General features: G+C 45.1%; 1 protein-coding gene across 1 annotated transcript; it reads left to right on the top strand.

Moving 5' to 3' along the window:
* The first annotated feature begins 32101 nt into the window (after positions 1-32101).
* On the top strand, positions 32102-47891 carry LOC149346615 (uncharacterized). The gene is made up of 7 exons (XM_089585426.1): positions 32102-32202; positions 32748-32898; positions 36585-36697; positions 39199-39349; positions 43552-43725; positions 44922-45047; positions 47682-47891. Exons 1-7 carry the CDS (start codon positions 32147-32149, stop codon positions 47889-47891), a joined length of 981 nt encoding a protein of 326 aa, XP_089441552.1. The 5' UTR covers positions 32102-32146.
* The last annotated feature ends 24198 nt before the right edge of the window (positions 47892-72089 follow it).

Below are 72089 nucleotides of genomic sequence, written 5' to 3'. Positions count from 1 at the left end.
AATTCTCGATGTGTGCTTTTTTTCCGGTTTTGTGCAGAGGTTTAATCGCGGCTGTCCTCCAGTCATCCGGTAAAGATCCGTCATGTAAAGATCTGTTGAATATTACTGTCAAGTACTTTGCGCACCACTCCGCATAGCGCTTCAAAAAAGTGTTTGGTATGTTATCGGGACCTGCTGATTTTTTGACATCAAGGTTCAAAAGCAAGTTGCAAACACCAGTCTCTGAAATTACAACATCAGATATGGCAGGGAGTGCTGCAGAAAAGTTGGGCAGGCATCCATTATCCTCTGTGAATACTGACTGAAAAAAATTTGTTGAACGCAGAACAAACAACAGCCTCATCACGCACACATTTGCCATCTACTATGAATTCGTTCGTGGAAGAAGATTTGGGCGTGATTTGGCGCCAGAATCTCTCGGGAGACGTTTTAATGAACGAGGGCAGGAGCGTTCCGTAATACTTTTCTTTGTCGCAAATTATTTTCTGCTTAAGTTCCTCTGAAATTGCTTCCACAATTGGTTTTAATGATGAATTCCTGCTTGATTTCTTTTTTAACCTTTTAAGCCTTCGCTGCAAGCGTAACGTCTCCCGAGAAATCCAAGGATTGCGGTACACAGACTTTTTTGCAATTTTGGGAACGAAACGGGCAATACAATGGGAGACGATCATTTTAAAAGTAAGCCATAGGTCATTCACACTATCAGTGCTATTCCTAAAATTCTCATAACATGAATCAAGCATGTCCAGAATAGATTCGTCTTCCGCACGCGAAAAATTGGGAAAAAATTGCACGCTAGTTTGACGATCTGGGTACACATTTGACAAGCTCAGCAGCACAGCTTTGTGATCGGATATTCCGTTTGTGACTTCACAGGCTACCAAATTGCGGGTGGCACCACTGACAAAAAATAGATCTAGAATTGATCCCGCGGCTCCTTGCATTCTCGTAAAATTATTTACTACTTGCAGCAGGTCAAATGTGAACACAATGTCGAGCATTACAGTATCAGCATTATGGGCAGAGAATGATGAAAAGGTGTGCCAGTCAATATTAGGCAAGTTGAAATCACCAGCCAGTATTAGTCTATCATCTCTTTTTACATGATGGGTTTATCAAGCTCTCAGTCCAAATTCATGCGGGCAGAAAAAATGTTCCTCTGTACGCGGTTAAAAGAATAGAAGGTACTACGCAGGATGCTCAATAACACTAACGGGCACAGAAGACACGAACGGCTGTTGACATGTAGAAAAAAATGGTTATATGTGAGGATGAAGTCGACTGCCCGAACTGAGAGTATGAGAAAAAAAATGGGACTTAAGATGTCTGAAACAAGAGGCAACCGATTAATAGGTGCAGCCTTTCTAAAAAGTAAAGAGTTTGAGATGTTTCCTACGACACCATGCACTGTCCATTGATGCAATGCCAGCATTACGAACTTCTTCAATGTAGAAGGAACGCTCGCTCTCGGTTCTCCCGAAAGTTACGACCGGCGCGGACGTAACAGGTGTCGTTCTAGCAGGCGCGTAAGACCTGGCAGCGACAACTTCCCACCAGTTTTATTTTTGGTCAGAGACATTGTACGCCTCAGAGAACAACGCCCTAGCTGTCTTTCAAAGAAGTGTAAGGAGATTAGAGATGCTCCACGTCTGTAAAAGGGTATCAGGGGCGCTATGCCGGAAGGCCCGAGTTTGGCGCTCGCCCGAGTTTCATCCGAGTTTGCGATGACAGCAGTCACTGAACGAAGATAGCGCGGAACGTGCGCAGGCAGCGGACAATAAAATGTAGAGATAAAGCCACGTAAAGGCGATACAAGCGCACCCTGCGCGCCTGTTTCACACTTCAAACACAATACACTGCGCAATACCAGGCCGCAGCGCTACCTGAAGTTATCAGCGCGATGTCAGCAATCGCGAAATCGTGACTTCTCTCCTATCTATCTGCACACTCACCGCTAGCTGTTTGGTAAGCCTTTTCGGGCGGGTCAAAGGCGTGTCTTCTCTTTCAGGCGCTATCTGTTTCTCCATTTCCGAAAACGAACAGTGCGCACTAGGTGCACTCTTGTATCAACCCTTTCTCTTCTCTCGAATACGTTAAAAGGCAACAGATAATATTACGAACATTTTGTTCATTTCCAAATTTATTTTAAAATCTGAATCCAATGGAGCGTTGTTGAAAAGTATAGCTTTAGGAAATTAACAAAGATTTGACACTTTCTGCCGCTAGTGGCGATACTGAGACCATTGCTTGCAGCGTGGCTTGCATACGAACTAGAGCGGCAGCCCACAGTGCCGAAAATGAGAGCTCCTGCGCTGACACGCCGCCGGTAGCGCTGCCTACGACTGGAAAGACTGGGCAACTACTACACGCTGAATCTGACTTATTTTTCGGCCATTGCAATAATATATTTTATTGTGTCGTATATCAAAATATAACAGTCATGCATCTTCTGGCTTGCATAATACACAAAAGCAAAAACTGAACTGCATTGCACCCCCCGCGTCACTGCTGCTCTCTGCAGTGACCTCAGGTGGAGTTCTCTGCTGCTACGGCCGCTGCCGCACCCCCAATTGGCCAACCGTTGCTTTTAGTACGCTCTTGGCGAATCTCAGCAGTAGAAATTGGCTGTGCGAGCGGCTCTGATGCGGTGTGAGAAAAAAATTGCTGTTTGGCTGTATTCAATGATTCATTACGTATGCCTGTTGTGTGTGACGACTCTTTAGTGTTCTGCGGATGCGAAGAGCGTGCTACCCAGCGACACAACTCATCGTATGTCATCAGACGCTGACTAAAAGCTGTGAAGGTGGTGGCGCGCGTATCTGCGTAGTATTTCTTTACATCGTGCACTTCAAGGTTTTGCGGACTGGTTTTGTCACTAACGTCGATCGCCGTTGTATACCGCAGTGACATCGCAATAATATCGTTCGGGCAGATGAGGGATCCTGTTTCTAATAATGGAATCGGACTTATAACAGAGAAAGGTGTTACGGTTGCGAAGTACGCAGTGCTTGCGTGCTGGAAATTACAAACTCTTTATTGCACTGGGTCTAGAACAGCGACCGTTTGTCGATCCCGGATGTGTATGACACATTGATGCTGAGCTTTATCACCGATGAAAGCACGGCCAAGCCAAACACCTGTGGTGCCATGTTGTTGGATTAGGACGTGCTCCAAGCACCGTTTCGTCATCGTGGTCCGTGTTTGACGCCTTGCAAGCAGGTGTGACGCGCCATCAGCGTTGGGCTGTGTCTTACGTGGTTGCAACAGGCTATAGTGTTGTGCAATCTTAGTATGCGAGCGAAGAAATCGGCGGCTGTCGCCACGTTGCGTGTCCTTCGCAGAGGTGCTTAAATTAATCAGCGATGACGTCGGTTTTGCCTGTTATATTTCGATGGTCAACATCGTCGATGTCTGTCAGCAATCAGCACAGCCGTGCAGCATACCTGTAGCCTGCAGGGATGTTGGGAGTGGCCCACCCATAGCGCGTACGCTTATAATTTATGTACGGCACGCCGGGGGCGTGAACAATGGTTTTGATTGACAGGTGAACTCGGAGTTAAACTCGTGAACGGTGAAGTGCCCCGAATTCATCTCGGGACTGTCATGGCGGCAGCAGCAGAAGCCTGGGTCATCGCTTCCTCTGACGGCAAATGTCAGTACGGCCGGCTGGACCCGTTTACTGCCATGGCCGACGACGAATTCCAGTGACATTTTCGCCTCTCCAAAACGTCGGTACGATGGTTGTGTAAAGAGTTAGGCGACGACCCACGCCTGCGGAGAGTGCGTACCGGGCCTCATTCGCTTTCGGTCGAAGAGCAAGTCCTCTGCGCCCTCCGGTTGTTCGCGACCGGGAGCTTCCAGGGGAGCGTCGGCGCAGACCGTTTTATTGGACGCCACCAACGCACTGTGAGCCGCTGTGTGAAGGACGTCTCCGACGCGCTTATCGACGCGGCTGTGTAGAAGCGGTGTCTTGCTTTCCCCGCGACTGCGGCCGAGCGTGCGTATGTTAAGGAGCGTTTCCTTCTGCGCGGCGGCATCACAGACGTCGTGGGATGCGTCGACGGGACCTACATTGGCGTAAAGGCCCCTTCGAAGTCCAGCCCTGACGTGGTGAAGCCTACTATTTCACGAGGAAGGCACATTATGTATTGAACACAATGGTTGTAAGAATGCTGTCTTTTTGCTTTCATGCATGTCACGGTTACTGGAATGTTCTCCCATTTATTAGTGATAGTGGTCCGTGTACTGTGCAGTGTCAGTGGATGATAAGGAACCCCATATGGTTGAAGTTATTGGCAGCCCTTCACCATGGCATGCCTCATCGCTTGAGTTACTTTGGGGTATTAAACCTCAAAAACCGCTTCCGTTTATCAGTAACTGAGCAGTTTTACACACAGTGTAGATAATGTTTTGTTTTACCTCATGTTTGCGCACGTAATAGGTGCATGGATTTTTCCAGCTATTTCATGCATGCATTTTAATGGGTTTTTAAACGGTAGCATTTGTGTCACTTGGCAGATTGCATTCTTATGCAATATTCATAATCGTAAGTCGTAATAAATGTTTCACTTTGGCTGAAGTGGAAAAGCTACTGCCGGAAGCACTGGCGTCTGTAAGCCAGGAAAACTGGCAAAACTGTTGTGTTCATGTGGAGCAAGTTGAGGCTGATGCATGGCAACGCGATATGATTGTTGACGCTGAAATTGAACCGGTTGTATTCAGCATTTCTGACTCGTGCAACTCGTCCTCTGATGAGTCGAGCACCGATTCTAGTGATGAAGATTTGAGTGGCATCGAGGAACTTGTCTGACTTCGAATTGATGTGTAATACATATGCTACCGAGGAAAGAGAGAGGACTCATCGGCTTGCTGTGATCACCTTTGTGCGTGTGTGGGTGGAAATGTGAAATATGTGTGTATGTGGGTGTGTGTGTCGATCAGTCTACCGAGGAAATTGTAACATTTCCATCAAATCATTGCATCATTGTAATTCGTTGCATAAAATTGTATTGGGCAGTAACTTGTAGTGTAGGTGTTGAGGTGGTCGTGTTAATAGTGTCTGTAGAGAAGTAGAATTTGTAAGGGAGTGCAAATAGTACTGTTCCAATGAGAATACGTATACTGGTACACGTCGTCAATGTTTCCAGTTTTTGGAAGATTAACTGCAGAAAAATACGTTGAAGCTTAATGAAGCGTTGTGTCAATTATTCGGAAAGTATATGAAAATTTGAGAGCAAATTGGATTCATATAAAATAATTTTGAACATATACTGTTTGATTCGTTCTACTAACTGAACAGAAATTTATTCAATTATGCTGTCAAAAAAGTTCGAACATTCACAAACCCCTAGGCATTGGCCTCATTTTGTGTGTGAGGGTTGGGAATGGTATGTATGGGTGTCTGATCGTCATGTCCTGAAAAGGGATTCCTGGTTTGGTGCTGTCTTGCATTACTGTCAATCTCTGGTCGTTTTGACATGTTATGCAGTGCCAGTATTGAGGTAGCCAGTACTGTATGTTTTGTCCTTAATTTTTCGGAGGTGTGAATGATTTCAAGCTGGCTCTTGCTCAGTTGAGTGTGAATTTGTTTCGAGTCATGTCTTTGTTAGTACATTGGTCAGGTTTTCGTTTTATCAAATAGTGTTGTTCGATGGCTCCACATTTTTTTTTTCAGTTTTGGAGCACTTGACTGATTGTGTGTTGGTGTACATCCACTGCATGTGTCCTTTAATTTGTGTGAACTGTGATCCATGCCACAGGCTGTTTCCAGAATAAACCATTTCTCGCAAACACTGCGGGGTCAGCATTCTTTATTGTCCTGTCTCATTTATTGTTTGCTCTTTCGAAATATTTTTTCCTAGCGTTGTACAACTTTTTCTGCATTCTTATTTGACGCTCCCACAGCTTGGAACTCTTTGTACCTGGCTGCATGAAAATCATGCCTGAGCAGCTTCTGCTCTTCTAGGAGAGCAGAGAAATCGTGCCAAGCTGACTCTTGAGGCAGTACTATTTTCTGTCACTGTGGGAATCAATACTATGTTGAAAATTTAACACTGAACACGGGAAAACAGGCCATATCGAGGTGGTGTTTGCATGGTGTATGGTGTATGCGGTATGCATGAAATGAACAGATGCATGCTGTTCCTTTCAGAACACGGAATAATATTCAAGCGATTCTGAACAAAGCGAGTTTTCTCATTCAAGTCAGGCGAAATTCAACTTGCGATGAAAAAAAAATGCGGGAAAAAAAAGTGCAACTATACGGGATTTGAACCCACGCACTCCCATTGCCTGTCGACCCTAAAATAAAGAGCGATACACCTCTCTTTATTTTTATTTGCGGACAACTTCCGTAGCCTTCACAGCGTTCACATGATGTAGCGTTCCCTCGCGGTACAAAGGAAAATTTAATAATGCATGAATCACTCTAACGCGCTTTAAATCCAAATCTTGCACACTATAAAATGCTTATAAAGGTGTACTAAGTGCATTATAAAATTCAACAAGCCTCGTTTGTCGAATTGCACATGCAATGCACTTGGTGGAGCGACAGACAAATGAAAAGTGCACCGGCGGTTGGCTCACGTGACCCGTTCTTTGTAGACCACCGAAGAAGCCCATGAGGCGGCGCCGATGTGATGATAAAGCACGGAATATATCCAGATAACCCAATGAAGCTGGAGGCGTGACGAGGGTGGGATTTTGTCTTGCTACCATTAGTTCACTCATCTGAGGGCGTCGCCAGAACTCGGGAAGATTCCGAGTTTCAGCAAACTCGAGCCTTCCAGCATAGCGCCCCAGAGCACTACAGTCGTTGTTACGTCTTCGCCCCAGGGGTAGTGGAGCAAGTCTTGTGGATATTCTTCCATCGTCTAAAACGCCCCCACGTTCGCGCCCCCAAAACGCCCCCAGGTTGGAAGGGCGTTATTTATTACTTTCTGCGTGCTGCAAAGTAAGAAAGTTTTATATAAAGGTTAACCAAAAGCAAATTGTATTAACACGAATACAAGGTTCGCTCGTTAAAGAGAGATCATATCGAAAAGCTCACGCTCAGCCCCTCCTGACCATTACTAGCTTCACACAGAAGGGAGGAAAAGGACCAAAACGGGAACGCTTCCGGAATACTAACTAGCCGGAGAAAAAATTTGTTTCTGTATTATCTCTTCTATGCGGACTTTTCTACCTCACTACTGGTATGCTTGCCGAACACTGGCAGATCGTGACCTGGAGTAGAAGCTGCGTACGAACATGCTCCGCTATATACGATTACGGTCACGCGATCACGCCGCCATTGCACGCCTCCTGACTGTTAGGCGCCTGCCTCGTCGTGACGGCTGCTGCATTTGGTTGTTCGGTTCTCACAGCCACTGCTTCAGTTGATACGGTTGTAAAGGAGCGGGAAGACAACACTAGGGTCTGACCAAGGCTTCAAATGAGATGTGAGGACTCTAATTTGATCACTCTAATTTGATCACTTGAGCGAATTGATCAATAACTCGAAGTGGGAACTGTGTTCGTCAACACAGTTCCCACTTCGAGTTATTGATCAATTCGCTCTCGCCCTACCATAAGCTTGCCGTCCTGGTTAGCTCAATTGGTAGAGCGACTGCTCCGGTGAAGCGGTGGTCCTGGGTTCGAACCCCGGACCGGGACGAATTTTACTTTAACTGCGAAGTTTCTGAGAAAGCTGTATAGCTTTCCTTTGTAGCCGTATGGCTGCGCTCGGGTGGATGCCAATGAGTAATTACTCCCTTATTACAAATCTACTCCACCTTGGGGAACATTTGACCAACAGAATGCTGTCCTGACATTGCCTCGAGTTAGACCTTTCTTCACGGAAACCCCACCTAATTGCCTTTTTTTTTCAACCTCAGTGCCACGCTATAGAATATCACGGCTGCAATTACGCTCGATAAGAGACTGCTGCTTGACTTCACTTTTACGCGGCTGAAAGCAGTTGAATATTTGTATACAGCGTCGTACTGCCAGATGTTTGGATTTAAGGTAAAAGTGTACTTTGAGTATGATTGTCTAGAAGGTTTTTCTTTATTCTGCGTTTTTATTCTGTAGGATACGTTAGGAAAATGAAAAAATGTGCAATGGCCTTTACGACAGCTTGTAATACCGATGAGTAGAGATTGGTGGTCTATGTTGTAGTGAACGCATATCGTTCACGGCAGGACGCTCGTCTATACTGCATTCATTGACATTCGGCAACGTGACTGACTGACTGACCACGTGGCCACTGTAAGCTTTATCCTATATCTGCTGCGACGGCAACTGCACAACCAGAGTGGATGCCGTGTCTTACTGTCATCTAACCCCCCCCCCCCCCCCCCCCCCCCACTCCACCCCATTCCCTTGGTTCAGTCTCCGTCGGCATTTATTGATCGGAAAGGAACGCGAATTGTTGGAACTAAGCTAGAAAGCGCCATGTGAGTTTTGAAGCATTTCTTATTATCGATCATGGGAAGTTCAAATTTGGCAGCTGAAGCAATTGATAAAAGTTTGCGGTTGAGAACACTAGCTGCGTATTTTTTATAGTTCCGAGACGTTTCTAACGCCAGGTACGCACAATTCTACCCACAGGCTAAAAACAAGCGATCAATACGTCGCGAACGGCGTCCGCATTCTTGTTTTTTCAGCTGTGCTAGTATATCATGCAAAAAAAAAAACATGGCGCCAAAAATAAACGATCCTTTCTTCTTTGTACCACATGGGCTTTATTCGTCGGTTTACCGCTGACTTTGTATGATAATTTCTCAGTTGTGGTACGCCGTGTGTGCATACGGCCTTCGAGCAGACAGTTCGACGCGATAGAGGCCGCCCACTGCGACTTATCAGAAATTGGGGCGGGGAGGTGGGGTTGGTAGGAGCAACAAGCATGAGATTGTTAGCTTCCAGTACGTCATTTATCCTTGTGGAAAAACAAGAAGGACCGATTTTCTGTTTCTGTCGCAGATAACATAGCAAATTCTTCATTTTGCACCCTTGTGTCCTGGGTACGAGCACACTCTCAGGATGTAAATAGTTAGACTATGCTCCATAAACGCCAGCAGGGAATATAAATAAGGATATAAAGGGAGAGTACAATTTTTTCTGCCGAAAAGTGAAAGAAAACATTCAGGCAACAAAACGCTATCCGTCGACAGTTTGTTGCCATGAGAGGGAAGCATGTCACAATCATTCTAAGTACATAGAAACTCCAGCCAATGGTGAAACCTTAAGCGATATGCAACAAGAATCTCAATAAGTAAGGTTTCAGACACACTTACAAAAGCATGCAGTATGATTTTCAGACAGCCAATTTCCAGAGATTCTTTCATAACTATCAGTTCAATTTTGTCTGTCATCGGCTACCGGAGCCGCTGTTTAGAGTTTAGTAGCCTCTGAATGATAGTGAGCCAAGAAGCGAATCGTCTATTACTCGATTACTAGTGGCAAGGACTAATCATATCCGCGATCTGCAACGTAAACAATGCTTGAAAAGAGACGAGTCACTTAACGGTGATAATGTGATGGAGAACAAATTTGTTGAGAAAATAAGTAGATACATAGGTCACAGATCTGGCTTCATTGTGTTGTTGAAATCAGGAATCCAAGAAAACTTCAGAGCATTAGAGGAACGGCATCACCATTGGCCAGCACGGTTATAGTAGGAATGATATGCTCAAAATGTTATATGAGAACCTTTCGCCATTTTTTGTTACCGCCATCCCCGAGAGCTAAAGGCATACGGGCGACGCACAGTCCGTCCCGCGGAAGAAAATTATGTTATCATCTTTTTCATTGCATCAATTTTAAATGTTCTCTAAAAACATTTGTTGCCGTACTGTCGTTCTTATTTACTACATGCCCAGAGCAGGTCCACAAAGAAGCTTTGCATGGCTCAGGAGGTCTTTCTAGGCTTCTAGTGTCTCACGAACCACGAAGACCTTGTCGTAAAAATCAGCTGAAGTGTGCTTACCTCTCGCTTTCCAGCGGTGGCTACACGGCCTATATTATTCAGACCTCACGCCAACTGAACGCAAGCCAGACCGCGGCTCTACAAACCCTGTTCCATGAAGTGAGGATAAGAAGAGAAAGTAGACCACAGCTAAAGAGAGGGCGGTAAAATATTTTGGAGGCACTGACTGCTTTGTTACAAAGAGGATGCTGTCATTAAATATCTGCCATATAAAAGCGGCGACGAAATGCAATAATAGGCACTAGATAAGTAGTTTCGAAAATGAGAATTCATGTGAAAGGTTGGTTTGCAAAACAGATTTATGACTAGTGACTGATAATCGCCATTAGCCGTTTGTATCCGCTATGCACCCTGGCCAATCCCCCGCCGTGCGTATGTGCCATTAAGCCTGACGACATCATCATCATGATCAACACGGTAGATGGTTCCGTGCTAGATGGCCATCAGTCCTAGACTGACGGTGACCAGGGCGGACAACTTCATGGCCCGGACCAGAACGGCCGCATCTGAGCTGGCCAACACTGCCGCCAACTTCTTAAGAGAAGGATATTGCACCACAGCCACAGGGGGCGCCTCTTCCTTGCATTCCCACAGGATATGATCATAAGTCGCCGGGTCCCTACAGCACTTAGACTTCTGCTTCACCTCTTGCGGTTATATTTTGCTGAATATTATGGACTGAGGAAAGATCTCTTCTGGAGTCTTCTCCAAACACGCTCCTGCTCCTCGACTAATGACTTATCCGGTGGCGGCAAAACCCTCCGGCTCAATTTGTAGGGATTTGTAATCTCATGGAAGGACACCAGCCCATCTCTCGTGAACACTCCCGAAACAGGTGACTCACCTGCTCGGTTAGCGAAACCTCGAGCTTGTGCGTGAGCCGCCTCGTTTCCCCGGTTTCCGGAGTGTGCCGGTACCCATACCACCTCAACCTCTCTCATACGTCCACGTCATACATCATACATCATGCATCAGTCTCACCATAGCATTGACCATGTTTCTGAGCCGCTCTAATATCTTCTTATTTTTTCTGTTCGCCTGCAAGTATGTACAAAAGTACGGCCCTAAGATTCGAATCGTCGGGGCCTCAGCGACCGGCAGTCACTCCCTCCCCCCCCCCCTCCACCCTCACTTCCAGCGGAGGCGGTAGGATGTAGCGCGTCGCGTGTATTTCTATGGGTCTGTCTCGGACCAACAGAAACTCCGATTTGGGTTTTGAGCAAGATAGTCGAGCCCCGACCCAGAGAGCTCCTCTATAACATTTACTGACCGCTGCAGCGTCTCTTCCAGCTGGCCATCACTGCCCCAGGTAACCTATAACGTAATATCGTCCGCGTAAAACGTGTTTGAGCTCCAGAATCTCCTCAAGCCTCGGCGTCAACTTAATTAAAGCGAGATTAAACAGGAACGGCGACAGCACCGAACCCTGCCACGCCCCCCTGCCCCCAGCGGAAAGGAGTCGGACTTAATCCCCCCCCCCCCCCCCCCCCGAAATGTCAGCAGTTCAGCCGTTAAGGAGCCCTGGCCGCCTTCCAGTCTCTGCCTGAATAAATTACTAACAAATTTCGACAAGCGTATCCAAGTCTTTCAGGAAGAGAAGCGCAAGTTTGAACAATTTCGGGTTGCACCACTACGCCAGGAGTGGTATAAGGAGTCCCCGCGGTTTGTGAACGCAAAGTACACAATGTCCAATTGCGCATATATGGAGACGTAAGAAGAACGAAGGCGACAGAGAAGTACTTGCGCGGGAAGGACCTCTAATGCTAACGAAATTTACTCTTACGGGTAGTATAAACTTCAGGAGATGGTGAAAGAAAAATTGACGAAAATACTTAGGCTCTGCCTTAATTATATCATGCGGTAGGGTATTTGGGTATTTCGCATATATAGAGAAAGCCATTCTCTACTTTACGTTAATAGATCGCTGGGAATCTTCACACACTTCAAGGCGTAGTGGTGCAGTGGTTAAGCGATTCGCCAGTGCACTGTGATGGCCGGTGGCTTAACCACTGGGCTTTGTGCGGCCCGGTCGCTGTTCCCCGCGACCAATCATAAATTTAACTCCCCCTGCCATGGTGAGCAGTTTGTTCACTATTCAGTGGACAGTTTATATGAAAGCTGTAAGGTCACGTGATTTAGGTGGCCTACCTGCCTACAAGGCTTGTCTCTGGGCACCGCCTGCCAGAGTCGTGCTCGTGGTTTTTCGCTCACAACACCGACGCGGACACCGACAACGCTCACATCGGATTTTTTGGACAACGGAGCCCTTAACGCTGTTGCTTTGAAATAAGAGCGCCAGTTTGAGCGAAGTGATGCGGAAAGAGGACCCAGGCTGCGGAAGAGGGCCATGAACGTTATGGCGTCATAACCATAACACGGAGCTGGTGTCCCCTCAAGTTTTGTTTAGCGCCTCATATGGTTGCTGAGGCCATTGAAAAAAAAGGAAAAATGCGATGTCTCGCGTAACAAGGAAAACAGCAAAATACGCTGAATGTGCCCGCTGCTCAAAAAAGAGAAGCAGCTGAACGAAGCGCCACGTACAGCAGTAAAAGCGCCGAAGAAAGTTGAGCGCACTGTTAAACTATGAAAAAACAGGTGATGGCGGAGGATCCTGAAACTGCGAAACCAGAGATAGGGAACACGTCATGCGCGCTGCATAGCTTCTAGTTTTGCAATCTGCCCTTTATCTCACCCACTTCTAGCGTCTCCTCCTTTTCCTTAGGCGTGTACGTTTGTCTTCAGTTGTCAGGTAGTCTGCTTTATCCCTTTTATATTTCCTCATTTCACCGGTGTATCGTCTTGTATGTCCTGCTGCACCGAGTTTTAGTTGTGCTATGTTTCTATCCACGAACGCCTTTTACCATTTTTTTAGCTTACAATTCTGCTTCTGTTATATTCTTGCTGTTTTTTGTTTCGGGTACTTATGTTTTCCTCTCTTTCAGTTTGTGCTGCTACCTCCCGAAAGCCATCATTCAACGGCCCACGTTGCCTGGGGTGCTTTGTCTAACCGGTGTCTTATCGTTTTTGTTTGCTTGCTTTTTCTTCTTATTTGGATCCTGGAGCTAAGCTTTTGTGAACTGGAATCCGGGCTCTTTTGTCTTACATCAATTTCATTGTACATTTTTTTTTAGCGTCGGGGTCTTTTTTGTTTGCCTTTGCCGTGCAGTGGGCGTAGTCAGGCTGATGATGAGTATGATGGCTTTAAATCTGGCAAAGCTCCGCTGGTCAGGGTTCTTTCTCACTCTCATTCATGTTTTTTTTATGCTTCTGAGAGGTCTACTGAAAGGGTTCATAGGGTCAATCAGAACACAGCAGAGCTGGTCAATAACTGAGTGCGGCTATATCATCGATGAGCCATCCTACAGTGCTCTGCGCTTTTCGTGCAATGCAGTTATTACTTACACGTACCACTGAATATTTCATTTTTATTTTATTACTGTTTTATTTATTATTTCTTAAAACCATTGTTATTCTTTCTTCTTCTTTTGTTTACTTAATGTTTGTGCGCCTTTCTCCTTTCGTCTTTCTCTCCACAATTCCTTTCCCACGAAGCATGGCATGTCAGGGAATTTTTCTTGGCAGCTCAAATCTCTGCTATTCAATAAAGGGCGTCTTAATCTCTTTCTCTCGAGGCGAAGGAGGCTACAAACCGTTTCGGCAGCCATTGCGTAACGCTCAGGATCTTAGCCTCGTTCCACTTCAGCGAAGAAGAAGAAGAAGGGCACTTCAATCCCCCCATTATGTGCCATTATAAAGAGGATGAAGAAGAAGAAGAAGAAGATCAGCACTGCTAGTGTATAGCTCTAAGAGCTCCCTGCTTCAGTGAAGCCTTAAAACAAACGCAAAACCGCATCGCGCTGCTGCTTCGAGTGGGCATTTCTTTTTCGGCTGCGGGACTGGTCGGTTTGGTGAGCGCAGCACTTTTTCTTTGCTTTCTGCTCCTGAGCCCATGGACGCCGGACTTAGGCTCCGCGGATGCGGCGGCATCTCGATAGAGACGAAATAGATAAGCTTAGTGTCACTACATGTTATTGAACTCTGTGGGGTCGACATTAACCGACTGCCATCCACTGTGGCCTGAATAATAGCAAGCGAAGCACGCGGAGTGTTTAACTCTCATACACAACAACAAAGCGTCCTTGTTGCTTGAATTTATTTATTGAACCTCACAGGCCCGAACGGGCATTGTGTGAGGGGGGTTACAGTATCAAAAAGGATTTCAGCAACAAGAGGCATACACTGGGTAGATAAGTTTTAAAAGAGAACATAATTCACAAGAACTAACAGAAAACTAAATCGTACCTACACAGCGCAATACTTACAGGTGCATACATACATATACACAGAAAAATAAGGCTAACATGGTAACACATGTACGTTGTACAAAATAACACATGTACTTAGCGCTAGCAGTATAAGTTTAACACATGTTCACGGAATGACGCAGGGTTAGGTAACGATGCAATTGCATCAGGAAGATCATTCCAGAGTGAAATGGCATGAGAAAGTGCAGATGAATTGAACGCTTTTGTACGGCCGAAAATGCAAGAAAAACTAAGATGATTACCGTATTTTCCGGTGTACAAGACGCACCCTTCTATAAGACGCACCCGCCATATATGCAGGCTGTCATTGAAGAATTAGGTATATAAGACGCACCCTTGTATTAGACGCACCCCAATTTACCCAGTTAGGCTAGTCAGGCTTAATTAAGCATGCTTATGCGACCATCGCAAAATGCACCGTACGTGGGAGAAGTTCTTAAGCAACGCTAAGTGATCGAAAAAGGCAACACTCACGCCATACCCGCCCACGTTTTAGCACAAAAGAAAAAAAAAGCGAAAGAACTCTCTTTATGTCCACAACAATTTTTTACATAAAACCTTCAAAGTCTTCATCTTTGGATGCGCTATCGAAAAGGCAACGCGGCTGAAGCATTCTCTTTGCACTACGTACTTGCAAAGGGTGACTAAAAAAAAACATCGGCTTCTCTTGGCTTGTCTTGACAATGGCGAGAAGCGCGACTGTCGCCATCTTTTTGGCATTTCACATTACCTTTGCTTGGGCTCTCCGAAACGGCCGCGTGTTTAAGATAACAGAAGTGGTCATCCCCGCCGTTTCATGATAAAGTTCACCTAAAAAAGTTGCGCACCGCGGTGCCCGTGTTGTAGTATTAACCGTGGTACAACCGCGTTATTGGTAGTAATATTTTTTCGGTGAAAAAAGCTTGAACATGAACCTGAGTAATTTCTGAACTCGCAAAAAAAAAAGTAAATTCGCATATAAGACGCACCCTTGTATAGGACGCACCAGCAAGATTTTTGAAAAAAACCCGCGTCTTATACACCGGAAAATACGGTATGCAAGCGTAGAGACGTGCGCAGTGGATTGCTGAGTGGCAGAGGTGATGGTCTATCTGCGTACACGTACTTGTGTATCAAGCATAGAAGCGCGACTTGGCGGCGTTTTTCTAAGGGCGGGAGATCATGTTCTTTTTTCATTTCAGACAGACTTGATTGGCGGGTATAATTGTTAGAAATAAATCTGGAAGCTCTGTTTTGTATCAATTCTAATTTTAAGACCAGATAGTTTTGATTTGGTGACCATATCGGAGATGCATATTCAAGCTGGGGGCGAATGTAAGTCACGTAAGCTAACTTGCGAACATGCGCAGGCGCATTTTTAGGTTGCGGCGGAGATAACCAAGGGAACGAGATGCTTTAGCACAGATGGAAGTGATATGCTCGGTCCATGAGAGGTGCGGTGATAAAAGAATGCCTAGGTATTTATACGAGGTAGTCTGAGCCACAGGCACGTTGTTCAGGGAGTAGCAGAACCCGGAATTGGAACGTTTACGGCTGAAATTCATTATTTTACATTTGGAGGAATTGAGCGTCATGAGCCACTTTTCACACCACTTAGAAATAATATTAAGGTCCTGCTGAAGAAGGTGATGGTCATCAATCGATTTTATTTCACGGTAAATTATACAATCATCAGCAAACAAGCGCACAACAGATGATATGTTAGTTGGTAGATCATTAATATAGATAAGGAACAACAAAGGACCAAGAACACTGCCCTGAGGAACGCCAGAAGTAACAAAAGAAGACGGCGAAGAATAACTATTGACAAAGGTAAACTGTTCGCGAAAGGAAAGGAAGTTACGGAGCCATGATAAAGTTAGGGAATCAAGACGAAGTGCTGACAACTTGGAGATTGGACGGCAGTGGGCTACACGGTCAAACGCCTTCGAAAAATCAAGAGAGATGCAGTCTGTTTGTTCATTTTTATCCATATTAAAATTTAGATCAGTTGTTAGCTCGAGCAGTTGAGTGTGACACGAATAACCTTTTCTGAAGCCGTGCTGGTTGTGAAAGAAAAAGTTATTGGACTCAAGGTGGCGACGAATATTAGAAGAAGCAACATGCTGAAGTAGTTTACAACATATACATGTGAGCGATATTGGTCTGTAACTGTCAGGAGAATTTCTATCACCGTTTTTGAAAACTGGAATGACTTTTGCCATTTTCCACTCTGCAGGGAGTTGACCTATCTCTAGTGATTGCTGGAATATACGACATAATATTTCGCTAGAAATCGGCTTAGTATTTTTGAGTACCTTGGAATTAATATTCTCAACGCCACACGAAGTGGAAAGGTTGAGGTCGTCGATTAGAAGTGATATGCCTTCAGGAGTAGCAGTAATGGGTTCCATATACGGCCAGTCAAATTCAGGGACAAATGGTACACTGGAATGATCTTCCTTAGTGAAGACGGATAAAAAGAATTTGTTGAACTCAGAGGGGATATCATTATCAGGATCAGGAACATGTGCGTCTCTACACAGAGAGATTCTCAGAAACAAACTGGTTATCGCGTATTTGCTCAAGAGACCGCAGGGTTTTGGTCGAGGCAAATTGATGCATCTGATTGCTGACCGTGATGCTGCCCTGTGCACACGCTGGTTCCAGATCAATGTGTTCACGGTGAGAGTGCGTCTGTGAAGAAATTTTCAATGTGTTCTACATTGCGGATCGGCCCACTGTCCATAACGTTCTGGATTATGTGCTGAGTTCCCGCTAATTTCACTCATATGACCTCATCTAACGTCGCATTTTCTTCTGTTTACCTTTAAGCATGCTTGGTACGATGTCTCAATGTAATCCCATTTGTCACCGGAATTCGTGCTGGATTTAGCACCACTTAGTTATAAAAATCTATCCATGACTGTGATTGCTTCAATGCAAGGAAGTTCACATGCTGACACTTGTTCTCTGTCTTGATGAAGCCATAGATAAGAGCTCCAAGGTGAGGCAAACACATAGCCCATCATGTGATGTCCTTGGCAATGACATAGCAGCAAACGGCAATGGCTAAGACCTCTGTATGTACAATTTTTCCGCTGTTTTCTTCAATTCAACTCAGTGTAGAATACAGTTGGCAACAGTGCGTTGCAGGGCTGACAATCGTACGACTTTGCCATGGGAAACGTTAAAAACTCCCACGAAGTGTACCAAACTAGTGTCTAAGGGCTAGTTTTGAGTGGAAGAGCGCATTCTATCTGTGGTCATTAATCATATTCTTTCAGTACTGATCTTTTGTGCTTATTTGTAAATGAATATTCGAAAAACTGGAATGACCTTGCCGCTGAGGATGTCTTGCGAAGCAAGCACAAATTCAAGCACATCACTGAGTCATTCATGTAACGAACGCTAATGGGCGGTCTATGCAATGATTACAAAACATAAAACTGTGCACAGGGGAGAGGACACAGTACAGAAGCAAACAGGACGAGTTGTGAGCTCGTTCTGTTTGCTTCTCCCATGTGTCCTGTATCCTGCTCAGTTTATGTTTTGTAATCATGCCATACCAGCTAACCCCCCATCGCTCATTTTTTTAGCCTATGTAACACTCATGTTTATGATATTTGTGGTGTTTCCATTGGAAGATAACCGAGAGGTTGCTTCTTCTATGTATGAAGATTGAGCGGAACAGGCATTTTTCATTTACAGGCAATCAGCTTCCGGGTTAGCGTCATGCACAACGCTGCTAACTATGACCCGGCAGCTAATGCCCAAGGTTATGGCCAGTACGGCTACGATCCTGCTGCGTACGCCCAGGCGTACGGCCAGTACGGGTACGACCCCACTCAGTACGGCCAGTACGGGTACGACCCCGCGCAGTACGGCTACTATGGCTACGATCCTGCTGCGTACGGACAAGCCCCGTATGGACAGGCGCAGCATGAACAGGTTCCGGCCGGCCAGGCGAATCGGGTCCTCCTGTTTTCAAGGTCGGAAGGTAGGAAACTTCTTAGACTACGGCTCTGCTTCACAGTTTTAGAAGTTACCTGGTGTTGATGAAACCCTAATTTCGCTGTAATGAGCCCCTTTAATTTCTACAAAGGATTAGAGATGGCGCCCAAATACTACAGTTATTTTTAGGGCCTGCGCATTTTCCCCACAATTGCCGATTTGCGCGTGGGACCGTCATCTAGCTATGAAAGGCGCTAGGCCACCACCATCATCTGCCTAAATACGCCCACTGCGGGACGACAGCATCTTACATATACCTATATTTAACCCTACGCTTCCCATCTGCTCCCACTTTATCCCCAGAATCTCCCTTATCTCGTCCGCCTCTTTGACTTGAATGGCGCCCGCTTCTACACCTGCCATGTCTCGCAATGCACTCCGCCACCTTAAGGTACGATTGATCATCTTGCCGTCGGGTTATGTGCCCTGATAGTGCCTATTTCTTCTTAATTTCGACTAGGATATCGTTAACTACCGTTTTTTTCTTTTATCCACTCTTTTCTTTTCCAAACCACCGTGGTAGCTCAGTAGTTACGGCGCTCGGCTGTTGACCCGAAAGACGCTGGCTCGACCCCGGCCGCGGCGGTCGAATTTCGATGGAGGCGAAATTTTATTAGCCCGTGTACTGTGCAATGTCAGTGCATGACTAAGAACCCAGGTGGTCGAAATTTCCGGAGCCCTCCATTACGTCGTCCCTCATAGCCCGAGTCGCTTCGGGACGTTGAACCCCAAAAAACCAAACTTTCCTCTTCCTGTCAGTAGAATTTACTCCCAACAGTTTGCCTTCTGTAACTCAATGCAAGGCTCTTAATTTAAGTTCAACCATTTTCGTTATTTTCTACGTTCTTTACTCCTGCCCTATTCGCGGTAAAATGCGGTTGTAGATGCTTTCTTCTTGAAGGATATTTTAGAACCTGCTATTTGTCTCCTGATAGTGCCTGACAAAATGCACTTCATTATATTCTGATCATCCTATTTTCTGGTAGTTCGACGAAAAAAAACTACGCCGTGTTCGCTTACCCTTTACTACATCGCGCTTTTTCGTTGATCAGGCTTCAAACGCCATTACATTAATATCTACGGACAATGACCTCCGTAGAGGCATGCATCACCCTTTTTAACTGCCATTATAAAAACAGTTTTTCAGTATTGCATGACAAGAAACGCCTCGGATATGGAAACAATTAATTTTTAGGCGCATTGAATTCTTGTTTGCTTCACACCTGACTATGCTGCTCAACCTAATTTGTGATAGAACCGGCAGGGTAAGGAGTGTTTCGAAACAAAGCGTGAAATCGCGCGGCACTGACGCCATCGGCACGACATAGACGCTTTTTTTTCTTCCTGCTCTGGTTTGCAGTTTGCAGTTTGCAGTTTTTTTTCTTTGGTTCGCAGCATTATTTCTGGCTCCACGGTTACGATGTGTTTGTCTTCACGGGACCTTTGCGTTAAAAATCTAAATCCGGGGGACACGTCAGAGACTACCAGCAATTTAAACAGTAGTTACATGCATTTATTGCATGAATAAAATTAACGTGTTTCTGTTAATCACTGCTTAAGACTTAAATCACTCGTAGAGCGCTTCGTATGCCCTTTAATCGTTATCGCGGAGCCATATTGTGCCACTTGACTGAAATTCCTTCCATTGGTGTTCTGTTTGTTCATATAGTACCCAGAATGCAACTTGGCAGCCATACGAGCTAGGTTTAGTACCAGAATTTTGATATTGCACTGGTCTAAACGTCAGACTTCGAAATATGATTTGTACCTGTTTTTCTCTGCTTCCAGTGGCTAAAGACCAACGGTAAGTAAAATCAGGCACAACACTTTCCAATTGCTCCTCATGAAGTGTTGCTTCTACTAACACCTGCCTCTGGAAACTTCTAACACTTCCTTCGTTCTTGCGGAAATCAGTCGCAGAAAATTGATGCATTTTCTTCGTAGATCTTTTTAGAAAACGAAGTTTTATTTGTTCGCTAATGGCTAGCAAAAAAATGGAATGAACAGAGCTTCGCAATACTGATTATGCGGACGAGTACTTCGCCATTTTTGTAATAACGCCGAAATGAACCGCCAGAATCTGGAGAAATTATTATTTGGAAGAACGTCCAATCCACCATCACAGAGAAATACGCAGAGGTCGTCATTAAGAGGGACAAAAACCTTAAAAAGTTAAATGTTCAAAATATACTCCATTATTAGGAAGTGAGTTACGCATTTCCTTGCCTGCACTTTTTGCCTGTGTCGCTGCCACTCTTAATTTTTCGAGCATGTTAAACAAAGCATCCTTCATTTAGGCCGCATTATTCTTTCATTTGAATTCACGGTCGCGAATGCCTCGCTAATAATAGATGGTTCCCAGGTGATAGTACTAAGAACGGGTACATTTAAATGCGAGTAATATAAGCGTTATATAAATGTCAAGCTGTATCAAAATATTCGGCAGTTAGGATGAAACAAAACCACCTTTTCCTCCCATTGTCATTTGAGCCCTCACAGATAATATACGCTCTAAACTGTTTTTACACTCTCATAGCTTTAAGACACGTGATGTTTTAAGCCTACGCAAAAACGTCACTTACCGCCTGTTCGTCATACATCGAGCTCATTGAAATGCTTGCACACTAGCGTTTCTTCGCCAGCAGTTGCTGCAGAATTTCCTCTTTCGAGATGACCATTTAATGGCTTTTAAAGCGAAGGCACTGTTTAGAACCATCTCAGAGATAATCAGATATATTAATACCATGAGGTTTCTTTCTATTCGTTTTCAATTTCTTCACCTTCAATTTTGAGGAAAACCTTGAAAGTGCCGCCATTAGGAGTTAATCCTCTGGTTCATCATAGTTTTTATGCGTGTCGATAAAATACGGAGGGCAATTAAGACTACTTATGTTCTTTGAATACGACATCATTGCTTATTTTCTTTTTATTTATTTTCATATTTATTTTCTGTCCTTTCTAATGGCATGCCTACTCACTAGCATACACTCGTAAGGACACGCTTTAAATCATCTTTGTTCGACTAGAAGCAACACGGTTTTGAGGCCAATGTGTCCAATGCTTTCCTCACAATCTGAATGTTCAGAGTTAAATTGCCCGAACCTTCTGAAGAAACTTCATTTTTCTTTGACGTCATCTGTGACACTTGGGGCCACTGTCCCTGATCTACGCCGACGCCGGGTTTCGCTGCAGATGATCAAGCTTTCTCATAAAAATCATATATCCATTCCTTCTTGTTACGTAGAGCTTATAGTTTGATTTTGACATATACAGAAAATGCAAATATGTAAACTAATCTGAATGCCTTATCTGCTAATTTTCCAACTCTTCCAGCTTTATATGCTGAAAGTTACGATTCTTGCTTGTTTCCTTGCTCTGTGGAGACAGGAAAACGGAAAGGAAAGTTATTAAGCTTAACTTTGGTGCAATCCGTTCTGTCGTCATGAGTACTAATTTCTTTGGTCTTCCAAAGAGGAAATCGGCACTCGTCAAAGCATTCCGTAACGCAGTTTAAAAACTGTCCGCTTTTCCAGCAAGGCTTAGCGTGGAACACTGCCTCCTGTTCTGGCGCCACCTAAGAACAACATAAAATTAAAGCGCTTGATGTTCTCCGATATTTTTTCACGTAATTTTTTTTATAAATCTTGGTACTTCGAACGCTTTTCGTTGGCGTTTTTTTTCGGAGCTCTAATAAAACAACGTTTTTTGGAGTGGTCATCAATGATGCTTTTGACTAACTTAGCGGATTCACTATGGCAACAATATGAAATGGAAAGACATCCGATTGTGAGGCACTTGACTACCGACATACCGCAAGTAAGCCACAAACAGGCTTCGTGTGGTAGCGAAGCAACGGGCTATGCATCAAAAATAGTTCGAAACATTGAACAGATTCTCTGCGAATGATGTTTCACTGTGACGTTATTTTTTTGGGGCCATTTTTTTGCGTTCACCTATGCAATAGTGCTCATTTCAACACAATACAAAAGAAAGGAAAATGAAATGTTCACCAAAAAGGCATGATTGAAATAATTTCCCCGAAATTATTTGGTTCCTTTCACGCTGGTACCAAGAAATAGTGTTTAAAATGGCATAACCGGTAGGAAATATTAGGTAATCAGAACCTTTCGAAATTCGTATCAGCGGCATCCATGAAATGAAAGAGAGAAGATAAGAAAGGACACGTGGTTTAGCTTCAATTTTACAAAGGTTTAAAACAACGCTTCAAGATGAAGTGAACGATTTTGCGTTTTGTTTACGCAAGTTTACTCTTTTTTTTGCAGGGAAAGCATCGGAAATCCTGTCCTGCTGATGATGAGCGCAATGCTGCTATTCGTATGCGCGTCTGTCGCCATCACTGTGTTTGTGTTCAGGGGAGGTAAGCACAAAGGGTTTCGTAGATCTAGGTTCATAGGGCACCAATAAAGGATGACAGCATCGTTTTGTCCCCGCCAGAGAGAGATCGGCATTGACATCGTTTAAAAAAAGATATGATTTAAACGGCGCAAAAAAAGTGCAGAGACACTTTCGCAACTGAAGTGTTGAGAGGTGAAACACGACACTATGCCGTGACGACTTCCGGTGGATGTGACGTCACACCATTTTTTCGGGGAAATAGTGCAAACAGGACAAGGAACCAAGAAAGAGTAGACACGCACAGCGCTGTGTGTGTCTACTCGTTCTTGGTCCCTTGTCCTGTTTTGCGCTGTTGCTCCAAACTATGAACCAACAAGCCCGAATTTCAACGTCACACCGTTCCCGTGGCTATATCGGCGTCCGCGCTATTTCGATTTCGACGCAGTTTCGACAATTTTGCCTATAATTAATAAATTAATTTACAATCATCAAACTTAGCTTCTAGGTTAATTTTTTCCTCTTTTATCTGGAGCAACAATTAATTTTCTTTTATCTTTTTTTAGTTCCTGAGTTAAACGGGTGTGACACGCTTTGTTGACGGACGACAGTGTGAGCCATTAAGGGCTCTCGCCTTAATGTGGATTCACTTCACACGTACTTTGGCAGGTTTTTTCCTGTCATTAGCTCGTACCCGCGGAGATTAGGGTAGAAAAGTTTCAGTACCGCCTTGCGACTTGGGTGGTTACGAAGTGAAATTTTTGAGGGATCGTGAAGCAAAAATCATAACAGCCATGAGTATTATCCCGCGTTCTTTTCGTCCATACCCTGTTACCCGTTGAAGAAAGTCTATGTGTAAATTTATTATTAAAATTATATTCCATTCATATATAAGCATATGGTTTTTAAGAAAAACGACGACGCACATCAGCATCCATAATACTTATTTCAGTGCGATAATGAGGCAAAACAAACAAAAGTGTGGACGATTTAGCGTCAGTACAGCTACTAAATTTTTCCCTTTTATTAAGAAGAGACGTTTAGAGCATCATGTTATGTTTATAAGCATCTTATCTTATTTGGCCACCAGCGACATAGCAGCTTTTGAATTGTTAATATCTTAAAAGTCTGCCCAGTTTGGGTCAAGGGAGGTCACGTGTTTGATCGCCGAAGGTTTCCTAGTTACAGGCTGAAGACTGATGCTTTCGCGCAGCTTCCGCGATAATTTCGACGATCACGACTGAGGATGTGAGCAGCGAGCGTACAACCATTCCGCCGGTCATCATGCAAAGCATCATTGTCGAGGTGCGAATACCAACTACCTCCAGCACTACCACTCCTACCCCGACGACGGATGCATTGACGACCCTTCCACCGTTGATGGGTGAGTGAAACATGCGCAAAAGTGAATGTTTGAAGAGGCTACATGACGTAGCACCCACCTTTTTTGTACACTTCCACTCACCATGGTAGCTTAGTGGTCTGAGCGTTCGGCTGTCGAGCGTAAAGTAACGACATCGACTTCACGTCGTTTTGGCCGTAAGTCGATTAAGAGTAGATGTGAAACACGGTTAAAGAATCCCAACTCCTGCCTGGTGCTCTTCTTCTTTCGGCTGAAATGCTTGTAAAATGGGTGAAAGGCCCACTTTAAGTAGTAGAAACAATCTTGTGCCATGACGCTATTTAGACGCAGATGCACTTCGGCGCCATAAAACTTCATCATCATCATCAAGAATCCCAGCTGGTCCAAAAACTTGCGCAGCCCTTCACTATGGCACCTCTTTCTATCGTCTTTGTTTCACACGATCCTCTGTCCTTTCCTTTAAAGCGCGCGAGTGAATACCTAGATTCAGACGGTTAGCGAGCCATTATGTTTGAAACAAAGCAAGGTTATCATTTCATAGCGTCGCGCAAAGTGCGAATCCGACCCATCTAGAGACGTGGACGTAATCGTCTTTACTCCAGGAATTTCTTGACGAGAGCTTGTCGAAACGCCTGGAAATCTGTAAATCTTCAAAAAAACGACAGTGAGGGCTGCCTACAATAATTATTTTCAATGATTGTACCATAAGCGCGACCACTAGCACTTTCCCTATATATGCTCAACGAAAATTTGGCTGACTAGATGGAGTTTCCCGAGAAGAAAGTTAGTCTTCTTTGATAAATGAAGCGCTGAGCATCTGGTAGCGATCCAGGCGCCTTACCTTTTAGCTTTGAGAAGATCAAGTGTTTAATACGCATGCATTTGCTTCTTTTCCTGTTGGAATATAGGCTGTCCTGATCCTCCCAGAGCAAGCTTGTAAGGTAGTTTTAGAACGTGTGGAATACTGATTTTTCCAATACCAAGCTTTTCTCAATCAGTTTATCTTTATAGTCAACGTACAATTAGCAGAGGTGTTATGGATCGCTTTAGTAGGCTGAGTCAGACAACTCGCCTTCAGCCTGGACGATAAAGAAGGAGTACAGCGGAGATCGGTGCTGAGCATAAGCACCAGTAAGCCCACAAGAAGGCGGCAGTAGAATGGCTGTACAGTAAAAACTAGCGGCGCGCAAACGCAGCATGTAAAGAACATTTATTGCTCTACGACAGAGTAAAAGGAAAGGACGCATGCACTGGAGAATTTATTTATGAATCGAACAATCGAACTTTCGTTACCTTCTTGGGCAGGTTTAAAATAAGGGCGATAATATTTAAATAGGGGATCTGAAAGCCTGCATTTCAATCGATCGACCCACAAGCAAGAACGGCACAATCCTAATTACACCTGTTAAAAAAAAAACACGATAAAACTGATAAAAACATGTCACAACTGATAAAAAGGCAAATGTGTAGATCAATTCCATGCTAATCAGTGAACAAATAGCAAGGCATTGACTTCAGTATCGTCACCCCAGATATTTAAGAAAGGTATTGAAAAAGGTCATTTTTAGAGAACGTTTGTACGGATTTCGCAGTGGTCGTTAACTAAGTGCCGTCTGCTGGGGCAATATAGACTGAACGACGGAGTTCGGCCAGTAGGGTGACTGAACCTTTTTTACCAGCACACTGTGGTGTACGTTCTGGAATGATTGGAGGAGGAATTAGCAAAGTCCAAAGCAAAAGACTGTGGAAATGAAATTCTAATTGGCTCAAGCAGGAAAGAAATTGGAAAGGTAAAACTAAGCAACGACTAGAAACGCAGAAAGAGGCCTCGAAGCTGGCGGAATGGAGGAGGAGGAGAAAAGCATTTATTTAGTAATGTACAGAGAGGTGCTCGAGGAGAGGCCCCTAGTGGGTCTCACCCCTTACAATACTAGTCGGAGTCCCTCATTCCGGGATCCCGTTGGGACCGCTACACAAGTCCGCCGAACCAGGGCCTGCTGGGCCGATAGTTCCTGGCAGCTGAGTAGAGCCGCCTCCCAGTCCTCTCGGGTAGGGGAAGGGGTGATTGGGGGGAGAGAACGATTTTTTCTGCATGCCCAAACCATGTGGAAGGTGTCGGCCACCTCCCCACAGAATGAGCAGCGGCCGCCAAAAGAAGGATTAAAGTGCTTGAGAACCGCCGGGCACAGCAGGGTGTTTGTAAAGAGCCTGAGGAAAATTCGTTCGCCAGCTTTACCCAGTCCTTTCATAGGAACTGGGTATCGCCGGTGTTCGGCACGATAGTGCTCAGTAATTTCTTTAAAAGAAAGGAGAGGGCTGTGATCTGGGTTAAGCTCCTCCCAAGGGACGCCTGGTGCCCGGTGAGTGAGTGCGCGGGCTGCCTCATGGGCGGCTTCGTTACCTGGCATGCCTTGGTGGCCGGGGACCCATATGATTGAGCGATGAGTTGGATCGCCGTCGCGAGTACTGCGGTGTAAAATTTGGTGAGCGAGTGGAGTAATCCAACCGAACTCAAAGTTACGACAGGCTCCGCGAGAGTCTGTGAGGATGAATTTAGAGTCGGAATGGGAGGCTGCGAGGGCGATCGCCACCTCCTCCGCATGAGTTCAGTTGGGCGCTCTGAACGAGAGGCCGTCCACCTGTTTTCCCTCGTGTATGACTGCAGCCGTGTACCATTCCCCCCTGGAGCGGTAGGGGCCTGCAATGTCGACGTAGAAGACGTGTTTCTTTGAGCCATAGTGGCGGTGCAGGGCATTCGCCCGCGCCTGGCGCCGGTCATTATGGTCCTTCTTGTTCATCTTAGTCGGAAGGGGTCGAACGTAGAGGGCGCTTCTCCACAGTTCTGGCACTCGAACCCGTTCCATGCTATGGTGATCATGTCTGATATGTAACCGGTCCAAGAGGCGGCGACCGGACACGGTCTGGGCGAGACGCGTGTATTGGTTAACGAGATGCGCCTCGCGGAGTTCTCGATAGGTGTTCATCACCCCCAACGCGAGAAGTCGCGCGTTGGAAGTGGATATCGGGAGGTCGAGGGCTCTCTTGAAAATTTTGCGGAGTACAATCTCCAAGTGATCTTCGTCATGTTTCCGTAAGCGGAGGTAAGGAGTCGAGTACAGTACTCGACTTGTTACGAAGGCATGCGCGAGCCGCATCGCATCCTTACTTCGCAACCCTCCTCGCTTGTTGGAAACGCAGCGAACCATTCGGCCCACCTGGTCGCCGACTTTGCGGAGTTTGGCAAGAGTTGTGTCTGCCTTACGATGTTGATTAATGAAGAGACCGAGTATTCGTAGCTCCTTCGCTTCACGTATGGGGCCGCTTGCGAGAGAAAGCTGAACGGAAATTTTGCATTTCGGAGAAGATCGAATATGCACAAATTCAGACTTGGACGGGGAGCACTGGAGGCCGCAGTGCGTGGCATAGTGGTCAACTATGCTCGCCGCTGCTTGCAGGCATTCCTCCATCTCTCCTATATTTCCCGTAGTGGCCCAGATGGTGATGTCATCGGCGTACAGCGCATGCTGAACACCGCCGACAGCCGCCAGCTGTGCCGGGAGGTACATCATAGCAATGTTAAAGAGAAGCGGGGACAACACAGCGCCTTGTGGTGTGCCCCGAGTTCCCATCTCAAACGGGCCGTACTCAGTCTCTTGTATACGTATATAGGCCCAGCGGTCTGTTAAGAAATCTTTGATGTAATTGAATGTACGAGGACCACAGTTAATCTCGCTAAGGTGTTTTAGTATGACGCCGTGTTTTTAGAGGGGATTGAACGCGGCAAACGCAACGTGGGAACATAGAGCGGCTAAGAGTACCTGGCTGGCACAGGAAGAGGAGGACAGCAAATGGGAGGTGTACCGACAGCGCATTGTTTCATCTGCCTGAGCTCGTAGACGTGAAAAATCGAGCGGAAAGCGTACATCCGATGGTGGAAAAGAGAAACTAAAAGGGGGGCTCGGGAAAAATTTTGAAGCCATTAGGAAGAACGAAAGCATGCATCATTTCATACAGGGAAACCAAGGCAACAACCTAAACGGGAGTGGGACTTAAACAACATCGAAGCTGTAATTGGCGAAATAGGTATTGCACCTGGAGGGGCAGTTTTTATTGCCAGTAGATGGTGCAACGCTGAAAATGAAACACAAAAGTGACCTTTGACCGGAAGAGCGCAGGAAATGATCTCTTCGAATGCGGCCATAGCTCCCGATGCAATTTAGATAAGGCAGATTGCAGAGTTGGCGCCGAAAAGCAATGAGGCAAAGCTCTATAGCAAGCCAGGATTGGCTCATACTGACCAATGGCGATAACGTCGGTTATATAGAGGTTTGCGATGGAGGCTATGAAAAGTACGGTACAAATATAAAGAGAAAAAATAAATGCCAGTGGACAGTTCGTTTTCACGAAGGCAGAGACTGAAATAGTTACGCAAGTTGAGTTGAAATGAGGGGCTGTAAACTATAGGTGGGGTTAGCCTTGCGCTTTTTGCCGGCAATTGCTCCATCGTAAATAGTTACGCAAAGCTGGCCGCTCTAGTTGGCTTTTTTCGACACAAATTGTGGATATGACAGTGTAAGCAGGAAATTACTCTGAGACTTCCAAACGCACAAGTGACTGGATGCCTAACTGGTAGTGATAATAAGGGGCATCACGATGTTTTTCTCAGCGCCAATTATCTGATTAAATGGATTTCTCACGCGTTCCAGAGGCCAGTGCAAAAATATTATTTGAAATCAGAGAAAATCAGAGAAAATAAAAATAAAGATATCAAACGAAAACGCGTTCGGCTCGTCCAATTTACTCATCGGGTTCCGAGATTGGGCGCTGGTGTGGTTTCAACAACAGCACTGGCCTCCACGAGAGTTTGAAGCCAAATGACAAGGGTCGCTGCTGGCGTTATTCTTATTAGTTTGGCTTCCACTGCTCTTTTCAGTCTTTATTCCAGGGGAAAAGCTTACAGCACTCAGCGACATAATATTTTGGATCAATTCTGTGAGTATAGACAAGCGTCATGTTTGTAAAGAAAGGCGGCGCTGCGGTTGGCAGCGACGCGAGTTTAGGCAAAAACGCACCATGCTTACACTATTCCAAGCGATGCTGCCTCGAAGCCGAAATGCGTGCGCGAATATTAAGGAGGAAGCCTTTGATGCCTCGTCGTTGTAAGCAGTAGTTGCCGACAGAAATGTCACGCTTTTCAATTGGTCGAAACGGTCGGACGTCACAGTGCGCGAATTTCAAACGAGGCCAATTGTACTTTGGCAGCTCGGACCCGGAGGTTCAACTTCGAGTCACAGAGCGAGCCGAAGAGGTCGCCGAACGACATCGTCGATCGGCCACCTGGCGTCCGGCCTAGAAGAGGAGCCCACCGCGGGGAGGGAAACATCACCCCAATCCGCGCCTAAGACATCTTCTGTAATAAAGTTTACCTCCTCCTCCTAGTAACCTTGCAACCAATTAAATGGATCGTATAGTGATGCTTCAAGTAAGTGGGACTGAGTTCAGTTAATTGGTTCATTACCCAATTAACCTAAATAACCTTTCAAATCAGGCCAGATAAATAAATAAAACCGAGTAAGAAATTGGTCGAGTTCGGGAATCGAACCCCGGTCTCTGGAGTGCGAGACGAGCATGCTAACCACTCCGCCATGCCAGCTCGATGGTTTGGAATTAAGAAATGCGTGTCTAGTGAATACAGTGTCTTCGTTCTCTCCCATCTTCCTCCCTTCCTGTTACAGCGAGGTTTACGTTTCCACCGAGATATGCGAGACAGATACATTTCCTTTCCTCAAAAACCAATTTACTGACGAGCAAGGCGTAGAACCGAACGGGCGACGGCGTTCTGTGGACTCCCTGGCAGCGTTGCAAGGCGCTGTCGTGTTTCACTCTTAGAGGCGAAGCCTAACATCTTAACAACGTATCAGTGACACAAACAGCAACACCGCGCTTAAGGTTTTCGCCTCACCGCACTTTAGGTCAACAAACTGCCTCCTGATTTTTTTTTCAAAGCATGCGCGTTGCTTGCGGTTAGAAACATTTTTGTGTATGCCCGGACAGCAGTTGAACACTTTTTTCACTTGTTCGCCAGACGGAATTAAATGGCGGAACGCTGCATCGACTGTCTTCTCCGCTCCTAGTTGGTATTAATAGCTGGCTATACCGGTCTACTGCATTGACTAACGAAATGAACCCCGAAATGTACGAGGTATGCCGGGAAACTAATCGTCTACAGTCTCAACTTCTAGGCCGATACATCATACCCGATTGCTAACTGCAAGAATTCTTTAAGACGACGGTATTCGTGACACGAAGCAGCTTTTAAACATAGCGGACCTTGTGATGTGCTTCCTGTTTTCGCCAGGCCACTTCACTCTGGAAAACGCGCAATATTACCGCACACTCAAGTCTTACAGTTACTCTGAATGAGGCATACAAGTGCGATCTGTCTGTTCTTTGGAACTTTGTCCTGTTCGCAGAAAACTTAAATACAGTTTTCTGCTTGCTGTAAAAGGTATACAGTTGTGGTAGAAGTCGAGGTCTTGCTCCACGAGTAATGTCCGCAAGAATGCCATTTTTGTTCTCATGGCTTTGGGAGAGCTACACGAACACGTACACAGACGCTTCTTTCGAGCTCTCAAAGCAATTTCCGTTTATTTTGCCCTGCTAAATAGTTCGAATCATTCTGATTATTTTAAAATTTCCATTCAATTGCGCGCCTTGATCTGCTTGCTCAAAGTAGACTCTGGTGTAGTATTTGCGGTTTGCGTCGTGTCCTAATTGATCTGCAATAGCAATATTCAGGTAATCTAGAAAATAATACTGCGCGGCATTGCCGAGACCCCCGTGACGTTTGATCGTTTTCTAGAACCGGTGTCGAAAAGACACACGTATCCAGAAATTCTGGACAAAAGCATTTTTGAGTGGGAAACCATTCATAAACTCCATTTTTTTCATATAAAGTAACATTGCACTACAGCAATCAATATATTCGCAGATCACCCGACGGCAGTCTTGTATTTGTTTTTCTATTAACGCTTTATTGTCGTCAAAAGCTTTCCCCCCTTGGTTTTCTATGGCAGTCTTAACTGCTCGATGCGATCGATGGAAACACTGTAAAAGAAATATTTTACTACATATCGAAAGAATCGGCACTTTTTTTCAAGGCTTCCATAACTGCGTCTTACAATTTTCGAAGTTTTAAAATTTTTTCACGAGAAAGGTGGACATGATAGAGAAAAAAACTACGCGTTGTGCGTATTGCTACGAAAGTCCATTGCTGCTTCTAACGTCGCGCTTAGTGGTTGGCTATGAATGCTGAAGACTGACAGCCGCTAATTTTTAGTATTCTTTTTTGTGCCCGAAGAGATGCCCAGAACGCAGTCCGGGCGAAATGCATCTGTAAAAGGGCCTCCTAAATTCGCCTTACGATGACACGCGTTGAGAATGTCGAGTCTAACTTCTCAGACTGGAGCCCGACGGAACGCTAACTACTTTCAGGCGTTGATTCTTGCACTTTTCGCCACGCGATAAAGAGCGAAAATGCTGATTAAGAGACTACTCGCCCTTTTCGCGCACGATAAAGAGCAAAAATTCGGATTAGGTGACTTAAACTATCAGATTTCGATGCAGAAATGCAATACTAGCTGCGCAGCCGATCTGTCGCCGAACTTGCCCGCTCCAAGGCCGTAGTCCGTCGCCTTTGCCCATATCTGACAGCGATAAACCAGTGCCGCTGGGCGGGCGCCGACTTTCTAACATGCAAACGCTTTCCCAAAACTGGATACACAGCTTTAGCGTGAGATGTCTTAGTAAAAGTGCCGTCCAGGATATGTTATCATGCAGATCAAACACGACAACCACAGCAATCTATGGGCCAGCTGCTGTCACAAAATCAAAAATCAAGCATTAGATTCCCCATTGTATTGGACTCGGAGGACGCTGCACGCGATGACCCTTAACGCAATTGAGTATATCTTTGCAGGCATCGGGCCTGAGATGCTCATATGCACCTACGGCCGAAGGACGACGTCGGACGCGGTGATGGCGAGCGACGGCCTCTGTGACATTGCCTTCTACGACTCGATCTACGCCGACGACAGGAATAATCTCCTTAATGGCAATAATTTCGAATCGGACCTAGTGACTTTCATGCGTGCGGCCGCAAGATACAGGAAGACCAGGCTTGGAGTGTCGTTTGCGTTTCGGTGAGCGCTTCGACCAGTTTAAGGAGGTTATGCGTGCATAACTGGAAATCTCACGAGTTTATATCACACGAGCAGAAACATTTCATGGCCCTTAAAAACAAAACACTAACTTTTCTTCCATTGTATTCCGTTCCTTGCATTGCAACCGCAAAATCAGTTAGCAAAAGGCTTTCATGCTTTCTCTGCCAAACCATTTCTGTCCAAGGGCTCTACGCTTCAAGCGAAAACACTTGGCGGTTAGGGCAAGAGTTTTATCCAAAGCGTTAACGATCTATTCGGAAGCGGCGATCACTTCACAAAATTGGAAGAGAACGTTCGCAATGACACGCATTTGTTTTTTCTTTCTTCTTTTTGTCCTCACCAAAGAAAGGATCAAGGCATTATATTCTGGTCCTATAGAATGTATTGGCTACAATACGTGGCATTGAATGTACCCGTTGGACTATTTACGCAGGTCGTAACAGATCGAGATACGAAGCTGCTGTTTCTCTTTTTCTTCTCTTCTCGCCCCTGCGGTCTCCAATGTCACCTATCTCCATACGCAGGCGCATTGACCAATTGGGAAACGATCTGAGGCGGACCAACCCGAATCCGCTCGAGGTGTTCTGGCAACAAAGGATATACCACACCGGAATCCTCGACACGCCCCCAAACGCTACCCGAAGTCAAATGATGATTGCAATGTCTCGGATCAAGGTGGGGCTAATGATTCTGTTGTGATAATACATAAGAGTGCGAGGCTACAACATCTAGACGAGAATAATAACGATAAATTTACAGAAATAATTATGCCGGGCCTGCCAAAGCATTACAAGGGCTTTAATGGCAGCGCATCATAGCAGAGGTGATATCGACTGAGGCACCTAAGAATAAGGTACTCATGATTTGGTTCCCTGGGTACTTTTAGAGCTCTTAAACCAAGCTAACAGATGACAGAGAAACAAAAGTCTTGTTTATAAACTAAACCTGTCCAGGCGTTTGCCTCTACAGCATGTAGGAGGGCTAGGTACAATCTCTCGTACATTTTGAGATAGATAAGCATGTTAGTTACCTGTGCCTTCAAGAGATATGGAGCGCTGGAAATACATAAGAGCCCAAGCGACGATGCCTACAAGCAAGTCTCTTGAAGCCATATTTTGCGAAGCGGCCTTCCCCCTCTTGAAAGCCGTGGGGACGGCTATTTTTTTTATAGATAAAAAAAATCATTTTTGCTGATTGGGAATGTTTTTCAAACATGATGTGCACAAAATCTCGCAAAATTTTATGTCCACAAAATTATGTGCTGAAAATGTGCACAAAATTTCACAAAATTATGTGCACAAAATTTCAGCACGATATCCGAACAACGTTTTTTCTGCAAATTTCTTGCTTTCTACGCCTCGCAGGAACCCTGGAGACTAGAAGAAATTTTTTAGAAGAGCGCTTCAACTCGCACTGCACGTTGTGAGTGCTCGCAACCAGTAATAAGAACCTTTTATTTTCTCTCGCACAATCCTTTTGGTTGATTTTATGTGTGGTGCTGTTGCCGTAGTCATGCGTATACTGAGCATAACGTATCATGCACAAGGTATCATGTTCCCAATGGATAATTCATCGCCCAAAAAATAAGATTGCTGTGACTTCGGACTTGGATCAACGACAGCACCGATGTAAATGGGATAAAAAAAATTATCTTAATGAAATCAGCTTCAAAAGTAAGCAAGAGCCAAGAAAAGTACTTTTAGGAAAAAGTAAAGTTGAACACCATATTATATGCAGCATTGCTTGGCTATCCGCTCTTTCTCCTGGTACGCTTTTGATGACTCGTTCCTCTACGTGACACAGTCTTGAGCTGCTTGTTGTAGAACACTGCGAGCCCCAAACCACGGGGCCGCGAAAAGCTCAGGAGCTCTTGCATGGCGTCGCCGGAGGGTTTCTGTAGCGTATCAAACCACTTTCCGCCGGCACGGTAGCTAGATGGCGCCCTCTCTAATAAATCGACTGGCAGCAGACCGAAGACAAATCTTGCAATTCCTGATAGTAGGTGGCTTTGGATTGCTGCTGCCGTAAAAATGCGCTGTTTGTTAGTTCTTTTCAAATAAAGTGTCGGTGCCAGTAGTGTGAAATATTGCTCGACTCCTAACCTCAGAAAATAAAACTTTAGACGAGCCTGCGCAGCTAATGAAGCGGTAGATTATCCTCTGCGTCATCGGCTGCTGCTTAAACTCCCCTGGTTTCATGGAGCAGCCAACGCCGACGCACACAGTCGTGTGATGAGATCTTGAAAACAAAGCTTCTTCTGTGTTTTCTTCCGCGAGGACAGTTGAGCTTAGGCATAAGTTTCCGCGACAAACAAGGTTTCTGATGAGCCAAAGACGGCGCTTTCCGGTCGCGGGTCCTCCAAAAGAGCTCATTTAGAAAAAATCCCTCCTTCAAGACCAGTTCACGCACCACCGCAGCTGATAAAATTTTTTTTTGAGTACTTCCCTTTAGACTGCAGCACTGAAACTTCGAAACTACATAACAAATGAGCTGTAGGAGCCGATATCTTGGATTTTAGGAGCTCAATTTATTTTTTGCCATCTATTGCTCACAATGTGTACACTCACAATGTGTACACTGAAATCAGCGGTTGCAGCTATGATGATGGGCGATCATAGCCGCACGCATAAGAACACGTGAAGAACGATAGCAGGAGAAATTATGGCGAGATATAATGTCAGTACTCAATATTGCTGTAAAAAACAATAACAGCAGCAATAATAATACAATTCCAGATTATGGCGACTGGAAGACAATGGTCTCTAATTGTCTCATCAATGCCCTCTATGGCAACGCATTCTCTCAATAAAACTTCTAGCTTAGCTTCCACAGACACCGGAAACATATAGTTTCCCTTGGAATCCTTATTGTTGCCACAAGAAACCGCTGGTATTCTTCATTCCACATTACATGCACCACCTACGTTGTTCCTTATAGTTTTGTCGCCCTCACCGTCTTGTCCTAATGTTTCTTAAAGCAGAACTCTCTTCTACTCATCAGGCAAACTTCGCATGGATCTGCTCGGTCGGTGTGTGCTTGAGCTATGCGGTCGGCCTGAAGATTGTCTTTCACCTCTTTGTATCTGGTTGTCTGTATGATCCGATGCTTTGCTTGCGATGGGGGCCCGGTTCTGAGGATATCGGTGGCACCTTTTCCAAGTATTACGTTCATGAAATTCTGCCACGCATTCTGGGAGTCCATGATGATTTTCAGTGTCTTTACGGTCCTCACCTCAAACACCTCGCTAAAGGAACTGTGGTCTCCTCAGCTTTCCGAACCGTGCAATCCCGCAGCGATGCGCCGACCAGTTCCCTGTATTTTTCCGTCGATTGCCCCAACTGCGTTGTTCAGGTCATTTTTTTGCACATTGCTAGATCCACGTAAAGTGCACCTTCGCAATTTCTGTAGACCCGTTAAATCGTCGTGGCCCTGGCGTGCCTCTTCCAATGTTGTGGGTCGGATGCATGTGCCTGGGTACTGGCGCAACTTTAAACATCGTCCTGATATGAACCGGCCCGCCTGCCGTCCGTTCGATCCGTCTTGGTAGCCCCAGTCGTCTCAAGAGGGCTCTCTCAGTTGCTGTGAGTAGGAGCCTTTCCCTCAGTAAGATTAGCTGCGTTTCCCCAAACTCCATGTACGTGTAAGGCGTTGAGGACAAGTCAGTCGCGCTTTCGACGTGCAGAGAGCTATTGGAATATTGCAGATATGGTAGGCGAGAGTACCTTGCACTACATAACAAACTAGACAGAGAGCAGTCAGTATCTTGGTGGCAGCTGCAGACAAATTCGTACCCGTGCCTGTTTATCTGCAAGAAAATGCAGCCGACCGCATACAAGGACACCTGTCCTTGGTGCGGTGATAAACCTGCTCTCTATAGTATTACATGGGGCTGTCATTTGTTCATGGCAGTCCCGGTTATTTCGAATGCCACTCCGGAGCAGTGGGAGGCTGCGCTTTCCAGCTACAACACAGAAAACCAGCTATGGTTCATTGACCGCGCATGGCGGGCAGCAAAGGCCACCGGAGTCTTAGACTAGAGACCCCATTTGCTTTCAGCAAATAAATGCATCTCTCTCTCTCCGATGAATCTGAACCATAGGATACAGTACATCATCGCTTGGGCGATTGTCTATAGAGACGGCTTAAGTTGTCGAGGCAAAGCTTGTATGGCTGACATTTCATCACCTTTTTTTCACTTCGGACGACTTACTTCCATCAATGTCCTGGCTTCCTGCGGGCGCAGGCGTGACTTTGATTCTTGATCAAAAAACAACGAGGAAGTTCTGGCTGTGTTATAAAAGAAAATTGCTGAGAAATCTCCAAGCACTCACGCTTTTTTTCTTTCCGTCTTTGATTCACAGGTTCTAGACGCCTTTGCCCAGAGCCATAGAGCGCTTAACCGTCGGGCGCTCACAGCTCTCTCTTTGCCATCCCCAGCCAGGCAGTGGATATACTTCATGAACGATGAGTACAAGTGAGTTCCGCTCCTCAAGTCGTAAACGGTAATCGACAACGTACGTAGCTTTAGGGGACAGGCCACAGGTTTCTAAGGAGCTCCGAGGAAAGCGGCTTAGAAAAATTACGAGCAGTGCTCTGGAAAACTCATCATTCCACATATCATTTGTGCAGCAGAGTGGCTAATTTTTGCCGTTATGCTCTCTTATCGCCGAACCTTGTCGCTCCTGAACTTGAAGGCAGCATTGAGGACCCTACTACGGGCTTTGAGAAGCGATTCTCAAAACTGTTTCACGTGAGAAGACTCTCTAACTGCTCGGCAAGCAACTGCTCACTGGTTTGAAGTGTTTTTCCCACGCAGAGTAGCAAGTTAGCGGATTTAAACGACGGCTTAAATAAGTTCTTCAGATAAAGAGCTTCTGTCTCTCTAAAGCGTTTGCTGTGGGTACAAAAAGTACGAACCTGACATGGTTTCTTCCGTTCAAACATAGTACGCACACAGTCCAGAATGGTCAGTGCACGTTAAAGAACCCCAGGTGGTCGAAATTTTCGGAGCCCTCCACTACGGCGTCTCTCATAGCCTTAGTCGCTTTGGGACGTTAAACCCCATAAACCAAACCAAGGGCCTGATATATATAGCTTCGACATTCCTGAGATGTTTTAGAGTAAACATTGTATGTTTTGTTACTTGAGCGCGCATGCTTATGAATACGGTATAAACATTTCAAAAAAACGCTAAGACACAGGTGTCTATATTTAAAACACAGAGTAAGGTAGAAATGCACGGGGAGAATGCATAGCGTTGGATGTGGGCAGAAGAGGACGGGACGACCGCATATCTTCTGTCCTTCTCAGCGGGTCTTTTAGCGCTAGGTATTTTAAGCTTCGAATATCGATACAGCAACTACGCCGACTAACCGTTTTCTGAACTATTCTGTCTATGCGCTGAAAAGTTACTAGGATCGCTATGACATCGCACTACTCGCAACTCGCAGTTCTCCCCTGATGTAGGAGGTGCGGCAGCACAGAAGACGCAAATAAGAACCTGGTCGGCTCTGTCGACGAAGAAAGTAGTGCTGAAGAAATGAAGAATTTCTGGGCACAAATGTTTAAATAAAGCAATTTAGTCAGAAATGCAGAAGGGTAACGCTTTGGGAATATAAGAGATTTCGAGACGTGCTGAAGCATGATGAATGCTTTCTTTCATAAGTTTCCGAACCTTCATGTATAGCTCATGACTTAAGTGATAAGTGACGCGTCGAAAATTTTTTGCATGTTATATATCCCACAAGATGGACGATGCCAGTGACATTAAATTTTCTTGACCAATCAGCTGTTTTAGAGTTTTTTGATAGAAAGCGAGGTAATTTAAAAGCGAATATTAGCGGCATTTCAGAAACAATGCTATGCAATAGATGAGAATTATGCGGGAATATTTCAGTAATTATGGTGCCAACTGTTCGCCGGCGAACGAAACTTGCCGTCTGCACGCTCACAGCTCCATGGAAGATACACTCTGCAGTAAACGACGGCGTTAGGTCTTCATTTACCAAAGATAGTCAATTTAATGCGACGGCCATTTATTGTAGAAGCATTTCGCAAGATTTGTGGGCACGTACAAATATGCCTCAACGTACCTACCGGGTTATCGAACGACCATAATGGGCTATTGATGAATAAATAGTCAGAAGAGTTGCAAGGCAAGCAAAGTTGGGTTCGCTACTGTTTCTTTTATTAATGACTGACAAAAAAAATTCAGCGCATAGCTGGGACTCTTATACTTTGAAGTGCTAAGAAGAAATACTTAAAAAAGTTCACATGTTTGCTGATTGCATGGGCTTCTAAGTAGTTAAAGGCATGAGTCGTTTTGCTAATTTCCTAAAGCGGAGCGAATAGGAAGGAGGAGTAGCGTAAAAGAACATCTCAAACAAAAGGAATGATGAACTGCCTACAAAGTGAACCATCCTTTACAAGTTCCAAGGCAGTGGGAATAATCAAGAAATACATTTATCTGGGTCCCCTTGCGAAAGCAAAATCTGCCGCGAGTTACCACGAAATTTTGCTCCCTTCACAAGTAACCATATAAAGATAGCGTTAGGCCATGAAAGCAAATGACACAGAAAAAGAAGAGATTAAAGCACAGTTAACTGCCCGTTTCAAGTTAAGTGCTGCCACAATTTGAAGTTCCTTAAAAGACACTGCCTTCGATGAAATGAATATTTTGAGCAGTGAGCTGCTATATGTTGTGACGTTTTTTTTTAAAAAAAATTCGTAGTGAGCTGAACCACCATGGTGAGCTGAACCACATTTCGCTGTTAATTGAAAGGTAACATTGGACACTTCACCATTTGATTCTGCCATTTGTTTAGTAGATGGATTTATAGCCGGTCTCACAGAGAGGCATAGCCCTTAGAACGGCATTTAGCAATTTCTGCAGCATGCGTTGCATGCATGCGCGTGATGTCTACGCGTTGCCGGAAAAATATTACCAGAGTTCACATCAATGTCGTTCATGTGCAGGAGGCTGCAGTTCCTCCCGGACCTGCTCGTCGTGTACGGCCACTATACCTTCGGGGACAACACGGTTGACAACTGCGCTGTCATGCCACCCACCTATTTATCAGCAGTGCCCTTAGCTGTGGAATTCCGAGGCAGCTACCCCTACGATATGGTGAGATGACGTGCGGAATCCAAGGAAAACGTTGTCTGCGTCATCCTGAAGCAAGATTTTGGATGCATTCGAGAGCGGGAAAGCAACTGGCTTGCCTGAGTTCTTAATGAGACAGGTGCAGATAACTCTTTGCGCTCTGTAAGGCCAGCTTGCGACTTAATGCACAGTCTTTCATGCTTTAGGGTTCCTATGCGCAGTTGTGCTCTCATGACGCACTGCTGATTGAACGGAGCATCTGAAAAAGCGCCCAGATATGCTGCTGAGAATGTGCAGTCTTCTACAAGTCAGCGAAATGTAATATTGACATGAAAGCGTATTGAGAACCGGTAATTATTATATACTGTAGATACACTATATACACCCTTCCTGCAGGCCAACTTTTGGTAAAAAGCTAAGGCTTCCTAAAAATGGCATTACACTGCTGAGGTCGCTTCCAGCTGAACATAAAGGAAGACTTTCATCTAATGCGGAAGCGGTCCACCATCTTGTTTAGATGCAGAGCAAACATGAAAAATGGTATTTCTACTATTGGAATAGTCACCAAAGCGGAATGACAGCGTGACTTAAACGGAAGGCACAGGGAAAGCCAGTAAGAGGGGCCCCTCCGCACCTGGCATCTGAAAGGGCTTTGTCACGTCATTTTGCACGACCCGCGAATATTTTTAAACCAGAAGATTCCCGCCCGTCTTCGTTACTGTCCGCTCTGCCACTCTTCCTTTGTAAGTAAACTATTTCAGAGAGAGAAAGACTTTATTTGGCGTTTGCAAGAACTGCGGAGAATCGAGTTCAATTCTTCTGTATGACTAAACTCCTCATTACACTTATGTGAACGCCGTCTAGATGGGTCTTGGAGTGGTCTGGTCCACTAAGCGCAGGTCAAAGGATGTTTGACGCGCTGACCACCTACACAAATTCCCTTAATTTCTTTTCACACTTGACAGTGGTGTAGGAGCCAAGCTTGGGGAAGCCGGTTTATTACGCGTGCGGTCACGGTGTGATTGTTCAGACGCCGGTACCCAATTCCTACAGACGGGTTGTCGTTCTTTAGGGGTGACGCTGCTCTGCCCGAACCTTGACCTAAACCTCGACTGTGGGGTTCACGCAAACGAGGCTTATTCAATTTTAGCCAAACCTACAAGAGCCCACTGGTTGGCGTGAGCAGCCGAAGCCAGCAGTGCCTGCCACTGACGAGAATGGAGGTTTCAGTAGATGCCTCTAAGGATTTCTAAACGCCTTTTTGTTTTCGACTGTGGTCAGTCACTGCTTCTTCATTTCATGGGTAGTGAAAAACCGGATGGCAAGCGGAAAGAAGATATGGCACATTCATCTAGGGGCACAAGAGATAGCAACGAATATACTGCATGTATAGTAGGATCATGGGAATGAGTGTGTTATAGTGTACGCCTCTCACCGTGTCATCTGCGAAATGCTAAGCTAGGGTTGCGGTGCAGGTAATGTGTGTAGTGAATATAGGAAGGATGTGTAATTCTTCTTTGTAGGCACGATAAAGTGTGCCTCGTCCGCCGTGGTAGAGAAAGGCCAGGGGATCTTCGTTACCTGTGTAATAGTTTCTTGAGCAAGCTCACTGGCCAGCTGATTAGCGTAAATTCTTACGTGATCTGGCACCCACGCCACAGTGACCGAAACCGGGGAAAGTTTAGAAAAAACACTGGTGAAATGCCCTCGCAAGTCCGATAAAAAGCAGCACACGCAAACTGCCCGTATGGCTTCCATCCACGCATGACCTCATTAATGTCGAAACATCGTTCTTTTCGTCTCGTGGCCAGGCCAACCCGCTACGTACCAGAGACTTTCGACGCTAAAACTTTTCCGTTGCACCTCAGCTCGAGCTATATATCGTACCACGCATTCTTCAGAAACGACATTTGCGCTGCTCATAAACCCGTCTCAATGATTAGCCGCTTCCTCCCCTGGCCCAAAGACCGTGGCCCAGAAGAAAAACAGCCGGGCGCTGTGTATAAAATTTCCTGCTTCTAGTGCCCAACCTCATACATCGGCAAGACTGCACAAAATCGTGCACCCCAAAAAATGACGTGCAGTGAGTTGAATTCAGCAAACCCACTCGCCAAATAGTGCGATCGCTCCCACCACAAAATCGCTTTCGAAGAAGCGAGATTATTGGCCGTGAAACGTCAAAATTTCAGGATGCATAACGTTGACTCATCCCACACGCGGCTCGCAGAGGCGACGGCAAACAGGACTCTGGGAACGCTTCCTCCTCGCACGCTAATGGTCTTCTCCACGTGGTAGCAAAGGGAAAGTGAAGTCCGCTCCGTGCTGCTGCTTGCTCGTCTACATCAGTCATCCATGAAGATGAGACCGAGCTCTCGAAACACAAATTTTTAGTTTTACAATGCTTATACACTGTGAAACAGCATCTCTGCCCAAGATTTTTCGTGAAGTCGTCGTCTCAAGGGCGGAACTCAAAGAAGCGAACTTCGAAAGAGTTTGCTGCTTTTTCTTTTATGTCTTCCCTAGGAAATAAGATGACGCGCCCCGCGCAGTATTACGGGTCTAAAACCTGAGCTCTGGAAAGAAAATCACTCCACCCCACCCTTCATGGTTGTTTGTCTGAATCATTTCACTATAGGCGACTTCTCATCTTTCGGTAGCCATCGACTTACCTTGTAATGGGAATTTTTTTTTTCCAATTCTCGTGGTGTGATGGTGTTTTGGTTTTTAGGGACGCCGTAACTGAGGACTTAACTCGTCCTGGAGCTTTTGGTAATATCAGCATTGGTTTCACGCTTCTATATTTTATGCCTGCCTGGGCCATCTCATGTTTTGAGGAAGACATTTCAGTGTGCTCGAGCGGCTGACAGTGCCTCACTCAGCAATGATGTCAAAGTCATTAGCTGAACCTAGGTAATTGAGAATGTGTAAGCGATGAGCCGATTACAGAAGCAGACGTGAACAGTGCATTGCTAGGTCATACTGGAAGGTTTTATGTTTAACAAAACTTCTGTTTGGGCTAGATGGTGCATAGCTATAAATGAAATGAAATTTAAGCGCACACGAAAAACGCACACAAGAGGAGATACACACAGGACAGGCGCTGTCCTGTCCTGTGTGTATCTCCTCTTGTGTGCATTTTTCGTGTGCGCTTAAATTTCATTTCATTTATAGTTTTATGTTTATCTTGTTTTCTCCACTTCCTTGTCCCCACCACTTCCGTTCCTTTGAACATGTTTCTCTTTAGCACCACCAAGAGGAAGTGGCGAACAGTGTAGGGAGAATATCTCTATGCTGCTTACTTTTCCTGCGGCCCATCGACCTCATGCATAGCAACTGTCGAGCGTTGTAAATAGACAGCGAATCAGTCTGCGCAAGCCGATTGATTCGTGGGAAAACAGTACGCGCAAAATTTTACTCCTGCACATGTTCCACCAGATAAACAGTTGTTTACTTTATTTTGCTGCATCGTGAATGGCGCTCGTTTTCTGCAAACGCTGGTGGCAAGCACTCCACATCTGCGCTATTTCGGAATGGCCCGTGCAACAAATGGAATTCGTTACGCCACATCGCCGAAGTTATGCGGAATTCTGAAATTCTAAGAGTGATAGGAGTATTAGTGTGATCTGGCTAAAAATGTCTGATCACAGCTAAGCGCACGGCAGCAAAACTTATCCATTATCCACGTTATCCATTATATAGCGGTAGTAGTGGTAGTAATAACCCTTTATTCGAGCCATAATTTACAGGTCAAGCATGTCGACCACTTGGCGACCAGAAGTCGCTGTTCTTCCTCCCCTTCAGCGCCAAGCCAGTCGAGCCAGATGGTGATGAATAAAGAAGGTGGGGGGTAGGAACCTGACTGCCGAGCAGCCGGGCAATAGAAGAGGCAATGGGCCAGGTCCGCATAGATACAGGGGCAGTTGGGACAGGAAGGGTCCGATCGATAGCCATGGAGAAAGAGGCGGAACGAGGTATTATATTTAGTTAACCATCTTACCGTTGAATAGAATTTCCCTGTTTTCTGGCGTCAACCGCAAACACTGTTACTTTCCCACAAAAGCCATTGTATGGCTTTTGAAAATGTAGAAAATCCATTGTATTGCTCAGCAACTCCATTTCAAAAAGAAAATCACTGGCCGGATTTCCTGAAACACACAGTATGTGAGTGACATGTGCAAAGGTCAAAGTGCCCTATGACCTAATCCCGTGTGTTCTTCACCACGCAGTCGTACGGCCCCCTCGGAGCCGGGGAGTGGGAGAGGCGACAGCTGCCGACCCTTCCCCTTGTGTCGGTAACCCTGAAAGGCCGCTGGACGAGGGCCAATCAGGGACAGCCGCTGGAGTTTTTCTCGCGATGTGAAAAGAATCCCAAAGCGGCGTCATTTGGGAGCTACACCCAGGTGAGCGAGCGCAGCTACATGATCTCTAACCCCACCCTCTAGAACGAATATCCTAGGGGGAAGTAATCGATGTTGCTGCTACTGAGCTTTTCGGGAGGGGCTTCTTGCGTGGAGGAGTACCGATATGGAGGAGCGCAAATGGCTGACGTTTTTGCAGAGATCAATTTATAAGGTATCAAAATATGTACTGAAGCACTTCCTCTAACCCCAATAGCGCCACATTTCGATGCCAGCTTTGTATTTATTTCAGAAGGGAACACCCCTTCGTTCTGCTGCACAATTACATTGTTGCCTTCGTGGGACTGTTTCAAAAACGAAATAATGAACGGGTAGTGGGTACGATGAACGTTGTATACCAAGTGTTGTGCATTAGTCCAAATGTCCTAGACTGCGATAAAAAGGTGCAAAATTGAGTTTATGCTACCGGCAGCTGTATATAATGGTTGGGGACGAGAGCACATGTGCGTGTGTCTGTCCAAGACGAGCGACTGATTTTTTGGGCACTGGAGGGCTGTGAAGTTCTCGTGTAAAGAAGGCGTTTTTCCAAAGGAATTACTCGTCACTGAATTTATTAGAATAGGAACCGCACTTAAATTATGCGCAAACCTTCTCTACTTTAGTCTTACTGTAACTCGATTTTTGCAGATCTGTAATCTGCGCAGAGACAGGAAAGAATGAAAAAGAAAAAAAACGACCTGCTGTAAAGAGAATTAAATTTTCGTGTCTGAAATACACGCGAGAATTAACGACGCTATGTTGAAGACCGCGCTTCGGGCTTATATAGCCATTGGCTTCAGCACACAATGCACCCTAGGATAAAAATAACCGCACTGGTATGCTCTAACACCTGAAAGAAGTCGTAGGTATCCCACCAGCAGCAATCACTGAGGCAGCGAATCTTTCTAGGGTTCTCCTTGGACTGCAACTTTCCTTGAACAAATCTCACAATACGGCGTGAAGGTCGTATTCCTCTATGAAATGGGAGACGGCCGGCAGGCGACACAGTGAGCAGCGCGTGTGAACAGGTGCACAGCGTCAGCTGTGTTTCTCAGCTCATACTGCTACCTGCTGAATTAGCATCCACATATTATTGTAACTAACATTTTAGAGACAACATGGTGCTACGGCTACCCAGGGTTCGCAAGGATATCACCGCAACTACCAGTTGTTAAGAACTCGATGCGTCCTTGTTCCAGGTGTGCAGGGCGATAAATTACGCTCAAAATTTAAAATACCAGCCCCAACATTACGCCATGCTGACTTACGAATCAACAAACCGGACTTTGTTTGCGTACGACAACGAAGCAGGACTGGCCGCAAAAGTACGTTATATTTCACGCATCTTTCAGGGGACTGAGTTCCCTTTTGTTTGAGCACGCTCTGCATTGTCAACATTTTCCACCATAATGGTAACATCGGACCACAAGAACTTCGAAAATTATCCAGGCTTTCAAAAAGGGCTTCTGCTGAGCGGTGTTTGTAACGATATTATGACTGCCTAGAGCCACCGCTAGGGCCAATCTTAGGCGCCATTTCATTTTAACCTGCTCATCGACTGATTCATTCATTTTCCTGTTGGATCAGCCAAGGTTGACGATTGCAGTATAACGAGATACTAACTTTCAAATCAAGCCCGGATCTTTTTTATTCAGGCGCATAAAAATAAAGAAGTGTCGAATTATTTCCTACCGCCTTAGTACTAGGCTCATCGAACCTTAAAAGGCCAGATGAAGAGACACACTATAACTCTGAAAAAAAAAAAAATCAGAATGTCGTATTTTGCCTTACCTCCTGGGGCAAAACAAGACAGTGCGTGGATGCGAATGAGAAGCACTTTCGAAATCAACGTATTAATCGTCCTTGCGTTGAATGGAGACGAGGTTCGCTACGTGTACATACAACCAGGCTTTGCGACCCTCTCCGAATGGCGAATACGGTCTCCAGATGAAATCCAGCACTTTTTTTTCTATTTCCAACTGCTCTGCGCACTTCTACTGCCGTGGACTCTGGGTGTTACCTAGCTACTGGATGTTTTTGACTTCCTTTCGATCATCGCAACTTTTTACAACGCCTTTCGACCAATCAATAATTTAACTGCTGCCTGCCCCGGTGGCCGCCAGGTTGTGACGAAGTAACAAGGTCAGGTGACCTAGGCGCCAACCTGCCCCCTTCCTCCTCCGGGGATTTTTCGGAGAGCGGTCGCTCAAGGTCAGCGAAAACAACGACGACCCTGGCTTTTCTGCGAAACGGGGCCCTAAACGCTATGGCTGATTGGTTTAGGCAGTGATGACGTTGCATGTCATGTGACACGGCCGATTTGGCAGGTGCGGCTGAAAAGCTTGATATGGTTAGCCATAAAATACGCCTATTGGCGGAGACAGTGATGCAGTGAAGAGCGCTGATTCCGTGATATGGCCGAGCTATCTGGACGGCTAGGCGCCAGTTGGCAACTGCGCTTGGTTGTGTAAAGTTGTTTCGAAACAGCTCTGGCTATCAGGTTGGAATGGAGCCGGAATTAATGCCGCGTGTGCGTGCCGTAATGGAATATCCCCGCAAGCTAAGAGGTCGACCACAGAAGTAGTTCGCTGACAATGGAGTATCGTCGACTGCACAGGCTGTGCTTATGCACCGAGCAGCTGTGATGGAGGAGCACGCAACGCTGACTTCAGACTTTACTGCTGTGCATTCTGAACATGGTAATATAATTAAGTGTAGGAAATATTTTCACATTTAACACCATATGCCTGTATACTGCGGAGGACGCTGCACAATTTGCATGAGTACCCCTGTCGTAATGTGTAGCTATGCCCGAATATACTATCTGGTCTTAACGACAAATAGTACTACGCGGCGCAAGCCGACAGACATCAGAGCATGAATGAAGGGGAAAGTGAGATTTATTAGCCGTCGGACTACCAAGAGCGCGATGTCCTGCACCAGGGCCAGCAGCATCGTAGTCTTCTAGTGTTGAAATATCTAGTACAGCTTTTACTTTTATGGAGGCACGGGCTTCTCCTAGGTAGTACGTAGTAATTCTAATCTCACCTTATACACCGATTGTTTGTGGTATCAACTGCAATTTCTCCTTATTTTTTTTAGATAGCAAATTGTCATTACATGGGCATTAATTATCTATTTTAATTTCTCATTTGTAGCCTTGTGCACTCACTTTGATGTATTGCTTCCTGATCACTGTTGTGTGCATTCGCTCAAAGTCTGAGGCCTCTCTTAAGCTGCAGGCTTAGTATATTTAAGCGGCAGATTCTTACGGAAAATAATACAGAAAACATTTATTGTCAGTGCCCATCGATAGTTACGAAGTGGCTTCGGTGAGAGGAAAGATGCTATGTTATACCTAAAGTTCCGAAAGACGCGGGTTCGATCCCGGCCGCGGCGGCTGGAATTTCTTTGGAGGAGAAATTCTAGAGGCCCGTGTACTGTGCGATGTCAGTGCACGTTAAAGAACCCCAGGTGGTCGAAATTTCCGGAGCCCTCCACTACGGCGTCTCTCATAGCCTTAGTCGCTTTGGGACGTTAAACCCCATAAACCAAACCAAACCAAACCATACCTAAAGTTCTGTTTGGTTTGGTTTGGTTTATGGGGTTTAACGTCCCACAGCGACTAAGGCTAGGAGAGACGCCGTAGTGGAGCGCTCCGGAAATTTCTTCCACCTGGCGTTCTTTAACGTGCACTGACATCGCACAGTGCACGGGCTTCTAGAATTTCTCCTCCAAAGAAATTCAACCGCCGCGGCCGGAATTGAACCCGCGTCTTTCGGGACAGCAGCCGAGCACCATAACCACTGAGCCACCGCGGCGGGGTCCTAAAGTTCTGTTACATTTATCTTTGTTTCAGATAAACGTAACATAAATCTCCCCGATAACCTTTCACAACTTTAGAATTAGAGCTAAGGAAATCCATATGGATGTTTTATTTTCGGAACAATTTCACGCAGCTATGCAAGGTCAAGGACATAGCGCTGGACGTCACATTCGGAATCGCCGTATACGACGTCGACTATGACGACTACGCCAATGAGTGCGGCATGAGAAACAAGTTTGGCGCTCACAGCCGCCTAAAGGCCCTCAGGAATATTACGGACTACTACAGAAGTCTCGCAAGACTCATTTTCAACGAGGCATCGTGTAAAAGAGTCGTGTCGTGAGGGTAATGTGCTGTCCATTCCTGGCCACGCCTGAAGAGGGGAGCCTCCTTGTTCACGAAATAAATGATCATCGATGGGAGAACGAAATAAAAAAATAGCGGGAGTGTATGCCCCCCCCCCCCCCCCCCTTTTAGAAAAGAATGAGCAGATGATTATTTCCTAACACTTTTGATATCCTTCTTTCGGTACAATTTGTACAGCATAATATTCTGCAATAATGGGGTATAAATTAATAGTATCCACAGCAGCGCATCAATATAAGAACACTATTGTCGGTTCAAGTTGACGATAAATTCGCTCTCGTGCTACCATATGATAGCTGTTCCGGGTTGCTAAGTTGGTAGAGCAGCTTCGGTTCGACCACTCAATATCGACGAATTTTTCATTAAATGCGGAGATTTTATGGAAGCTTCACAGCTTTTCTTTGTAGCCGTATGGCATCGCTGGGTGTTTGCTATTCAGACATTATTTCCTTATTACAAATCTATTTCACTTTAGCGGATTCCCCAATACATTGGGCCAACATATTTATCTATGCTTTCAAAAACTTTTTTCCAATTTACGGAACTTGAGAAGTATTACCTTGCAAAGAGGCGAAACGGTGGGCGTAGTGTTGCTTTCGCAACAAAATGTGTCTTCGTTCAGAAAATTCGATTGTTGAATGGCGAGATATGAGGTCACTGGTCCGCAACTAACAACTATACGTCCGTGTCGCCATCTCGAGAGACCTGCGGCTAAACGTCTAACCACCTGCTAGATAACCGAAAGGGATGTCTCTTGCGCGTGAACAAACGTGTATAGGGGACCAGAAGCACCACCATGCTAGAATAGCACCAAACTCGACAAAAAGACATGAACAGCTTCTACTGCTGCTACATTGCCAGCAAACAATATACAGGGTGTTTCACTTAAGCCTTTACACAATTTCTAAAATTAGGCTTTTTCACACTTAGAGGAGCGCTTTTTTCGCCACACCATTATCAGTGGTATAGTGCATCAGAATACAACTAAGACGTACTTACTAGAAGGCTGGTTAATTTATATTGAATAGTTAAGTTTTTAGCTGCTACTATTAGGCTCCTTAATTATCTAGAGGCGTGTACCTACCGTAATATCCATATGTTTTAGAACTCCGAAACAACGTTTCTCTCGGCTCCGTGGCGCAGAAAATTATGGCTGTTTCGACGAGTTACTTGCACTGGAGACGTTGCAGTGTATTTTGGCGTGACGTAGTTTTTTGGGCCACAGCGCCGACAGTAACCACATTGACGAAGTTCAGAAAAGTGATAGCGATATTTTTTATGGCGGGCTACACACCTCTCAATTCGGAGCCTAACAGTAATAGTTAATAAGTTCACTAATATTAGTTAACCAGCTTGCTAGTTAGCACGTATTAGCTCTGTTATGTCGTACTACACCGCTGAGAACACGAAGCCAAAAAAAGTGCTCTGCTAAGTGAAAACGCATATTTTTATATATTGTCACAGATGGGTCCTTAATCACACAGGCTAGGCGCAAGCCGCCAACAGAGAAGCAGAGTCCCAGCTCCGAGAGCACGCGAGTTCCTCACTTCTTCGTCCTTTCGGCGCCGCCCTGCTCCATCGTGACAGCCTCTGCTAGAAACTCGGCAACAGTGCTTGGGGGGCTGCGCACGAGGCCGGCGAAAAGCTGTTCTTTCACACCACGCATTAGGTGGCGCAGCTTTTTGGCTTCCGACATGGCTGGGTCAGCCCGCCGGAAGAGACGCGTCATGTCTTCGACGTACATGGTAACCGTTTCATTGGGCATCTGCATGCGGGACTGTAGGGCGCGTTCAGCTCGCTCCCGACGATCAGCGCTGACATACGTGGCGAGCAATTCACGTCGGAACTCATGCCATGACAAAAGAGCGTCCTCAGGGTTTTCGTACCAAGTCCGAGCACCGTCCTCCAAGCTGAAGAAAACGTTCCTCAGTTTGGCGGCGTCATCCCACTGGTTAAATGCGGCGACCCGTTCAAACTGGAGGAGCCAATCTTCCACGTCCTCCAGCTGAGTCCCGTGAAAGGATTTTGGTAGCCGTGGGTTTTGGAGGGTGTAGTACGCGGCGCCTTGGATGACTGGTTGAGGGGCAGGCGCCGAGGTAGTGTCAAATGGCCTGAGCTCAGGAGGCAGCCGGCCAGGTGCCGAGGTAGTCTCCAACAGCCTATGCTCAGGGGGTAGTCCTAGATTGCCGCGACTGACCCGATGCACTGGCGTGTCGATAGGAAGAGGTCTGGGGTCCTCGGTGTTAGGAGGGGTGTGCGACATATTCCAGGGCGATGTACCCAGCACCTCCACCACAAATGTCACAGATGGGTCCTTAATCACACAAGCTAGGCGCAAGCCGCCAACAGAGAAGCAGAGTCCCAGCTCCGAGAGCACGCGAGTTCCTCACTTCTTCGTCCTTTCGGCGCCGCCCGGGGACACCTGGCGGCAATATTCTAGGAAATATTATGTAGAACACCCTGCATAGGCAATTGTTCAGTTAAACGCTAAACAAAGTCGGGAATATCTTAAGCGTTTTTTGCCAAACGTAATGTTTCCTTGTATTTCTTTCGGCATGAAAAGGTGTTCCCCAAGCTGTCGTTGTGCACGCAGAGACCGAAGTCACGTGAGTCAGAGAGAGAGAGAGAGAGGCGTGGGTGCTAATCTTTCGGATGAATGAGGAACAAGGTGATGAAATCTGCATATTGCAAAAAGAATGAGAGACGCGAAAATATCGCACATTAATGAAAACGCAGGTTAGAGGTGGTGCCAGAATTATGGCAGGAACCAAATAGTACGTTAATAAGTATCTCTTATTTGTTTTAGAAAATAGCCTTAACTGGGAAATCCATAACAATTTCTGCTCAAAATTAGCATAATCATCCTTTGCATTATTGAGATGTCGAGAACAGTTTGATATACTTTTGTATCAAAATTGTTATGAACCCGTTGGTCGTACAGCGTTGCAGATTGTGTCATATGCGTGTGGACACAACCCGGAACGTTGTGCGACACGGTGGATTTGATGAACTCGTGGGAAAGAGCTTTTATTTCTTCTACAAACACTCTGCGTAAACAATGCTGTGAGGGACAGTAATGCTTTCACATTCCCAGGCGTTATATATATTTCAGTGTCTTTGCCAAATTTGGTTTTTTGTATTTGCTATTTTCGCATCCCAAAATTCCATCTTGCCATATCCTTCTTGTAATTGTGATGGACGGAGCTCTGACCCCAAAGAACGGGGACGGCGCTAAATGTTAGGGCGGTAACGTTGAACAACTATTTATTCTGCACATAAAAGGGTATACAACCTTTCGACCAATAAACGAGTGACAACCATGCGTAAGTACACATATACAAAGAGAAGACTCAAGACAAGCCACTGAATCGAAGCCGAAACAAAAACAAAAAGAACTATGGCACTTCTTTTTTAATACACCAACTACTACGAAGGAAGCTTTTCGTCAGCCACTCCACACATAAAAAAATTCAGGGGTCACTTTGACTGTCTAAAGTGCGTAGAGGCGAAAGCGTTTTCCGCACCACTTTCAGTGCTTCTGTGGCACTGGTGGCGTCACATGTAATTGAGTACTAATTACTAAGTGATGAGAAATCACTAATTAATGGTTAATTACTGATTAATGCCTGAATACTAATTAACTGCTAATTAAGCTTAAGCTTCGCCTTTAGGAGTGGAACGCGACAGCGTGTTGTAGCGCTGCCAGGGAGTCCACGGAACGCCACCACCCGTTCGGCGCGATGCCTTGCCGTTTCAACGCAACGGTTTTTGAGGAAAGGAAACGGCGCAGTAAATCTCTGTCATCTCGGTGGACACCTGAACCGCACCGTAGAGGAACGGAGGAAGTGGGAGTGAAAGAAGAAAGACGAAGATGGCCCGTAATGAAGAAAATGAAAATTGTATTTGAGGAAAGAAAATTACGCAGTAACTGTCTCACATATCTCGGTGGACACCCGTCAAAATTTTTTCTTCTATTATTGATTATTCACTCATATAGCCCCCATCGGAAGGTGAGCGCAGCAAGATATATTTAAGTTATATACTGAAAATTCAAGGCTCGCAAAGAAAGAAAAAAATAAAAATCTCTGCCCCTCCCGTAACCGAGAGTAGAGTAAGCGTGAAATGTTTAGGGCATAACACATTGGTTGTAGATGGTACTAGTCAAAATCTTGAAATGGGTCTAGTGTTCAACACACCACACCACACCACACATACTGTGCACTGGGCCATGTGGACGCAGTCGTTTCCTGTGATTGTCTGGGGAATCTCTTCCGCCCTGACTCGTCAGCTGTATCCGGTTTGTGTTTGCCTTTCATCTTTGTAATCGTTGTTTTCATTCCTCGGTTATTTGTACCACTTTTCCTATGTGACACTGGTGACGTCACCACTGGATTATGTCGCACATAACTGATGACGAAGTAATGACAAATTACTAATTAGTGACTAATTACCTATTAATGACTAAACACTAATTAAATGCTAATTTATGACGCTTAAGATTCGCCTTTAGGAGTGGAACGCGACAGCGTGTTGTAGCGCTGCCAGGCAGTCCACGGAACGACACCACCCATTCGGCGCGATGCCTTGCCCTTTGAACGCGACGCTTTTTAAGGAAAGGAAATTACGCAGTAATTCACTTTTATCTCGGTGGACACATGAAGTGCACCGTACAGGAAGGGAGGAACGCCACCACCCGTTCGGCGCGATGCCTTGCCCTTTGAACGCAACGCTTTTTGTGGAAAGGAAAGGGCGCAGTAAATCTCTGTCATCTTCGTGGACACCCGAACTACCCGAACCGCACTGTACAGGAAGGGAGAAACGCCACCACCCGTTCGGCGCGAAGCTACCGGCGCTTGTATGCCGGTACTGTAGGAGGACAGAGAGTGTCGTTAAATCTCGCACGGTGCCCGGATGCTCTCGTATCAGTGCCCGGATGAGTGGAATTCAGTGCCCGGATGTTGGCTCTCGGTCTCTGCGTGACGTCACCACACTGCAGACAACGGGAGCTAAAAGCATTTCATGCTTAAAAAACTAGCCGGCAAATCTAGATGGTAGTATAAGTCGCACTGCTTTGATTCTGCTGCTGTCAATTTCTTAGCTTTTTCCCCCCCAAGACCTCTCTCCGATGTGCACAACTTATTTTAAACTTTTTTTAGACGTTTTCATTAGACTTATGAAGTATAACTAAGATTTTAAAAACTTTGTCCTCTTTTTACCACTGTCTAGAAGGGGTCAGTTTTTAACTTTTCTCCTTCAACCCCTCTCCGATTTCCCAAACTTATTTCAAGCTTGTTCTAAACATTTTCATCAGACTTACTAAGTATTGTTCACATTTCGAAGAATTACTTCCTTTAACGCTGAATAAAACATCTGTTACTGCTGTTATCTGAAATCCTAAAAAAATGCTTTGCTGCCGTTCAGTGACAATATTATCATAGCTAATATTGATGTTTAAAATTTCTGCCAGCTGGCGTCCGTGCGAGAAATCATTTGCTGGTTTCTTTGTTCTGTGCTGTTCCTGTTACCAGTCGCCTTCTTGAGCAGATGCAGCTAGAAAAGCCAAACATATCGGGCGGCACCATTCTTTCATTGCGAAAGCAATACTACTTTCACTTTCACGCCTTTGCCGTGCCGCGGCGGTGACCACCATTGTGCCGCGGTGGTGACCGCCAAAGCTATACTACTTGCACTTTCACGCTTTGCCGTGCCGCGGCGGTGACCACCATCGTGCCGCGGCGGTGACCACCATTGACCTTCATTTGACCTTGATTGCATTAGATTGGATTAGACTGGATTGGACTAGATTGGACTGGACTGGAGTGGACTGGTTTGGATTGGATTGGATTTGATTTGATTTGATTAGAGTAGATTACATTGGATTGGATTGGATAGGGGTGGATTGGATTGCATTAGATTGGAGTGGATTAAATTGCATTGGGATGGATTGGATTATATTGGATGGGATTGGATTGGTTTGGATTGGATTATATTGGATTGTATAACAGATGCATCACCACAAGTCTAACCACAAGCACCACCACCAGCTACACTACCAGCGGTACCATGGCGTAGGTACGGATATTGCTTTCGCAATTACCGGGCTTAACCACGCTAAGTCACAGCGAACTTTTTTCTATTGCTTAAAACGGCATTGAAGAAACTTCACTCAGTTATCGTTCTTAGCTCAAATTGATAATGAGTCTCTTTATGGCATCGGCGACGTTTCATAGCAAAAATCATTCCGCTGTTAGATTTATGTAGTCGCGAAACCCTTACAAAAAGAGGACGGGTTGCACTGTTTTTCATGTAATGGCAGTGTGACGTAGCCTCAAATATCAGCGACAGGATTAGTGCCGACAAAAAATCTTTACTAGCGATATTGACTGTTGATAGCGACATCTGTATTTCGTTTTGTGGTCTTTTATACCTTATAGAACCTTCATTTCAATGACTGTGGTATTATGTGATTTGAATGCGGTGAGCTACCTACGCAGGCAGAGTTCTATTGATCCTCAGTGACCGTATAATGACCACGAAAGCGTTATACGGACTATTTTTGAAGAATTAGGTGTCCATTCCTGCAAGGGCTTTAAGGATTAGCCTCACGGTCAGGGACCGCTATTGTTCTAAAATGCAGATTTGTCCTTTATATTCAGCTGAAGAGTGAAGCGGCTGCATTTGCCAAGGAAAACACGGCTGTTGGAACCTTAATGATTTACCGCTTTCCAAGGAATGCGATAAGCCAAGTATTGTCTGCAACGATTTTATTTCATTACTTGTTCTTCGATCTTGCAGGGCCTTCTTTTCATCACCTCCGCCCCGCAAAGGTCTCCAGTACAGGTTTCTTGACTTGGCTCACTGTAAAAAAAATAAAAAAAAATGATGGGACACTTAAGCTCCACCTTATAGGTATAATATGAGAGCTTAATTGGTTAATTCACCTACAGGATGTCTTACTCATAAAATTTACACAATTTTTAAACATAAGGTTTTTGAAAATAGGTCTCTAAAAATGGCAGTTTTTAGAATTACGAAAACGCTGTTTCCCTCGGTGCTCTGGCCGAACAAGTTTTGGCGGCATCGAGCCAAAATACATGCACTTTCGAAAAGCTTGAAGGCAAGGCAACCTCTCCATGGAGTGGGCGTAACACGTCGACAGAGCCAAAATTTGTTGGGCCGCAGCGCCGTGGGTAACCGAATTATTGAAATTGTAAACACTGATACGGATATTGCTTACGGGAGGTTAAACGCTTCTCAATAATTAAAGAGGCTATCAGTAATAGTTAGAAAGTTAAGTGTTCAATATTAGTTAACGAGCCTGCTAGTTTGCAGGTCTTAACTGTATTCCGATGTAATACACCGCTCACAGTGCTGTCCCGAAAAAAGCGCTCTTCGTAATCAAAAAGCCTATTTTTAAAAATTGCGGAAATTCTAGGGCGAAACGCTACGTCGGTGAATTAACCAATTAAGCTATGGCGTCATAAAGGTGGAGGTTAAGCGTCCCCTGAAATATTTTGTTTTCGAAATGAGCCAAATCGAGAAACTTGCACTGGAAAACTAATCGATAAATCTTACTTTCGCAAAGATGCAGGAATGAAAGCTGCCAGTAAGGCCTAGAAAACCAAGAAAACTGAGCGAGATCCTGCTGTTTTACAAATTAAAATAAGTGAAATCCACTCATCAGGGCGTTATTTGTCATAATTAAATACTTTTTAGTTTTAAGAAACAGACAAGAGACATAGGTAGGTGACACGACGAAGCGCCAACTTCGAACTGATTTTATTGCATACATGAAACGTACTGATATAACTTGTCGTCACATGCGCAGGAGGGTCACCTAAAGCTCAGAAATTATGTCCCTTTTTGATGCTTACGGGCTTTCAAACCTTATCAATACTCCCACTCGCATAACCTGCTCTACATCTTCCTCTCTTGATATCATCGTTACTAACTCGGAAATTTCTAATGCAAAGGCTTGCACACTTCTATCAGACGTAAGTGACCACATTCCAACTTTCGCTTTCATTCCTGCTGCAAGGCCCAATTCTGCCCGACAAAAAGTTTGCAATAGCTATCAGCGCATAGATATGATAACCCTGGAACGCTTCCGAACGGATATGTGTGCAGCTAGGTGGGATGATGTGATGCGCTCAAAAGATGCGAATGACGCATACAGCATCCTGGTTAAGAAACTAAAGGCTGTGTACGATAAATGCTTCTTGGTTGATCGTCCTCGCAAACAAAAAGCTAAAAAGCCGTGGTTAACGCAAGACCTACTGCGCAAAATAAAGGTTAAAGAAAAGCTGTTTGCACAGTTTATTAAATTCCGCGACCCGTCAAAGCTAAAGAAATACAAGAAATACCGCAATTCTCTTAACCGAGAGCTGAAATCCGCGAAGTTTAATTACTACAACAGCACTTTCTCATCCATGTCTGGTAAAAATGTGAGCGCGAAATGGTTCCAACTAAATAAACTCTTAAACCGAAATCCCAAATCCCCTGTTACCTCAGTAATGAAAGACGGCATCGTTATTTCCGGTGACGATCTCTCAAATGCATTTAATGAACATTTTTCGAGTATCACAAAAACCCTACTTTCTTCCACCGCACCGAATCCCGGCTACGCTTTGCAAACACCAATTGTTGCCGAGTCTATATTCCTTTTCCCCACAACTGAAGCTGAAGTAGTAACAGTTTTTAGCAACCTAAAATGTAACAGTGCAGAGGACAAAGATGGATCCGCATAAAACCTTTTAAGTTTATTATTGACTTACTTGCTGCACCGTTAACTCACATTTACAACATTGCTCTCGCTACAGGGATATTTCCGACAGAAATGCAAGTCGCAAAAGTTATTGCCATTCATAAAGGAGGCGACACATCAGAATTATCAAATTACCGGCCGATCTCGATCCTGCCTGTGTTATCAAAGGGTTTAGAAAAAATTATGTGTTCCAGAATAACTAAATTTTAAATAAGCATGGTGTCCTATCTGACCAACAGTTTGGCTTTAGACCTAAAAAATCGACAGAGACCGCTTTGATGAAACAAAAAGAACTAATAGTTGAAGCCTTTGAGAAGAAATGCCTGATCCTTGGCATTTATGTCGATTTTTCAAAAGCCTTCGACTTGCTCAACCATAATCTGCTGCTGCAAAAACTGGAACACTACGGAATTAGGGAAGTCACTTTGTCTCTGCTCAAATCATACTTAGCTCATTGCAGACAAATGGTTTCTCATAATAACAAGTTATCTAGCCTTGAGCCACTTCTATCTGGTGTTGCCCAGGGCAGCATAATGGGGCCCTTACTATTTCTTGTTTACATTAATGACATCTTTTCTACCCCTGCCGTTGGCCTTGTGGGCTTTGCTGATGATATTACAGCATTGTTGTCGGGTAGCACAGAAGCCGAATTATTTTCGCGAGCAAATAAGTTTCTGGAATATCTTCACGAGTGGTCAAGAAATAATCATCTAAAAGTTAATTCTGAAAAAACGAAGGCTGTCTCATACCGAACAAGAAACAAAACTGTTCACACCAATTTCACCCTATCATTAGGAGGCAAAACAATTGCAATCGTGAAAAACATAAAATGCTTAGGAGTTATCTTCTCAGAGTGTCTCACCTGGAACGAACAGGTCAATCATGTTCGGAAAAAACTGAATCGCTTCAACGGTCTTATTTGCCAACATAGGGACACACTTCCGTCTCGAGTAAAGGTCCTCATTTATCAAGCATTCTTTCTCCCATCACTGACTTACTGTTTCACAGTTTGGGGAACGACGACCCAGCACAACATATCCAAACTAATAACAGTACAAAAGCGGGCAATTAGACTCATAGCAAACGTATCGTGGCAGACCCACACACATCCATACTTCATAAAATTTGGCATTCTAAAGTTCACTTCTTTGTTTCCTTTCAGATTGCTATCAATGTACAAAACTGCGGTTTTTACTAACATTGAAACCACTCTCTCGCTTCTAAAAATGTATCGCTATTCAACCGTCTACGATACCCGCTCTCATTTTCCTTGGTCACTGCCTCTTTGTCGGACCAAATACGGTATCCAATCTTTATCTTTTATTCTATCAAAATACCTAAGCATTTTAGAAAATAACAACATATCGCTAAAATCCATCACTCTAAAGAGCCTAAAAACCATTTTGTATCTTTTTGAAGACGTTTAATTACAACTTGTTCTGAACTGTGATTAAAGCTGTAACACGTGTGAATTCTGCCGTTGTACACCTGGTTGATGTGATGCTTTTGGTTTTTGAGTATTTATGACGCTTTTTGTTGTGATTGTGACACTAATGTTGAAGTGCCACTGTAAATATTATATTCATGTTGATACTTTATTTGTTGTTTTCGAGTGCCTCACCTGTAGCTGTCTTGTAAACTAACAACTGAGGCAATACGTTGCCTCAGCAGTGTGGGCGCAGGGTGCCTCTCAAGCTGCATTCAAGCAGCTTTTTCCCCTGCGTCCTCTCTCTCCCAGTAATACTTGTACCACTGAGAGCGAGAAATAAACTTCAAAAACTTCAACAACTTCAAGGCGCGCTCCAGTAATTCCTTTTCACAGTTATACAATATAATTGATGTGTCGCTTGCTCACAAGTCGCCCTTCTTTTTGATAAAAAACGCGTCTATCAACTCCCTAGCACTAGTAAAATGAGCTTCTGGGCAAGTTGGTTACTTTGCTTTACATCACTGCAGCACAAAAAAAAAACGAGCACAAACGAAGAAAACACCTACGACACCTTTGTGCTCATATTTTTTATGCTGCAGTGATGTGGAAGACCCTATAATTAGTATCACTGCTTTTGCCCAGAATGGGCACATCAGTGAAGCATGGCTCACAATTGCGGGACGGGCACTTACTAATGTGCTTAGTTAGATGTGTGGCTTCCTTTTTCTGCTCTGCCTTTCTCTCATGTTCCCTCGTTCGCTCATTCAGTCACCTGCCTGTCTGACCTATGTAGGAGTGCCCGCAAGACAGGGGGATTTCGTAGACAACCCCTTCAGCACATTTCACGAACGGTCTCCTGTGCTTTGTTCCGCAGCCTCGTTCCATGATTGCTCATTGGTTGCTCTGTTTGAAGAGAGATTTCGTTTATCCTTTCCATAGCACTACTACTGCCTCATCAACTGCGAAGTACAAACCCCGTCAAAAGTATACAGCCTAAGAGGTTCGCTTCTAAACTGTTTAGCGGAGCTCCTTCGAACAGCTAGCAATGCAGAGCTAGGGAGGATTGAGGACTCCAAGCCATTTACCGTTCCAGAGATCAGACACCTTTAGCATACCGTGTACTCTGTTACTGTTACCGGTACCAGAGTACCGGGAGGTCGCGCGCAGCCAGTGGGCATGCTCAAATCGTTTTGACGGCACCAGATGGCGCCAGGTACCCAGGAGCTGCGCGTACTCACGCAGCATCGGGACCAATCAGCGCACGCTCACCGGCGGTGGGCGGGCTCCCGGTAATCCGGTAACGGTAACAGTAACACGGTTCACGGTATATTAAAAGTATCTATTATGTCGTTGAGTATGCATAACCAAGCACGCTGAAGACCTCACAAGCAAACCTTTTCGGCTGTATACTTTTGACGGGGGGCGCACATAGCGATAGGCGGAACAGGGAACCCGGAAGGCGATTATAACTATGGGATCTCAGCCCCATCCCCAATGAAGCAAGAAGGCGCCTCAGCTGCAGTGAACGTTTAAAATTTTAGCTGGGCAAGTTTGCAATGGCTTTTTCAATTCATTATCACTACCAAAATAGCAGAGGCAGACAGGAAACACCAATCCTAGGCGTTGTCCTGTAGTTCTGCGTTCTGTACGAGTCAGCCATTTGGCTAAAACCCAGGAGTTCAGGATGTAAAAGGGAAGTAAAATATGTTATAGATCCCATGCATTCTTGTTAATTTACTTTTCCCCTGGCGATGTGTGTGCAATAAAAATAAAGCCTGTCACGTCAGTGCCTGGGACAGAAGCCGGCTATTCACTTCAATGCTCAAAATGAATGTTCTAATAGGTTTCTACTGTATGCACAGGTATATAATGTAATAGGTTTCTACTGTACTGTATGCACAGCATAATCCTTTTTTAGAGTTTATTGTTCTCAAACAGACCTTGAAAACAATTACTGCGTCAAATCTAGAGTTTCCAGAGGTGCCTGGGAGACAAGTTGGTTCTCTTGCTTTCTCCACGTTGTGAGCAGTGTAGAGCAAGCGTGATGTTGAGAGACAGGCGGCATAATTGGAACCCTCATGTGGAGTACGTGTCGCTACATGCACGTTGTTTGGACAGAGGAGCGACAAATGCGGATAACAGCAGTGGTTAGTGTTGCACACCGAGGATTGGTCGCTACTCACATAGCTATATGCGCACATAGTGGCTTCTGTGTTATGGAAACCGGCTCGGTCGCGGTCATTATATATGAAGCCAGAAAGCCGGCGATAGAAGATTGCGCTAGTGCATGCTCATGAAGGATGCGATGCCTGCGGCTGTCAGCGATTTTTGCTTTACACTTCTGCAGCAGTAGTGCGAATTCTGCAATGGCCCCGATTAGACTTCAGGTAATACTAACGGTTGCTTGAGAACGCATATGCTAGGACAGGATACGATAGGATAGGAGAGGACAGGACAGGACAGGACAGAACACGACAGGACAGGACAGGACAGGACAGGACAGGATAGGATAGGATAGGATAGGATAGGATAGGATAGGATAGGATAGGATAGGATAGGATAGGATAGGATATTGTTTTAAACTCTCATCCTGTTGACATTGTTGACCATTTCAAATGCCTTGGTGTGATATTCACTGCCAATATGTCCTGGGAATCTCATGTGAATTTTGTATTAGTGAAACTTGCTCGAATAACCGGTGTAGTTGGTCGTCTCCGATATATGCTTTCTACTAAAACAAAAATATTAGTCTATAATTCTCTTTTCTGTTCACACGTCAACTACTGCCAGCTTGTGTGGGGCACAACTACATTCTCTAACACACAAAAAATATTCCATATGCAAAAACGGTATCTACGTCACGTGTACAATGCTGGCTACAATGCAACTACTGCAGAATTTTTTCACAGTGCTCATGTTATCACAGCCCACAAGCTATACCGTTACCGTTTGAGTGCTCGGTTTAAATATGAAGTGAAAAAAAAAATATTCACAGCCTGGATGCCTTGGCACATTTAGAAGGAAATGCTAAATGTTATCAGACTAGACATGGAGAAAACTGGAAGGTTGCTGTACCACGCTTGAATTCTGGTATGGAGCGATTGTGTTATTCTTTGCCATCTCTGTTAAACTACTATCAGTCACTGAATTTTGATTTATTTAGTTGTTCCACTCTTAAACTTAGAGACATGTTTGCCGATTGACTAACCTGATTTTATCTATTCTGATGTTTGTTTTACCTAGCTCAGGACTTTTTTCCTTTGTTCTGCACTGATGAAGTGTCTTGATTTGTTTATTGTTTTTTAATTATCTGGTGCTGTCTACACGCTGCCTTATATTTGGGGCTGCGGACTCGTCAAGTTGCCAAGTGGCAGCTTTTTTCCGTAGCCCTCCATCTGTAGCACCGATGGAAATAAAGATTTGATTTGATTTGATTTGATTTGATTTGATTTGATTTGATTTGATTTGATTTGAGGATAGGATAGGATAGGATAGGTTAGGATAGGACAGGAAAACTTTATTTAGCTCTAGTGCAAATATTTTGATGCGGTCAGATGAGTTCATCTCCGCAGCGGTCGGTTTCCCCTATTCCAGGGCTCCGCTGGGTGGAGAAGTCGGCTGAGCTCGTTGTATTAGACCAATCTGGTCATCGCGGCAGTCGCTGGAGAGCATACCCTCCCATTGCTCCGCACTTGGGTTTGGTATAACTGGGACGACGTCGACTTTTTGACATGCCCATGTTATGTGATACAGTGTAGGTTTTTCATGGCACCATGGACAGTTGTGGCCGTAAAGTGCGGGGTGAACATTACTTAGTAAAAGAATTTTCCTCTTTGGCTTTCTTACACTGCTAGTCGTTAAGGTTTCAATACTGCTTTACCGATCCACCAAACTGCCAGCTTAACGCGAAAAATTGCATCAAAATATCGAAAAGTCATCAAACCAGCCCCTTTCTCGTCATGAAATCGATGTCAACTAAATAAGCGGGTGAAAACAGTGCAAGTGAGTGCACTTCTGACGCAACTGGGTTTCTTGCGTACAAAAGTTCACCAATACAATTTTCCCTGCTGCAGGAATAGTGGAGTATTGGCCGATTTGGTTGCTGCGGGTTCGTGCGCTGGAAGCTGAAATGTTATGCGTTGCACGATAAATCATTTACAACTAAATGCGCCATAAAGCTTTCAATTAATGCAGAATGTCGTATTGTAATCTTGCGATCCAAATGGGCAAGTATACTCATTCGCGAGACCATGTACCAGTTCTACGACCCGAGATCACCGTGTGCAAAAAGAGAGGAGGTAATGGGCAGTTTTAGGATAGCGAACTCAAGTATACGCGTAGAGACAGGGAACGGTAAAAAATGGCGTGCTTCGTAGTGGGCATGCGCCAAATAGAATTTTAGATAGAGGCGTACACACGCTCGCGCCGCGTATGCTGTTTCTGCAATCTAGCGTGCGTGGCTCAAGCGTATGCTAAAATAGCGAGTTCAAAATGGCGGCGCACATCACTGCAGCACCCTTTACAATGAATTCGTTGTTGTTACAGGGATTCCAGTACACGCACGGGCCATAAATGTGGAACACAAACTTTGTTTCACTCCATCTTCTCTACAACGAAACGTGTGAGCGATAAATTTGATTTATTTTTTATTTTGAGCTACCTCCACCGCTCCTAGGCATTAAGATGAACGTCGGTTCCTTGCCATAAATGGTTGCCGTTGAAGCTACATGGCCGCACTAGGCTGAGTTATCGCTGCGTCGCCATTTGCATAAATTGAACTAAATGTGCGGGTGTGGCGAAGAGTTTGACGTCCCACAAAACGCTCGCGTTTATCGTACGTTAGCGTGTTGAATCCATTCGAAAACTGCTTATAAAAATGTAAGTTATTATACGCTGTCCCGCAAAGAGCTTTTTGCCGTTCAAGAACGGCACGTTCATTCTATTTATTCACGTAGAGCACACTCTGGCGTGAGTGTATTTCAGGGCGTGAGACGCGTGCTAAAATAGTTTTTATTATTGCAAATTAACCGCGAGTTGGTGCTTTCTCAATCCGGGCGGCTGTGATATCAGCTGCGCTTTTCCGGAGCGCTTGCTTTTCCGACGAAACGGGCAGAAATAAGCAATAGACGGAAGCAATAAATTTTTTCTCGCGGCACTTGTGTTTTCGATGTCATCATCGTCATCATCAGCCTGACTACACCCACTGCAGGGCAAAGGCCTCTCCCATGTTTCTCCGATTAACCCTGTCCTTTGCCAGTTGCGGCCACCGTATCCCCGCAAACTTCTTAATCTCATCCGCCCACCTAACTTTCTGCCGTCCCCTGCTACGCTTGCCTTCTCTTGGAATCCACTCCGTGACCCTTAAGGACCAGCGGTTATCTTGCCTTCGCATTACATGCCCTGCCCAAGCCTATTTCTTCCTCCTGATTTCAACTAGCATATAATTAACCAGCGTTTGTTCCCTCACCCACTCCGCCCTCTTCCGATCTCTTAACGTTACACCAATCATTTTTCAACGTACCTACGCTTTTATTCCAATATTCCATGTGATGCACATTACTGCAAGACGTCGGAAATATTTTAGCGGTTGGCTCTGTCTTCTTAGGAGTTGGAGCTCTTGTTGGTGCCCTATTCCAGGGCTCCACTTGCTTCGGCTGCCATTGGAGCACACCACACGAGTCGTCGTTGGTCTTCGTAGCCGCCGCAGGCCAGCTTATCTTCCCAGTGATCCGCACTAAAGTTTTGCATTGTTGGTACCGCGTCTATTTTCATGCACTCCTGTGTTATGTGGTACGTCGTGGCTTTGTCCTCACACCACGGGCATATGTTTAGATATACCGTCAACCTTATGATATTATCTGTATATAGATTCGGATATGTACCTGTATGGAGTCCTTTCCACATACCCGCTTCTTCTTTGCTCAATTCTCTGTGTGGTGGGACATATCTTCACCTAGTTCCTCTGTAGCGTACCGCCGAGTGGTCGCAGGGTACCGGCACGGGCACCTAGAGGTCAGATTTTTCTTGCATTCGGTATTTTACGTATTCTCGAGCTACCTTATTGTAGAAGGGACGGCATATTCAGAGAAGCACATCTACAGTAGGGGATCGGGTTCGCCTTATGTGTGCTGCTTCTGGGAGCAAGTCTTGCCAGCCATTCAATTGTGCTATTTGCTACCATAGAATCACGTCGCTACCACGTTTTCTGAAATTCTGTTTTAACTATCCAATTAATTTTTTTTTTATGAAACTGCAGTTAGAAGTAATATTTTTTAATTAGTCAGCAACTGCTTTATCCATTATCACGGACAAGTATACACGCAAGCGAGCAAGGGTGAGTAAGAAATTAACTCGAGACATGGTACTGTATGCCGGCGAGGTTAAGCAGTGGGTCACGGTATGTGAGCCTGAAAAGGAGGATGAGTACCCTAGAGGAAGAATGGCCGCACATTTCTCAGTCTGCGGGAGAAATGAGCAGTCGGTGCTTAATCGTCATTTCAGGCGAGGGTGAGAAGTTGAAGATAATTGATAAATGAATGAACATTTCAGAGCCACCTCTTTGTTCCTTCAAGCGGTTCACGAGCTCTACAGAAAGTTTATGAGCAGATGTACAACATTTGCAGACAGACTTCAACGCGATGATGTGAAAAGAGCGGTGGGCAGATGGCAGGAATGTCCGCGGTAATAAATCTCCTGGACTGCTGAGCTGAGCGAGCTGAGAGTTATAATTAAAAAAGTAAAAATTAATGTCTACATGTATATCCCTTTCATTAGGATAATTTATTGATTTATTTCAAATAAAAAAATATATTTTTTTTCTTTTTTGACTGTCATTTCTAGCTTAGCTTTTTTTTGAGGGATTTCCCAGAGCGTAACCTTTAGGGCTTAACGCAGCAGCTTTTTACGCACGTTTGTAGGAACACGATAGCCGTCTAATGCGCATAGGAATAGTACACAGCCTACATGTAGCACCGCAGTTCACTTTCTCCTTCTCAAGAAGATGTGCCCAGCTTTCATAGGAAGACTATGCGCACAGTACTGGTTCCACATAACAAAGAGCTTCAGCGCGTTTAATCTGAAAACAACCCCTCACTATGGGCCTTGGACTTGTTCATCAGAATACAGGGAATGTAGCTCATTATAGGGGTAAAAAATTTGCGCACCTCGGTACACCGGCAAACAATGTGGGTCGGTTTTGAAAGGCTTCCTGGAGCAAGGATGGTCTTTGTGTGTGCATTGCTTGTTCCCGGAAACAAAGAACAAGCTGTCTATGAACACATTTTCTCGAGTGCGTTGATGGCGTCCGAAAAGCAAGACGTGATGGAGTGGCGCTGAGGGTGTTGTATCTCCATGCTCCTGCGGCGCTTCTTTGTAGTCATTGTTCGTCGAGAGAACAAAGACAGAATCGCTCATTAACAGAAAGTTTTTGTTTCGTCAGAAATGATGGCTCTCTTTTTTGCTTCAGGATTTCTGAAATATTATTTACAATACTGCCATTAATACTTGCTAACGGTGACAATTTTCTCGATTATGATTTCCTAGGGCGAGTAATGAAATATATGCTGCGGGGAACAAATGAGCAGGAAGGCGTCCTGTTGCACTTGTCACTATGGTTTAACCGTTGAAGGGCCTGTGTTGAGCCCTTTCTCTGTATAACGAGATCCGCTGAATAGGTTATAGCAGTCCAGAATAGAGAATATAAAAGAGCTGCACATGTAGAGCAAAGTTATTTACAGCAGAAATCTTCAACTACGATAAGTATCTGAGAAGTTGCCTGCGAATATATGAACTATCATGGAAAGTAACAGTGAAAACAGACGAGAAACAACAAAAAAAGACATCACAGCCGTAGGAAATAAGTTACCTATTCATCATAACCTGTAGCTTACTGACGTCCTTCATGGTTGCGATTGTGTTCCCGAAAAAACCGCCAAACTACTAACCACCGTAACGGCGCAGTCACGCAGCCAACCAGTATTATCGGGCACATGCAAGCCTTAGGCATGCAAGCGGCCGGCCGCGTAATAGTGCCACTGGAGAGGTCAGTGGACTGGCAATATTCTCTTTCCATTTCTACCCCTCCGTCTATCTTTAGGAGTTGTTGTAAGTGTTCGCTTAAACCTCGGGTATTTCTGCTCCCTTCGCTTAAATTTCCCTGCATAATAAGTTTAGGCACGGCGACAGCTTGCAGCCATAGTATTAATAACCATGCGAATATTATCGTGCACGTTTTAAGAATTGTTTTCAGCGCTGGTTATTGCCTTAAGACCTAAAATGAAAATGATTGCGAGAATAAAACATGGTGGGTCATATAAATAAGAGTAAATTGGCTGACCGAATGATGTTTGGAGGCAGCGATGATGCGGTCTGTGCATACAAGCGTCATGGGATCTAGAACTGTCCGGCGAAAAACCCACTGCCGAAGGGTGCCGGATTCTAGTCGGTTTAAAACCTGAGCCTACTCGAAGTAGATGCCCAGTGTGTGCTTTCACTTACTTGATATTGCATTTCAAAGATTCTAGTAGGAAAACAAGCCTCGGAAGTAAAGCCAGTGACAAGTGACGGCAAGGCATAGATCGATCGTAGCCATAGAAGGCACTTAAGTAGAACCCGATTGTTTCATTGTGTCAGCGCCATTCAAACTAAACAGCAATCAATGCTTGGGAAAAAGCGGCGAACCAATAACATTCACTGGAGCAGAAAAGTTTGAATCGTGCCAGAGGCAGGTACTCACAACGTTTACAAGCAATACCGGAGCTTATTGTATCATTGCTAGCAGCGTTCGCTTCGCAGGCTGCATTCTTCACGAATCACCTACGATGATGTGTCTATCAGTGAGCCTGTTCCTTTAATGACAAGCTGTGGATTGCTGAATAGTGAGCTCTCTGATGACGTTGCGGTTTAGCATGCTATTGCCAAGTCTGTGTCCGCGTCCATCATTTGCGGACACAGTCTCTACGTTAGCTCTTACAATTACGGGCAAGCGGAAGTCTCCTCAGCCCCACGACATTCAACGCATGAGCGCTTGTAGATCAGGGCGTGACTTGTAATTAATAACACCGTTTCACGAGAAACCGAGACTTTCCACACCGCGTCGGTTCCTTCTGTCTCTTTAATTAATGAAGGTCACAGTCGAGTGAATGTCGGAATATCGGTTTGAATAAATTCTGCTGCACGCGGTTGCAGGAAGTGAAGTTTTATTGCGCGCTGCCAAGGAAACATCCGCTGGGTCATTAATAATAGCCCTAATCTCTGCCACACTGGTTCTCATATGGATAAATTCATCATGGAGCGCAGCGCTGTAGCTCCAGTGATGGAAATTGCCGAGGGCTTAGCAGCTAATAATCTCACGTTCCATACTGTTGAATGAGCCATGCATTGCGTTGGAAGTCAGCGCTTGGCATTTTCCATTAAGCAATTTTACTGGGGAACACTCTTTCCCGCCAGGCCAACTTGCACGCAGCGCCGACGTCTTTACTATGGAAAGAACCTTCGTTTCTAGCATAAACCGGCAACTAAAAAAACAGCTGACTCTTGGCATGTTTTTTTTCTTAAATGCTGCTGTAAGAATTGGAGATGGAAGAAATGCTAGTGGGAAAGCGTCGGCGAAAAAAGCCGAATAGGCAATGCTTCTACCAGTGAAACATTGTTTGATTTCGGATAAGCGTATGCGTTAGCCCGTTACAAAATTTTTGTCGACATTAAAGTATTGCGATAAGGCACACGGCCAACATGCTCCCATTAATGGAGCCCTGGAAGAAAATTGGGACATTCGTGGTGATAAGAAGCAAGCAAGAAAGTTTGCACCGAACCCTGCGCTGAAAGAGGTGTCAGTCGAGACGGGAAAATGGAAACGCAATTTCACAATAATCCCAGGGACAGGTTACGTGTGAACCAAGAGATGCTGTGTGTGGCTCCGCAGACCCTGAATCTCTTCGCCTCCACTTGGGAACAGCAGATACTTTAGATGCACAGCAAGTGTTGACGGCACTGAGTCTGCTGTAGCATTCGATGGCACTTTTACGTGCCCATCATCGCTGCCAGATGAAAAAACTTACTTCATGACATTAGCGCAGTAAGAATTAGAATTACGGGGTTATTTTAAAGTCACTACGGACTTGCGGAGTATTTAAGTAAAATTTTTGAATGAAAAAATCGCAAGAGAAATTTTATTTTTGTTGTTTTTTCCGAAACAGCGCAAAGTTCGCAGGTCCATTCTTTATAATCCTAGTGTCTTTGAAGCTGGCACCTTTGCTGGGATTGTTTGGCGCTTGCCGCCAAAGTGTAAGGAAAGTTTTCGAATTTTTTTACATATATGCAGGCCGAATAGCTCAGCGGCAAGCAGAACTGAATTCGCCGTAGGAAAAGCGCAAAAAAAAGCCAATGGAATTAGAAAAAGTGTAAGAATAATCTTCATTGTTGCACTGAAAAGGCTTCTCGACGGGAACCGTCAACGCTAGAACTGCGCTGACGGGAGAGCTTTCAGTGACCTCGTAAACCACTCACAGGAGTGCGGAAATATGTGAGCAACGATGCGTTGGTTCCGGCTTCATTATTAGATGTGCAAACGCGTGTTTATAACAGGGGCTTCCTTAGATCAGTATACAGTCGTCAAAGCCTGAGTAATTGGATTCATTACAAAGGTCTCCCGGTGGTGTCTGCAAAAAAAAAAGGAAAACTGAAATTTGTTTAGAAGGCGATTTTTAAGAAAGAGCGATAAAACAACTCGCCTAATTGTTTGCCGAATGCTGGTACAGGCATAAATTCTTAACTCTAAAATCCAGCGCTTGACATCGAGCGGATCGTTTCGTGTCTGGGTCATTGATAAGAAAGCTCTAATTCCCCTTTATCAGCAGTCTGAGCTGTGCACATCAACGGAAGGTTCGGTTTTGCACCCGTTTGACAAGAAATTTGATAAGCGACTTGTGAACTTCCTTCACTACTTTGCATAGCATAGATAAATTAATTAGCACAGCGTCAGAAGGAGCTTATAGTTACATGTGGCCAGATATTTTAGAAGGAAATCGATTCAAGTAGTTCATCCAGCTTAAGTTCCTTGTCAAGACAGTTATGAAGGCGCAATTCATTGAGTTTTGAAGCGGGGAAGTGAAAGTGCCACTCACAGTGAAACCGCTCAAAAGAATAAAGTACCTGTATTTTTTTCTCATTGCTACAGCGCTGCTTATTGCATAAATTATTAATTACACATAGAGGCACCGCCAGGTTTAACTGCAGCAAAATCGGGTGGTGCGGACAAAATATTCAGCCGTCAACATAAGGCGGTCGACGTGGGGCGGTTCGCATCGAAGCAGGTGTTTCTGCCGAATGGAGTGCCAAGAGAGTTAGGTCCAGAGGAGGTGTCAGCTGTCCTATTCGCAGACAGGAGCGAGAGAGAACCGGCAGGAATCACCGGAGGGAGCATGGTAATGCGCCGCCCACGACCATGCTATGCAGCCAGATTGCGGAGGCGTAACCTGCCAAGCAAGATCTCTTCCCACCGCACATAGCTGCCAAGGAGGTAGGTGTCAGACGGTGGCAGTCAGGTTTTCTTTTTCTAGGAGGAGTGTTGTCTGCGGAGGTTCTAGGGTGAATTAAAGGGGACTTAAAGTTGATGAGTCATGACTCGCGCTATCCACCGAGGACTATATCGGGTGTGCATTCCTAAGCATCAAACGTACCCGTAGAGTGATGGAGAGCATGTACTTGAAAATTTTTGTTGTTCAAGCCTCAGCAGCAGCAGCAAGTGTGGCTTGGCTGTTTGGCTGCTTAGTGAGATCTTTGGTCGGAAATTGTTCGCCTTTACTCACGACGTGAGCAAGACAGAGCATGCCTAGCGTTTATCTCAAGGTCGACGTCCTGCCACCTTTTTTTATTTTTTCTCTGGAGTGTTTGAAAAAAGCTCCTGCAAGATGGCCTCTTCTTGGGATAAGGCAAAATGCATAAATAAAATGGGAAGAAAGCCGTGACCCCCTTAGGGGACGTTGCGCCTTTATAGATGGTTGGACAAGAGACTAGACGCGTGGAGCATACATTTCGGTAAGAATAGGGTCATTAAAGGATGGGCGCTGACGCTTATGATGAAAGATCGTTGCGAAGGAAGGCCATCCAAGAGAATGTTCTGGCAGGGAACGTAAGGGGCCCATATACGAAGAAGACAGGCAGAATTACGACAGTGTCTTGCCCCGCGAGGCACATAAAATAGGCTGTCAACGACGATGCTGTGGCCAGTAGCAGTTAAAGCGTCGCCTTCATAGTAACACTGACCCTTTAGTGCAGAAAAGGTAACACGAGGGACCACAAGGTTAAAACAAAGCATGATACGTTGTTTGCAACAGCGCTTTAGATTCTCAATGAAACCGACACACGATACCGTACTGCAGAGTGTTCAACGGGATACTCTAGGCTGATAAGGTGGAAGTTTGGGCCTCTCTGTGCTTGGCAATCAGTGGAAGTCCACCGTTCTTGGAGATCAGTTTTTACTGTGATGCAATGTAGAATTGTCCGATGCTGTTATGAACTTATGATGCGAGTGGTCTGGTCTTCCGATAAGTAGCAAAATCTTCATTTTGAAGTTTGTCCTGTCCTCGCACCGAGTAATAAAGTGTGCCGTATAAAACCAAAGGAAGGCGTTTTTGACAATGAAAAACAGAAAAACTTCAAGCTGCCGAGGAGGCTTTTGAGTATGCATTGCTCGTAGTGTTCAATGTTATATTATATGAAGATAATGAGTTCATAAACTACATCCGGTTGAAAACATACGCGTGTTCAGTATCCCTGGGTATGAGAGCATATTAGGGCTGCGGTGAGACGAAGGCAGGAAATACAAAGAAAGCGCTGGTAAGAACCCTACGCTTACTGGCCACGCGAAGCACACATATATATGAGCAGAACCGACAGAAATAACAAGAAGCACACAAAACTGAATTCAATCGTGATGACGCAACAATGACTCCATTGCGTGGAAGATATGTGAGCTCATTCGGGTGGAGCGGAATTGACGGAATGCTAACCATTAAGCCGCCGTTGTGGCTCAGTGGTTAGCATGCTCACCTATTTCCCCGATTATCGGGGCTCAATCCCGACCATGGCGGCCGCGTTTCGATGTACAGGAAGAGCTAAAGACATATGTGCTGTGTGCGATGTCAGCAAATCTGAAAGATTCCTAGGTGGGTTAAATTATTCACGAGCCCTAAACTACGGCGTTCCTCACAGTTCCTGTGTCGCTTCGGGCCGATAAATCCTTAAGTTTACAACTGACAATTTGGAATCTTCGACTCTCTCGTTATTCACGAGGGCTTCAGAAAAACTGTTTCCCTTCCCTCACGCCACTTCTTCCATATGCCACAAGTCTGAAATAATGCGACTTATTTGTTTCTGACGTTTTTGAAACTTAGCCAGTAGTTTCGAAATCACAGTAACATGGTTGTCTAGTTTCCCTTCTTACTTTCACGCACTGTGATAAAGTTATAGCGATCTGCCACTTCTGTCATTCACCGTCAACGGTGGTTAATGAAAGGTGTTAGGTGAAAGAGCCCGCTGGCAGCGTTGCGTATTGAAAATAAATGTGTAATTCACAAACACAACGCCTAAGGCAATAAACTGGCAGCTAAGCCTGGTGACGAAGTTGCCTTTCGTAATCGAGGGGTTCTCCGCAACATCGTAGGGTGGAGCGAATATACGGTAATTGAGCAATTCAGGCGGGCCTCCCAAAGGGGAGCTCGAGGAGCCTACAGAACAATAAACGACATATTCTTATATTGGATCGTTGCGTAGTAGCGACTTCGACCGAGTAGGAAATGACCTCGTAATGCAAGTGCACGGGAAAATGTATTCTTTTCATTAGGAGCTTCCTGCAACACCACACACGCTGAACATATTCGGTCGCCAGAAGAATAAGAATTAATGCCGTAGGTTCTTCATGCATGCATTGAAGCATTAAGGTATCATAAATAATACCGGCAGCGCTCAGCGGCCAGTTTGTT

This window comes from Amblyomma mixtum, chromosome 4 (genome assembly GCF_055824585.1).
Source record: "Amblyomma mixtum isolate Tamu chromosome 4, ASM5582458v1, whole genome shotgun sequence".
In the NCBI taxonomy this organism is placed as follows: Eukaryota; Metazoa; Arthropoda; class Arachnida; order Ixodida; family Ixodidae; genus Amblyomma; species Amblyomma mixtum.
The sequence above is the reverse complement of the archived record's forward strand: the minus strand, read 5'-3'. Positions and strand labels throughout refer to the sequence as shown.

Bases quoted from the DNA above. Each gene is read 5' to 3' on its own strand.
- LOC149346615 (XM_089585426.1), top strand. From the start codon at position 32,147: ATGCGTGCGGCCGCAAGATACAGGAAGACCAGGCTTGGAGTGTCGTTT. The intron at 32,203-32,747 runs GTGAGCGCTTCG...CTCCATACGCAG, and splicing joins GGAGTGTCGTTTGCGTTTCG to GCGCATTGACCAATTGGGAA. The intron at 32,899-36,584 runs GTGGGGCTAATG...TTTGATTCACAG, and splicing joins TTGCAATGTCTCGGATCAAG to GTTCTAGACGCCTTTGCCCA.